General features: G+C 39.5%; 1 long non-coding RNA gene across 2 annotated transcripts; it reads right to left on the bottom strand.

The window, feature by feature from the left end:
* Positions 1-32,619: 32,619 nt before the first annotated feature.
* On the bottom strand, positions 32,620-71,798 carry LOC117286584. Of its 2 annotated transcripts, XR_004517753.1 has the most exons (6): positions 70,675-71,798; positions 68,782-68,894; positions 53,997-54,095; positions 36,834-36,938; positions 33,912-34,040; positions 32,620-32,736 (listed from the first exon to the last, which is right to left on the bottom strand). It is a non-coding gene; the product is annotated as an uncharacterized LOC117286584 (long non-coding RNA). The 2 variants fall into 2 exon arrangements; XR_004517752.1 differs by lacking the exon at positions 36,834-36,938.
* Between the last annotated feature and the right edge of the window lie 291 nt (positions 71,799-72,089).

Raw genomic sequence — 72,089 nt, 5'->3', positions numbered from 1 at the left:
ACTACTCAGCATCCATCTTTATAGAGTACTTTGCAACCTGGTGCTTTCTCAGTTCTGCAGAATGCACTTGGTCACTGCCGTTCCAGAAGCAACTTGTGGTTCTTTATCAGGCAAGAAGTCTTGTTTCCTTGAGACTTGAGCTCTATTTTCCAACCACATTCACAAATAGGAAGTGCAGTCATGAAGGCCCTAAATTCAATGTTTTGGGCTCCTTTCAATATTTTTGTCTCTGAATGGCCTGGGCACTTTAATTCACCTTAAGTCTCTACCTTTAAATTATTCATAGCAGCCATTTCTACTTAGAAATGGCTTGTGACTCAGATTGCTTTAATTAACTTTGAACTTCTAATAAATTCTGTCGGTTAGCGTTTTTGCAATTCTAGAATTCCATTCATTACCTTGTGTCTCAAAAGGCAAGTGAAGTTTTTAAGAGGTTCTCTTTTGTCTTGAATATCTTAAAAGTTATTCTTCATGTCAGTGATGCCAAATTTTGAGTGTCTTATTTTTAGGTTCTGATGAAGTTCATGATGACAGCTGTCTCTTGTGGCTTTTAGGGAAGCAAAAGAAGTACAGAAAGAAGACATTTGACCTGAAATTATTTGGTGGGTAATTGTGAACTTGATATATGTGAGAAAGCAAGCTGTGTTTGAACATGTTCCAATGACCTGCAGGTTGCTTTCCCCAACAATTTTTGCACCAGGATATTTCTAACATTACTGTAGATCTTTGTTCAGTGAAAAAAAAATAATTAGAGATTTCTGTGTTGGAAAGGAATTTCTCAGTCAAATTAATCTCCATCTTGTTCTCTTATCCTAAAGTAATTACTATCTGTGGCATTTCTCAGCCCACCTAGCCACTGGGACCCATGGACAGAAAAAATATTCACTGCTTTTCATGGGAGAAGCACTATTCACATTGTTCTAAACCCATAGGCACTTATCATTTAAAATATTTATTCATTTGTTTTAAATGAAAATTAAAATTGTACACAGATATCTTGAACTTATTCTCCTAACAAAGTTTTAGGAAGTTCAGCCCTGACAGCCCTGACAGCCACGATTCTACTCTTTGCTCCTATGATTTCAACTTGGTCCATATATGATTGAGATCATGCAGCACTTGTCTTTCTGCACCTGGCTTATTTCACTTAGCATAAAGTCCTCCAGGTTTATTCGTGTCACAAATGATGAGATTTCCTTCTCTTTTAAGGTGTGTGTGTGTACACACATGCACTCTTTTCTTTATGCATTAATATACTGGGAGACCCTTAGGATGATTCCATATCTTGGCTCTTTTGAATAGTGATTCAATGAATTCAATGAATGTGGGAATCCAGATGTCTCTTCAAAACACTGATTTCATTTCTTTGGGGATATATATTGCATAGTTCTATTTCTAATTCTTGGAAGAACTTCGACACTGTTTTCCATGATGAATTTACTAATTTACTTTCCTGTCAACAGTGCACACAGGTTCTTTTTCTCCACATCTTCATCACCCCTTTATAGCTCTCATCTTTTGGATGACAGCCATTCTAACAGGTGTGAGGCAATATTCCATTGTAGTTTTAATTTGCATTTCCCTGATGATTAGTGATATTAGGGACTTTTCTATATACCCATTGGCCATGTGTTTATCTCTTTTGACAAATGTCAGTTCAGACCCTTTGCTATTTTCAGCTGAGTTCCTTGTTTACTTGTTACTGAGTTGAGCTTCTTACGTGTTTTGGATATTAGCCCCTTGTCACATATATGGTTTGCAAATGTTTTCTCCTGTTCTGCAGCTTGTTTCTTTACTTTCCGTATTGTTTCCTTGGTTGTGCAGAAAAGTTTTAGGTTGATATAATTCTGTATGCTGCATGTGTGTTAAGATATCTAAAAATAAATCATTGTCTGGAACAATGTCATAAAGCACTCTCACTGTATTTATTTTCTAGCTATTTCTCACTACATTTGTTTTCTAGTTGTTCAGTTCTGCTGTCTTTATCCACTGTGAGTTGATTTTTGCATGTGATGTGAGATAAGGAAATAAGGATCTAATTTCATCCTCTTCTTTATAATATATAGTTTTCTAAATACCATTTATTAAAAAGTCTGTCCTTCCCCATTGTGTGTTCTTGGCATCTTTGTTAAACAAAAATTATTTCACCATAAATATGTGTATCTCTTTCTGGGCTCTTTATTCTCTTCCTTTAGTCTCTGTGCCTGTTTCTATGCTAGAATGTTGCCAGGATTTTGTGTTGTGTTGTGTCATCTTGTCTGGTCTTGTCTTGCTTTGCTTTTCCCTGTGCTGTCCTGTCTTGTCCTGTCCTACTTTGTATGGTGTACTGGGGATTGAACCCAAGGCCTTCATAATGAGCTACCGCCCCAGCTCCTTCTTTTCTCTAATTTTGATATAGGGTCTCACTAAGTTGACCAGGGTTGCTTCAAATTTAACAATTCTTCTGACTTAGTTTCCACCAGTCTCCACACCCAGTATTTTGCTGTTTTAATTACTACAACTTTGTAATACATTTTGAAACAAGGTGATATATCTGCATCGTTTCTCAAGACTTCTTTGACTAATTAGGATTTTTGTTATGGTTTCACATAAATTTTAAGATTATTTTTTCTGTTTCTATGAAGAGTGTCACTGGAATTTTCATAGGGATTGCATTGAATATGTACATAGCTTTGGGTAATACAGATATTTTAACAGTATTAATTCTTCAGATTCATGAACACATAATTATCTTTCCATTTATTTATGTTTTCTTCAGTTTCTTTTATTAATGTTTTATAATTTTGGATGAACAAACCTTTCACCTCTTTAGCTAAATTTATTTCTAAATAGTTCATTTATGTGTATTACAAATGGGATTATTTTCTAGATTTATTTTTCTTCAGACTGATCTTTATTGGTGGATAGCAATACTGAGAACTGTCTTAAATTTATTTTATATCTTACAGCTTTATTAAGTTCACTCATTAGTTCAACAGTTTTTTTGGTTTTCTACACATATGGTCATGTTGTTGCCAAACAAAAAACAGTTAACTTCTTCCCCTTCAATCTGAATGTGTGTCTGTCTGTCTGTTTATGTACATGGTGTTGGGGATCACACCCATATTCTCACACATGGTAGGCAAGTACTCTACCACTGAGGTGCATCCTCAGACCCTCAATGACTTTTATTTCCTTCTCTTGCCAAATTACTCTGGTGAGAACCCCCAGTACTATTTTGAAAAAGAGTGAGGAGAGTGAACATACTTGATGTTTTCCTAGTTGTTAGATGGAAGTTAGCCATGGGCTTCTTCTATGTGGCCTTTGCTATGCTGAGGTATATTCCTTCTGCTCCTAATTTATTGAGACTTTTTAATAATAAAATAACATTGAATTTTCTCCAACTATTTTTCCTGCATTTATGGAGGTGGTCAAATTGTTTTTGTCCATCTTTCCACTGATGTGGCATATAGTATTTACTGATTTGTGTATGTTGAATCATCCTCCTATCCCAGGGACACATCTAATTTAATGATGGTAAATGATATTCAATGAACTATTATATTTGATTTGCCAGTACTTTGTTGAAGACTTTTAAATCTACTTATATTAGGGATACTGACCTACAGCTTTCTTTCATTGTTGTTTTTGTCTAACTTTTGTGTTTTGGGAATTCTGGCCTCATAAAATGAGTTTGAGAGTATTCTTTCCTCTTACAATGTTATGGAAGACTTTGAGATAAACTGATATTAGCTCTTCTTAAATGGTATCACTCAGCAGTGAAGCCATCTATCTGTTCCTGGCAGGTTTTGTTCTTATGACATTAATCTTTGAGTTGCAAAAGAGAAACACTAGATGTCAATGCCTGAATTCCAGTATTTTAATAATACACACAGATTTTCTGTATGTGCACTACCCTTCAAAGAAACTTAGAATAATTTTAAACTAAGGATGTGGTAGATAGAATTGAGGTAACCGGGATATCATTTGCAGACAAGTGCTTGTTTGCAGAAAACAGAAACAACTAAATCAGACCCTATACCCAGATCTTGTCTTTTCAAGAATCTTTGAGTTCATTTGTTCCGGAATTATCAGCTGCCTGTGGTATTGCTTCAATCCCTGAGTGGCCATGGCCAGCATGTGTCAGCCTTCTCAGAAGTCTCTCACAGGGAGCCCAGCTAACTGTGAGGAGAATAAGGATTTCTGGGAATCTTCCTCCTTCAAGCAGCTTCCTTTTCCCACTCTATACTCCACAAAACACTCAGTGATGCACAAGAGGACTGGTGCTACAGGGGGCTTGCTTTATTCTCAGGCAGGATAGGATTTTCCTAAAAGTGTTAGCCCACGAGATTGCTGACACATCAAATCCACAGGAGTGCAACAAAATCTCAAGCTTACAATGTAGAATGAATCTTAAACTATCCTTTCCTAGAAACAGGAAATCTGTGACAGGCAAAGTGTAAATATTGGATATCAGAGATCATGGGAAGTGGGGTCAGAAAATAAGGGTTCAGGCCTAAGTCTTCCACTTTCAATATGAATAAATCTGGACACGTTATGTATCCTGAATCTTAAATTCTTTATTTGAAAAAGAAAGGAAGGGAAGAAAGGAGTGAAGAAGAGAAAGGAAGGAAGGAAAGGGAAGGGAAGGGAAATGTGGAAGGGCAGTAGGGAGGGAGGGAGACATAAATACGACCCCAGAAAACAACAAACGAAACATAATAACTACCCTCAAAGAGAATCTATAATAATATTTCTAACCCATGAAATAATTTCAGTATTTCTCACCCCATCTCTTAGCAGCACTTGATATCATTGGCCTTCCCTAAAATATTTTCTTCACTTGAGCCCTTAGTTCTGTACTATCCTGGTTTTTTTCTTCCTGTTTTGATTGGTGGCTCCTCGGTTTCCTTTGCTGCTCACTCTTCATTTTTCTGGCATCTTGAAATCTGAGTGTTCCACTGCTCAGTGGGGAGGGATGCTCTGCATGAGCAGGTTGCAAAGTCAGAAAGGCACTCAGAATCAGCAATGCCAAGGCCAGTCGATGGGCAGACAGAAGTGCTTGCCAAGACATGGTGAAAACAAAACTCTGCCCACAGATGCATGCCAAGTTCCAACGGTAAAAAGAGTGGCCATGACCATTTGGTTGGGATAATCCAGGCTAGACCTCGCTCCGGTTTGATTATATCAACTAGTATCTTATATTCTGTCCACATGATTCATGTGGACTTCCAGAGTCAGCCTGGAACAACAAATGAAACCTCTCAAAGAGTCCTTTATTTCAATTTTTTTCAGCAATCATGTGGACAGAGTCAGCCTGGAACAACAAATGAAACCTCTCAAAGAGTCCTTTATTTCAATTTTTTTCAGCATTGGAATCAGTGAATCTGGAGTCAGAACAGTGATCTGGGTGAAAGGAAAAAGGAAGTTCAGTGCAAGGGCTCCTGAATGTAGATCTGGGTGAAGGACAAGAAAACCGGGCCGTGCTTGGAATGTGTGTTGAGTGGCAGATGCAGGAGCCAGTTTAAGTACTTGGGTTCTGGGTGAGATATATTAATTCTTAAAAATCTTGCACTTTTATTCAGTCTGCTAGGAAGAAGTCAGATTTGTAAGTTTTAAAAACATAACTGGGAAAAGTCATTTCCATTTTAAATTCTAGATACATGGGTCTGAGACTGCACCAAATCCAACAACAATAAAGTACATGTTACTGAGTACTCACAGAGTAGGACCTAAAGCTGTTGCATGTGATTTACATGAAATAATCACTAATCCCCATCATATAGACACACACTAGTATAAAACTTGTTTTACAATATTGAAGTTGAGACTCAGAGATTGGTTGAGTCACCCAAGGTTTACCAACAAGGAATGGAGTCTGGGTGAAAATGGCCAGACTCACTGGTTCACTAGCCTCCCTGTCCCATGGCCCACGTGCTCTCTGCTCCCTGTACCTGCTAGTTGAGACAGAGATGCAACATGCCCCAGACAGCACCGATGATCTTTGTTGCTCATTTAAATATCTCTGAACATCACAAAGGGCTAGATGTGCCATTCAGTTTAAGGTAAGTCCATAATGATGCAGTACATGGTTCTTTAACATTTTAATTGACACAAATCACACATTATGTAACTATCACCAAACTAATTCCCAGAATGACTTAATGTTTCATCACTAAACTGTCTCCAAGGATGCTGTACCACTTGTTCTAGGGAGGCATTTCACATCGGCAATCATAGGGAAAGTGTGCTATGAAAACTGTCCCTAAATCTCTTACTGCATCAAACAACCACATAAAACATTAGCCTCCTTGAGATCTACAGGATGCTGATTAAGAGCTATTTGCCATGTGCTTTTAGGCTTCACGTTAAAAATAGTTAAAGACCTCTCCACTGCTAGAGGACAGAAATACACACCAGCTGCTCCTCTATTCCTAAGTCTGTGGACCCAAGATGAAAAGAATTAGACCAAATGGCATAGTAATCAGGCCTCAAGCAAGCAGAAAGTCTTGCTCAATATAAGAATCCCCAGCTAATGGGGCAGCCCACCTCCACGCTCCTAGGGCTTTGGGGCTTCACGTATGGAAACAATGTGAGAGCGATTGCATTTTGCCATCTGGGTGATCATGCTAACTTCTTGCTATGTTTGAACTCCACTTGCTCAACCCTACCTCTGAACGTACTTCCTTCCTGCTAAGCATTTCCTGTCCCTTCCTCTCTAGTCTCAAAAATCTGGACTTAATTTACACTCCTCTAAGGCCCTTTACAAGTTGAGCTTCACCCCAAACACAGCAGAAAACAACGCCCAGCCCTCTTCCTTGAGAAAAACTGTTGTATTCTTATTGTGAGAAAGCTCTGTGAGGAGGCCAAACTGATAATAAAGAGATTCATTAGTGTCTGCATCACCAAGTACTAGTGCACTGTCCAGGTGCTCTGCTTCCTCATTTAGGCATTAGCTTAGAAAGGATGAGGAGCATTGCTCTTAATTCTCATCTGCTCTTGCCATCCTTGACTTGGCAAGGGCTGGTAAGTAGACAACACTTAGCAACCACAAAATAACTGTCCTATGTTGTGAGTCAGTAGGGGGCACTGTGGATTCATGCCTATGACATCCAGTAACACACTCAGGAAAGTGGAAGGTGAAGTCCCCAGGTTTCTACTTGGCCTTGGGCACCAGTCTTGGGCATCAGCATCCATTCCCAGTGCTAACACTTCTTCTAATGCTTTTTGCTTTTTCACAAGTGAGTTCCAATTACTGTGATTGTTCTGAAAGGCTCCCTACATCAGACATTGTTTTAACAATAGTGTCCCCAAAACCGGAAGTCAGGGAGTCATCCTTGATCTCTAGGTTTAATTGGTCTTTATTTCCCAAAGTTACACTTTCATGGTATGTCTTATACTTCTCACTTTCTCAAGACAGGAACAAAACCCTGAAAGCGTGCTTAGCTGGGCTGAAATCCAGTCAATCACTCAGTCAGGCCATATGCTGTGCCATTGGGTCACACTTGCCGAGAGGAAGGGGCATGTTCTCTGGATGCTAGACAGTGGCCGTGGACCAGCACAGACCTCTCTAACCATCTTGATGGTAGCTACTTCACTCCTTACCTTCATCATTTTTACAGTGACCACTATTAAGTCTCCTAATAACACCCAGAGGTGAATTTAATTTGCATACATACATTCATACATTCATACCATTCATAACAGGAGAGATTATGTGTAAATTCGAACGTAGATAAGCCATCATCGAAATTCGAACATTAATTGAATGTGATCAAAATGCAGTTTGGCTGAAGTTAAACCTCCCATACTCTGTTGAGAATATGTATTACAAGGACTTTCTAGTTTGGTACTAGATATATCATGTTGATTTCACATCCATCCAATTTTTTCTCTACTTAAAGTCCTACCAAACTGTGGCATCATTCAGCCTTTATGAAATTTACCTCTGTTCTATCTCACTATGAACAACTGTTACTTCAGGACTACTTGTAGCGCAGGAGATCTTACGTTCATAGTATCCCTGAACTGAGATAAATCTCAGGGTAGAACTGGTAATGAGTCACCAAGGTAATGTAGAGTGTGTTTATATTTTTTAAATTAAGCCACAATAAGCTAAGTTTTAAAATTAGAGCAGAAGAAAGTCATATCATCACCACACCAGCATTTATCTGTTAAATGAAACCACATTGAAGTTCAACTCTTTATTTATAGGCTTAAATATTAGGTGGCCACAGGAGGATCCAAGTTTAGAAAATTCTGTTTCTCATGCGAATGCCTTTAGATCTTCCTGTAAGTATATAAGGGGCTCTAAACTCAATGGGAAACTTACATCACTGTGATTTTTTCCCCATTGAACTGCATTTCCTACCAGAAAACATCGGGTAATGTAAAAAAAGGTAATATTTCTATTACTGTTGGGATAACATTTAGTAGGGTCAGCAAACTGCAGGGTGGGGATCACATCAGTCCATGCCTTGATTTTCTTCTAAGAAAAATTTTTACATTATTAAAGGATTATTGAAACTATGATGAATGTATAACAGATAGTATATAACTCACTAAACCTAAAATAGTAGTATCTAGCACTGTCACATTTTTCAACCCCCTGATCTAGGCAATGTTTTAATAAAGAATATAACTAATAAAAACTACATAAAAGGAGTACTTCATTATTTTCATGTAACTTCATGGTCAAAAAATGGTCCTCAGAAACAAGATGGACAAGTTTTTACCATTAATGAAGATTTTATTTATTAGACCTCTATATATTACGTGTTAATCACTGAATGTCCATGAAGAATATCTTGTGTTAGGCTGGGGATTTAGCTCAGTGGTTCCTCCACCTACTTTGCCAGTGCAAGGTCCCAAGTTCAATCCCCAGTACCAAAAAAAAAAACAAAGAAAAAAGAAAGAAAAAGAATTATCTTGGGGGTGAAGTGAGGTCAGGGGTATGGGGAAAAAAATGAGAACCAAGACCTGTCATGTAAAGGTACAAGATACCAATGATGAATGTAACTGTACTGTATACCTAAAATGTACCAATAAACTCAATGAGAAAAAAAATAAAAATTAAAAAAGAATATCTTGAGTCAAGAATAATGTATTCAAATTGGCTGGTATTTGATAAGAGGAACACCTTCCTCTGTTCATGACTCCAAGCTCTGTTGCCCAATTGTATTACTGAATAGCAGTCCCAAGAGACCCCAGTCTTCCCTCTGATGTTAGCATCACACTGTTCTCAGACCTCGTGCTCAGCATCACTTGTCTGGCTCTGACCTCTACTTCCCTTTGCAATTATTCTTTTGATGCTGCTTTTTGGGAGCATACTAGCAATGGTCACACTGAACCCAGCTCATTCTTTCTTGACAGCTCTTCTACTGTTCCCGGCAGCTTCTGAATGCCCATACCTGGGGGAAGCTAGGCTTCTTGCCACCTGGTTACTTGGAAATTGAATACTCAGCTGGTGGTGCCAGACTCTGCAGCCAGCCAAACAGATTCAAGCAGAACAAAATCTGCTTTTTGTTTGTGTTTTGTTCCAATTTGGCTAATTTGTTTGATATGGACCGGGTTTTGATTCTCCGGATTCAAACTGAGAAAGATGATACTAATTTTGAGAATGTGTCTAGAATAGTAGATCTAAGGCAGGCTGAGGTATGGACTCTTGTGACAAGGTTCTTTCTCAGAGTTCAGTCCAACTCACTTAAGCCAGAATTCTCTTTGATGCTTGCTAATGATTCAGATGCCTAAAACCAACTCTTTGATAGCTAATGAATCAGAGTTTCAGAGAATGTAGTCCCAGACTTCTTTTTCATAATAATAAATTTTCAGAACCTGTGACTTAAAGGGTTGATGTATGATTTTCAAGAGAATTTTTTATCTGTTGAAGTGATCTGCAGAAATAGTTGATGGCTCAAAGTAAATTTTTCTAAAATGACCATATTAGCTATCACTAAATTTTCAAAGTAGATGGCTCAAAATGAAAACCACTTGGTTTCAAAGGGAGGTCTAACTGACCAAAAGTACAAAGTTTAAACCTCTCCATAGCCCATCTCTTTGATGACTGACCAGTCCTGCCTTCTCTGGGAAGCTGCTCTCCTTCCATGCCCAGGGATTGTGCAACTCTTCACAGATATAAGCAGCTCATACCTCCCTTACACCCAGGGAAACTTTTCTTAGCGATCAGAGATCCTCTCAGAGGAGCTGAATTTACTGAGCTCTGACCTCGAATTATTTTCATTCAGTGAGTGATTGTCCTGGTCTCAGGGCCACAGGGGGAGTTCCTCAGAGGTCACAATGAGCCTGCCCTCCTCTAACACATGGGAGGGAAGTACAGTTAGTGGGGGAAGTTGGGGGGGTTCAGGTGCTGGTTCTCTGTCAGCCAGGCCACTCACTTGCCTCTGTGCTCCAGTTTTTCGGCACAAGAGTACATGATGGTTCCAGCTATCCACCAAATGCACAAAAGTAACAGAGCACTAGCATGAGAAGTTTAGAGACTATCCGAGTCTAAAGACTTGCTCCTTCATCAAGGAAGCCATCAGGGCTCAGAGACTTCAAGGGACCTGTGGAGTTCGTATAAGAGCTGTAGGGACTGTCGCCTTCTCATTGGCCTCTGAGGTTCTCCAGGGAGAGATATGCTAACAAATCGTCTGTCTCATTGGCCTATACTCTTTGCACTTCACCAAACTGGCTCAAAAAGGAATGGAAAATATGTATTTTCTTTGCAAATACAAAGGGGGATACAAGAACAATAACTTACTATTATGAGAGTTATCTCACAGGTGACTCTGAATATGGTGTCAGTTTCCAAATGAAGCAAAGATTCACCAGGTACACAGTCCAGGCTGGTGATCTGGAGAGCTGCTCACAAAGTAGCCACTTTCCCGTGGACGAGAACTTGTTTTCTTCAGCAGTTTTCCTAAATGTGATCAACTCAGTCTTTCATCCTTTCTTCTCCAAGCAGTTATCTAACCTTTCAAAACTAGATTTCTCATAACTGGGCTTCCTATCTACAAATATTACCTTAACCTTTTATGATATTTGCTCGATGCGATACCAAACTTCCTTCCCAGAGTGCATGCTACTGGGCAATGTAGAAGATTGAAGGAGAACTGAGGCTAAGGCAAAATATAAAAGAGTCCAAAAAATAATGAAATTTAGAGAAAATCTGACTTTACACATTCAACAAAAATTCATCAATAAGCTGAAATTAATAGGCTAAAATAGACTTTTATTTTATTATTGCATGTTTACAGTAAATAGGATTTACACTAACCTTGGAGAGGAAGTACATATATATAATGCAGCTTATTTCTTTTTTTAAATCTTCTTGCCCTTCCCACCCACCTCCTCCCTCCACTTCTAAATCCCTTTTCCTTGTTTTCATTCCTGTTGTTATTATTATCCTTAGCTCAGATCTATGACATAGAATGTTTATATTCATTGAGACATGCCTGTATTCTTGATTTAACATGTATCTCAAAGGAGCCATCCCTTAAAGCCAAACAAGGCTTTTGAAAAAGCCAAACAAGTCAAAAAAGGAAGAGAATAAAAACCCTTGACTAAAAGCCTTGGCAAAACAAAAGCCCAACCACTCAAAATAGGATATTCACTTATTAGTCATGTGAAAAGTATTGAACAGATTTACTGCTATTATATCTTTTCATAAATGTTTTCCTCTAGTTGACAGGAAATATACACAGAAAAGAATAAAATAAGCATAGAAACTATTAATATATAACTATTAATATTATAAACTCCATGAAATCTCAGAGTATGCAGTGGGTGTCTCTAAGAGAAAGTTAACAGTTAACATTAATATCAAACTGAATATCTGAGCTGTTGAAAGTCCCACCAGATATATTCTCCATTAACATTCTTGAAAGTTTGTAGTGTCAAATCTGTTCTATTATTTCAAGAATAATTCCCAGAATTCAATCCCTTTCTCCATCTTCCTCCTCCTCTTTATGTCTCCCCAACTGCAGATTTTATTAAAATATACTTCATAATACAAATAGGACATTTTACATAACTTAAGTTGAATATGTCATCACAACATGTCAAAACTAGTCAACAGATTTATGTTGATCACAAATTCTAAGATCATAAATTGAGTGTAAGAAACCCTTGTTATTCAAAGCTAATCTATTTCTGAAAGCCTAAAAGTGACTTTATATAAATGACCCTTTGTTTCATTATTGAAAATGGGAATAAAATAGCACTGTTTTCCCATCCCTCCAAAAATCCCAACCAATTCCCCCCAAATCACAAAAACATTTTCAACACCTACCTAAAACATTCACCAAGTATCCAATCATCTAACACTTAACATGTTCCTTGGTGGATAGGCTTATATGCCAGACCCATTGATACTGAACAATTTTAAATATTATTACATTTCCACCCCCTACACTGCAACAAACAAGTAATCTGATATCAAGGAACTATTAGACAAGATCTTCAAGTGAATGAACACATGACACTGAGAGAAAATGGAAAATAAAGCAGTTGTTAATATAATGGCTTACTGACTGAGGAGTTAGTTATCTTAGCAAAGTTTGGCTACAAAAGGTGTCGCTTGATGGTAAGCAGTGAACAAGAGTGAGTCTGCAAAACAGCGCTGAGTTCACCTCTGTCCCAGGGTGAGGAACTGGTGGACCCCTTCTTCCACGCCTTCAAACTCCAGAAGTGGTACCTGCAGGCCATTGTGGGGAGTTATGGATACACCAGTACATGATCCCAACTAACTCTTCTAATGCATGGTCTCTGGGATTCTCAAGCTCACTGTATTCTTCACAGACTTCTCTATCTTCTAAGAAAGAACATTTCATTTGATAATGGGAGGAAGAGGCAGAAGTATAACATTCTAGGTGAAGATAAGAAGAAACTTCCCAGGCACATTAGGCGTGGGGAATGATGCTGAGACCAAACTCTAGGCCACAGAGAAAATTCTTAAATGCACGTGATGTTGGGTGGCTAAAAAGGAATGGACAGGAGATTCAAAAGATAGAAGATTTGTCCTCTGCGTTGATAGACAACACATAGATAAATGCAGAACCCCCTATAGCCAGGACAGCATTACATGATTTATCCCCTAATGATCGTGTTGGAGGAACTAAAACCCTGAGATACAGGAATTCATCTGGGGTCCAGCCCTAAGACAGACGGGGCTCCCCCTGAAGGGGAACTAAACACAGGAGTGCTTTCTTCAGAGAACTTTTCACATTGTTTGTGACGTGTTTCCCTGCTTATTTTTGGCTTGTGTGACAAGGACTTAGGGAAGGGCCTACTGAGGCTTCTGTCATAGATTGATGTTTTGTGATCTGCCTGCACATGACAGATTTCCTGACAAGTCAGGATCTGCAGCACCGGAAACAGGGCTTCCACTGACTCATTCATCCCAAATATAGCTCTTGCGATTTCCCACAGGGTTACAGAGCACCCATACAGCATTTAAGGGTATTTCCTGATAGCTTCTCTGACCCCAGGTCTTTTTGTGTGAAAAACACTCATCTAGCTGTTTCCTGTCCCTCTCCCTGGGATGTGTCCCCATTGTCTAGCTTTCTAGAAGATACCAAAAGGGTTCTCGTCTTTGCTCTTGAAGGCAGACATTTGTATAAATGCCAAGTGGGTATTTTTTAAAAGATCTTATTTAAGGAAATTAGGGTATCAAACAAAGAGCTATGTGGAAGGTGAAAGGCAAAATGTTTTCAGAAATCTGGAAAGGTGAAACACATAAATTATGAAAAGTTATTGCAACTACACCTGCTCTTTGTGGAGGGACTGCAAACATTTTGTGAATACATGAAGTAGCTACCCTATACTGCCTGTATTTGCAGCAGTAAACAGATCTTTGCTACTCTGATGAGCCTAATTTTGATCACAGTGATGTGTGTACAACATGAGTGTACTCAGGCACTTTTTCTGAGAGGATGTGCACTCTTTCCTTGTTTGTTTTGGGAGCAAGGTTTCTTAAGGGTATTTTTTAATGAGTTTTATTGAATTTTGACAAATGATTCAGAAATCTTTTCAAACAAAATCAAAGAACACATTTTAATTTTTTAGGAACATCCATAACTATTTTCCAAAGTGATTATACTAACTTACACTCCCAGAAACATTGTAGGTGATTTCCTTTTTCTCCACCTTCTCATCAGTGTTTGCTTATTATTAGCTTTACAGCTGCACTATGAGGAAACTAGGCAGCATGCATTGCTTTCCTTTCCAATTCAGCAGCCTCCCTCTCTTTGTTCTGATCTTATTGTTTTCTACATCCCTTAATTGCTACCTATAAAGCAGTATCTCTCACTCAAATGCTGGTGTCCTCATCCTCCACAGAGCATAAGAACCCTGTGCACTGGTATGGGAACATGTAATGTGTACCACAGTCATATATTATGGAAACATGAGCATTAAACCCAACAGCAAGAGTTGAGGTAGACTCTGTGTGTGTGTGTGTGTGTGTGTGTGTGTGTGTGTGTGTGTGTGTGTAGCAGAATGTTGTTGCTGTTGCTATTAGCAACCTAAGATAGTCAAACAAAGACTTTGGGGATACAGACTTTTTAAGTGTCTTTTTCCTTTCTTATAAATGGTAACAATATGACTATCTCACAGGAATTGTATTAATTTAAGAGGGAACTGACAGAAAGTATAGAGAACTTAGGAAGAGTTCAATAAATCACATCATCTTAGTTTTGCTATACTTATTAAGTATCAGAACTATTCTTTCTACAAGACAGATATTTAAACCAAGTATACCCTTCCAGAAATATCCCAGGGAAACCACCCCTGGCCTTAGATTCCCTCGCTGTTTTAAGCAGAGCTCCCTGAACAAGAGCTTATCAGAGACTGCAGAGTTAGAAACACAAGAACCAGGGTCCTGGACCATTTGTTGACCACCGAAGCCTATAACAGAAAACTCTTCTCAGGAAATGATAGCCAAAGGACAAGCCTAGAAATGCTTCTTACAATGCAACCTATACTCTCCCTGCCTTTCAGTTGAAATGAAATTCTGTAATATTGACCAATTGTAAGAGAGAGGGTTGCTCCCAAGTGGTTTTCAAACCTTATTGCAAAACAGCTCATGAAGAGGGCCCTAGATTTCCTTTGCTATACCATGATGATTTGGATTTGAGAAAACAAAAGCCCAGAACTGGAAATCCACACAGCATGTGATGTCTACCAGGTATCAGTAACGGGCCATTCTCCCCAAGTGAGCTCCCTTCTCTACTCTGTCATGGTCACAACACAAAAGAGCTAACTTTGCGTCAAACCTGGCCGGTGCTCACCGTGTCACCACATCCACCTTGAACTTGTCCCAGCTCTACCCCTACAAGTCTGCATGCCAAGAGACCAAGCCAGCCTGGATTTTCTTCTTCCCCTGGCCTAGGTCTTGCCTCTGCATCCTTAGGTGTGTCCTCCCCTAAGAGTGGCTTGGACAACTGTAGAGAATAAATACTTTTGATTGAAGTACCTGCCAACATAACCTGAAGCTCACATCTAGAATACCTTTTTCAGGCCCGCCTGTCTTGCATACCACAAGGAACAGTTCATTGTGAGTGATTTGTGCAAAGAAGAAGATAATGAGAGTTTTTTTATTTTATAAGCTAAAAGATTTATTAGTGAATGAGTTACTTTTCAATCTTCTCCATCCTAGCCTTTGCTCCTTTTTCCTCTAGTTTTTGTCATACTTAATTCTACCTATCTGCACTTAATTGACCCCAGTCCACTGATGGTAAATTATAAAGTAAAAATTTTCATAAGTAATTTTAAAAAGCACGTGCAGTCTTGGTTTTTCCTTGGGAAGTTCCACCCCTCTTCCTTCTCCTCTGCACTTCAAAAGGACACCATCCCATGTCCCTTTACACCTTAGCCAGCAGAGACTGCCTTTTCCCCACCTAGTATTGAGGATCAAAACCAGCACCTCCCACCCTCTAGACAAGCAAAGCCTGCCTTCTTATTCACTTCCTTCCCCAAGAGAAGAACAACCCTTCTTTCCTACTAAATTTCTTCTGAGACCTTTGATAAAGAAATAGGCCAACTTCAGTTAGGAATGTTACCAAAAGCTCCCTTGAAGAAAATTATTTACTAAATTTATACCATCTCCCTAGAATTATACTTCTTAAGTCTTTCTCAAGGCCTGCGTGGGCCCTGATGCATTCCTTTCAAATAATATCATATCGTTCTTTCTTCTCACATCTCATATTATTTATAAATAATGTATTTCAAAAGACATGAACACAAATGAATTAGACTTGAGCAAAGCAGAATTATACATTAGGCATCCTCACCCTAAAACCTGGATTGCTGAGCTACTTGCCCTGTTACACTTAGCTCATTCATTATAGCTAAGTGTCGGTTACCTTATCTTCAGCCTCATGACAGCAGGTCGTAATGGAAGGTCCTCTGCCAGGATATATTGATACACAGAAAAAAGTCAGGACCAGGCAGGCAAAGCCCATATCTGAGGAAGCAAAGTGCACTTTTGGTTCCAGTGTCATTGTGTGCAAAGTGGATCAAGATGGTTGAGTGACCTCTAAACTGGAAAGGAAGATATGCGGATGCTTTGTGAAGATGGCTACCAAGCACAACTTTTTCCTGGGATGGGAACAGGAAGGGAGAAGAACCATCTCTGAGCCAAAATACCTGACAGAGAATTAGGGAGCATATACAAAGGAAAGAACCTCTCATCTTGGCAGAAGACAGAGAAAGACAGAATTCTAGGGACTTACTCCAGTTTTCAAAACAAGCATTTAACATCTGGGATGAAATGGCAACAGCGAGTCACTGTCTGTCTTCTGTCCCCATCAAGAGGGTTGGTCAACATTTCCCCTGCCCTTCACCTGAGAATTCCCTCACTGATGAAGTCACTGCTTTGTACACAGCTGCTACCCAACCAAGGTATGGAAAACAGTTGCAGTTCAGATAAAGTTCCAACAGAGGCTCTCATTGTTCCCTCCTCAAGTGTCCACCACAGGGTATGCAGTGGCTCGGCTTACATACAGATTTCCACACTAGTTCTAACTAAAAATAATTAGAGTCCTTCTGCTCAGGACTCTCACAAACCTGTTTTTCCCCCTTCGGGATTAACCTCTCAAGTATGGTCTGGCATTGAGGTCCACCAGGGGGGTATGCAGGGTAGATACATGGGCCTGGTACCATCACACAATACAGATCATATGGGAAACTGTGAATGAAGCATTTTGCTGTGCAGTTAGGGTGGGGAATGGGCCCTCTTTTTTTCAGTTTGAATTAAAGTTAAATAATTTCAGATACCTACCTACATACCTTGCGTGTCACTAGTACAAAAGGACAACTCTTGGTTCAAAGGCTCCACCAAACAGGAAGGCTCAAAACAGACTTTGACACAGATGTTACCTATTAACTTTGTAATTGCAAAATGACAACCAGAACCCAAAAGTGTGAAAGGCTCATTGCCCAGCTTGTGTTTGATGGGAGCAAGAGAAGCATGTGTAAAAATAATGGGGCAGTTCCAAAACATGTAAGGAGAGGCAGCTTTTGTCCCATGCTTAGGGAGAAGAGCCTTTCGTGGACCCCAAGGGTGCAGAAATACATCTTTGCTCAATACCACAATGACACATCTTGTACATGAAGCATTTCCCCTTTTCTTCTAGGCCATTTTGCTAACTTTCTATGTAATTTGTAGTATGAAAAACTCCCTTAAAATCTGATTTCTAAGATCCCATATTTCATTTCTCTCTCTCTCTCTCTCTCTCTCTCTCTCTCTCTCTCTCTCTCTCCTATGCTACCTCATCTTCCAAAAGAACAAGGAAAGGCAGCTGCCCTCCTGGACGTGACCCATACCTGAAGAGTGCAACTGGCCACTGAAAGTATTTCCACAGGCCTGCTTCTCTCATTGCACTTCTGCTCCAGATTTAGCTGTGTCTACCTTTTCATGTACTCCCCTAAGAAAATGTTACACATCCTGAGGATCTAGAACGCTATCTTTTTGAAGTATCGTGCTTGGGATGAATGATGAGAGCAGCCTTTCTAGGGGAAGAACACCATATGTTGCCCTTAATTCAGTCCCTGCCCCCAGACTCTCATTGCAGAGCTGTGCTCAGCATTTGATTTGTTCTAAGGCTGTGTGTGATGGTACCAGGCCCATGTGTCCCCCCTGTGTACTCCCCTGGTGGACCTCAGTGAAGGTGAGGCTGCACTGAAGATTCCTGTGGGCATAGCCCTCAACTTTGGTCAAGTGGTGCCAAGGGGCACCGCTCATTCTACTTGGGAGGAATAGGACAGAAGCAAAGGCATAGAATCTTATGTTCTTCCTTCACAGTTGCTGATAGGAACATAGTTTCCAGAGAGAGAAGCATGAGAGGATGGAAGACAATAAACCAAAATTCTCTGCTGCTGATCCCTGTTCTGCAATTACCTTGATTTTTGGCCTTGAACAGTGACTTCCTTTCAGGGGGCTTACATTTCTCCCTTTGTTGTAATATGAGGACTGGGGTGTGTGATGGCCAAGTTCCTACCAATGTTCTATTAGGACATTCTTTCATTCATTTATTTATTCTAGAGATATTTATTGATCCCCTCTGATGTCTGCTTCTATGCTAGGTGCTGAGAATATAGCAGGGAAATGACAAATAGAGCATTCTCTCTGTGCATTACTTACAAAGAACAGATGTCCAATTACCTACTAATACACACAAAACCAGAAAATAACCCCAATAAAGCATCAGTTAATTTCTAATACACATTAACAGGAGTCATTGAGCATCAGAAAGCTCTTTCCAAAGGGCTAAAGGTGTAGGGAAAGTGGAAAGGGTAGGGGAAAGGGAATAAGGGAAAAGAAAAAAATATGAGAAAATGAAAAAATGGAAATAAAGTGCTTGTAAATGAGGAGGGGAGGAGGGGGTGAAGGGAGGGCAGGGACAAGGGGAAAAAATGAGAACCAAGACCTGTCATGTAAATGTACAGAATCCCAGTGATGAATGTAACTGTACTGTATACCTAGAATGTACCAATAAGCTCAATAAAAAGAAAAAAAAAAGCCCTTTTCAAGTATCAATGCAGGGATCCAAGGTCTACCATATCCCACACTTGGCTTTCAAGGTTTCCATTGGTTACCAGCATCGAGCCACTGGCTGGAGAAAGGTGGGGTGAAGCAGCCTGACACAGGAGTGCTTTTTGGGTCAATCCACCCTAATTTCCCTTGACAGTCAGTCACATGGTCTTCTCTAACTGCAGGGAAGATTAGGAGATGTCATGTAGCATACCCATGAAGAAGAATAGCTTCTGTGAAAAACAAAGCTAGACTTCATTTAGGGGATCAAGAGAAGATGTGGAAAAGAAAATTGGGAGGCTCTAGATATGTCTTATTTACTTCTCTCTCATGGCTGAAACAAAAATACCTGACAGCCAAAGTTCAAGGAGGAAAGGTTTGTCTTAGCTCACAATTTAAAGGTTTCAGTCCATAGGAGGGTCTCATGGCAGAGGGGCATTACAGAGGAGAAACAGTTCATGGCACAAAGAAGATAGCAAAACAACAAAGGGTCCCTGACAGTGTCTTTCTTTCCCTTTTATCTGATCCAGGCTACTTAGGGCTACTTACTACTCGCACCCTTAATCCTACTGTCCTTGATCCTAGCACTGCACCATGAAGCAATCCCAGCATCACACACTTTAGATCCAGCCACCTCTGGAAAGGCTCCATCTATGACTGCATGAGGCTTTGAGGGGACAGCGAGACACAACCACAGCAAGAGTGAACTCAAGGAAGGCAGAATTCTCATAAAAGCAGAACAACCCAGAGGTATTCAAAGAAACAATGGGACTCTGAGTGGTTTGTGGAGGCACCCTGTGAGGTCCCCACCACATGCTCAGCAGCCCCTCACGTGGATATTCCAGAGGATGATAGATCGACATCAGATTGACAGTGACACATGGTAGCTGAGGGCTGGAGGCCATCAGCCCTGTAGGAGACCAAATGCCTTCAGAGCCACAGTGGCTGAAAACGCAAAATGAGCCCACCAGTTGCAGTGGAACTAAAATGTTCATAAATAAGCTTGCATTTAGGTGCAAATCCATTTTATGAATAGGTAGGCTAAATTCAGGGTTGGGCTAGATTTTTTTTTCTAGTAGCATGATTTCAGATTGGCACATGAGAAATCTGTATGCTCTCGGGTGACCAAAAGAGCCAGCAATATCCAAAACTTCATTCTTGAGTAGCAAAAATTAAATAATATTGTGTAGCCTCTTCAGATTAGACTTGCTCTCTCGAAAATACCGTAATGCCACAATTCATTGGATAGACAGTTTCTGCCTTAATTATGTGCTTAGTTATGACATTTGGATTTAAAACCCCTACAATCAGAAATATAACAGGAACTAATTCAGGGACTTGATCACTGTCAGGGTCCGACCGTAGCCACTATAAGTTATACATGTGTGTGTGTGTGTGTGTGTGTGTGTGTAGACGTGTTAAATAGAAACACGGAATATTGCATTGCTTTATGTTTATCTAAGTGTCCTTTTTCTTTAGTGCATTATGAATTATTTGAAAGGAAGCCTTAGAGTTCCCAGCCCCTGAAGGGTGCTCAGTTAAAGCAATCATGTTACACTTATAACAAGAATCACTTGGCATGGATTTGTGGTAAAGGAAACACCACATAAGAGATTGAAATGACATTGCTGACTGACTTGGGTCAGATCCTGCAGATTCCAGAGCCAGTGATGGGGTGGAGGGGAGACTGGTACCTCTGAGTTGTCAGTGTACATTCTTATGAACAAGGCAGAAAGAAGAAAGAAAGTATCAGGACTGCAGACAAGAAGAAAGAGAGAAATGAGAAGAAAAGATCGAAGAGTCCATTTGCTCAGATGGCCCTGCCTGGGTGGTTCCTGCCTACTCTGAAAGTTGTGGGTGGACCAGGCACCCCAATGTCCCCCGTCCTCAACCCCACAGAGAACATCCAGCGATCTAGAGACCTGTATAGCAAAAGGTAGGGCTCCCAAAAAGACAGGCCAACCCCATGACCACCTGTTGGAGGAAATTCTTCAAATGGCCTAGTAAGAAATTCTGTAGCCACATTTTAAAAAGATTGAATTGTGTAAAATAAGATTGAAAAGTTCTAAATTAATGTTACTGAGAACAACATAGGTTGCAAGTAAGTTAGTCTTCCCTAAGCTCTATGCCAAGGACCTGTCCTTGCAGAAAGCACTAAGAATTATCAAAACCAATAAAATACAGATGCAAGTCTCACAGGATGATTAATCCTGCCTAAGAAGATGCCAGAGGGTAAATGACTTGCCAATAATTCTACATTCAACTCCCATAGCTAACCATACCAGGAAACAAGGTCTCTGACTTGAGTTTCCAGGCCAGGCAGAGTGGGAAGTGTTTGGCAAAGTGGCTTTTGGACCAGGCATGTCTGGACTCAGCACAAAGGTGCTAGCTTAGCCTACTAATATTTTTCTTGGACTATAATGGAAGTCTTGCTAGGAGTATCCTACTATTCCTTCTCAGGCTAATTCTCTTCACTCTCCTAGTTTGACAAGGGCAAGAGTGGAAATGTTGTTTCTGACCTTTTGGGGGGAAACTATTGTGAGGTTCTGGTCAATTTCAGGGCTTGACTGTAGCTTCATTCATTGAATAACGTGTATTTATTGATGTCATGATAGTGCCTAACTGTGAAATATCAAGTAACAAGCAAAAATTTAGTATGTATTCCCGTAGACTTTGCACTCCATTTGGGAAGAAAGATATATATTCACTAATTATGGCAAACATCTTTTTTAAAAAGGGCTCTCAGAGAAAATTACAAAGCATGAAGTATTGGTCTAAGGAGAAACCCTTTCAGACAAAACTGAGACCTTACAGAAAAGAAGGATCCAGCTAAGAGAGGAGCAGCTACAAAATTATCCCAAGGAAGAGGAAACAGCATGAGATCTCTGCAGATATCTGAGATTCCAACAGGAATCTAAACCTGGTCAGATATGCATCCTAAGGGCACACAAACTGCCTGGAAAATGAGAAGAAAGAAATAGGAAGGAAATTAAAATGTGAGGCATTTTATAGCTCTCAAAGTTTAGGTTTGCGTGACTTACACAGAAAGCCCCGTGCTGAGTGGCACACAGCAGCCCAGAACCATGGCTGCTCAGGTCATCTGCCCACAAAGGCCACCACGCTTCCTCAATTGATCTCACTGGTGAGAACACAGCTCAGAACCAGTGCATCTGGGGGCTTCCAGGAGCATTTCTCTCTGACCCTTGCCACTCACTCATCAGCCAGTCACAGGTTCCAAAATGGAATTTAAAGGTCACTTGCTGTGCGCTGGTAGAAATGTCCACAGCCAGGAAGACAGTAGCGCCAGGTGACCAGCAGAAGTGGCCTACTGTGGCTGGCCGGGTAAAAGGCTAAGGTTAGGAAACTGGTTTCGTAGATAGACAGTTTCTCTCTGGTTGTAAGTTCCCATAAGATAAGTATATAGTTCCTAATAAAAATAGACATCCAGACAGGGAGGGTGTTCTTTCAACAATGGACAAGACTCATCCTTTGGTCTGGCAACTTTCATGGGCATTTATCTTGTCCATTTCCTTTATAGTCCAGAGATGATAGAGGCAGGGATTCATTTTCATTGCTGCAGTTATCTCCTGCATGCACGCCCTCAGGCACTGGACACATTCTCAGATTTGTTGTATTATAATAAATTATAAGATTCCCTGAAGGATAATACCACCTGATCAAAATATTACTTCTCTGGTAACTTCAGGCCAACAAGATGAGACTGAAGTCCTTTATGAAGCGGGGGCTTGACAAGCCCCAAATCGTGAGTTTATTTGGGTTGGCACTTGCTAAAATAGCATTGCCTCTTCTGGCACAACATGGACACATGTTATTCATGTACAGCCTGAATCAAATCATTAATCTGAACCCCAGATTTCAGTTCTCCCTGGATCAAGTTTTACTACAAGACAAAAGGCTGGGATAGAGCCCAGCTGCACACATACCCTCCTGTGTCATCAAGAAGGGCTTTGCACCCATTCAGAATCAAGTAGGAGCTTTCCTCAGTGAAGGCACAGCTGCCTATAGCTCTCCAGCTGTTCATAGTTGTTTGTTATTTATTTTTAGGGGTTATTTCTGCATGCATTCTGAGAATATTTCCATATCTCTGTTAGGAATCTTTGCATTCATTTCCACCACACATGGATGTGTGTCTGTGTGTGTGTGTGTGTGTGTGTGCATCTGTGTGTCCAAGCCAGTGTGTGACTCTGTGATGAGTCTGTTTGTGGGAGGCTGTGTTTATGTGTGGGTCAGTGTGAATGTGTGTGTGTGTCTGTGCATGTGTGTGCATGCACATGTGTGTACAATGAAAAGCACCACTCTCCCTGGGTCCAGCAGTGGTAAAGCTGTGAGCAGGCATCTTGCATCTATGAAAAGCCTCCAACCAGACTCAGGCAGAAACATACCAAATATTTGGCTTGGGCCCCCTGAGGTGATGAAAGCAAGATTTTTCACAAACTTTAAGAGCAGTACAAGATTTTCCAGAAAGCGATAACATAACCCTGAGCATGTTGGTATATGCAACTTTTCAAGTCCTGACATCTCTTTTGCAGTTGAGGGCAGGAATCTGGAGGCTCTGTGGGCCAGCACTGCAGGAGGCAGAGGTCTGGTTCCTGATGCTCCTCCCTGGGTCCAGCACCAGAGAGTTCAGGGGTCCATACTTCCTGCAAGAACCATTTTTCACTGACCCTGCTAGCTCAGCAAAGACACGGAGATCAATGATACATTTGGTCGTGTTTTCAGGCATTGCAAGTTACCCTCACTCACCTAACACACTTCACGCTTGGAGACAGGGGAGGGCCTAGAGGAAAGGGCAGTGAGTCACTGAAATGGCTGGAAGATTGAACTGACTTTTGTGTTTGAGGTTTCAGGATCATAAATGCCAAGACAAGGGGAAGTCTATTATCTGCCGTCTTTCCCGTAAGAAACAGCCCTCTATGGAGTTCCATGTGGTCATTCACTCAATCAGCAAGCATGCGTTATGTGTCAAGTACTGAACACAAATCAGGCACAATGCTGAAACAGGGAAAGTAGCCCTGGTGACTTTCAAGCAGCACCTTGAGTCAAGATTCTCAGAGTTCTTCACTCCTAATACTTCTGCATGTCAGTCACGCAAGACCAACAAGAGTTGAGACATCAGCCTACAGGAAGGAACTAGACCATCTGCCCAAATGTGCAAATTCAAGAAAGACAGCACAAAGGACAGACAGAATTTCATCACCACATGCAAAATTCTCTCAAGCCTCTAGCTGGTCCCTGCGCATGGTGCAGCTGCCTCCCTCCTACCGCTTTCTGCCCAGTCTTCTCACTGCATTTCCCCCCAAGATATCTTCCCCAAGTCACCCAGCTTGATACCTCCATGCCCCCATTCCCAACATTCCTGCAGTAAACTCTACAGGCACCTGCATCTCTCCTTTTCTGCAAAACTTTAAGTACACAGTGATTGTGAAATGTTGTAAACAGTTTTGCTTCACCAAGAACATGCTGCAAACTGGGCCCCCTTCCGGAAATGAGTGATTTACTCAGGGCATTTGGATTTTGCCATCCGGGCTGTTAAACTCAAATCCCACAGAGTCTTAACTCAAATACAAGCAGAGGAGCCTGAAGGGCTCCTAAACATCACTTCATATGAGAACATTAGCCAACCAGGTTAAATGAAACCTCAACCTTTTTGTTGTTTTCATAAAACTGATTTGACTAAACCATCAAAAGGACAGAATGAAGAGTAAAGCTTATCACATCTCATTTGTCAGTAGCTGGAAATTAAACAGTTCCTAGAGAATTTATTCTGGTGCCTCTGCTTTAGCAAACACAGGAGAGAGGAAAAAAAAAGAAATACTAAAGATAAACACTGACAGCTCTGATCATCTTTAATATATTTAGTAACTTATGACACTAATATCTACCCAACAGCTCACCACTGCATGGAGAGTTTGGAAGTTAAACAAGAAACAAATGAGAGTGGTTATCATCAATGGGTGGGGGTGGATACAGGGAAGGGAAGCAAGTTGAAACTCCTGTCCTTCTACCTAGCACCTCATCTGTCAGGTCTTAAACACAGCTTTTATGATAAAAGCAAGTAAAGTGAGTAAAGTGGTAGAGGCAAAGCTGGACTCCATCAGGGGAAGAGTCCTGAGTCTCCAGCCTTCCCTAAGACTGTGGCAGCCAAGAAAACATTTCCTTCCTGTTCTTCAATGCCCAGCACTTCCTCTTTCATGTCTCCCTCAGAGACACCTCCCACTCAACACCCACACCCCTCTTCTGAATTCTTAAAGCATTGACTTTTATGCCCCACACATAGAGTTTTTCAGACTTTGTATGTTGTTCTTATCACTCAGGTCTATCTACCTCTACCTCATAATTGAAGTAAATGAAAACTATGTATTCCAATTCTTTAGACTTCCTGTATGGAGCTAAACACATCTGAAGCCTCTACTAGATACCTACAACCTAATTTTCACAAGGTTTTCCCAGAAGCCTCTGATCTTCAAGTCAATGGCTTATTTTCATTAAGTCAAGTGATATTTAATGGTTTATAAACATTTGCTTGCACTGAGAGCAGCCAATTCTGTTTCATATCAACTTGAAGTTCTGAAAGCCACATCAGCCTGACAGTCTGGATTGTTTGCTTATGTCTCTCTGTCACTTGTCCATTTCTAAGGCCCAAATTTCAAGTAGACAATGTGCACAGTGAATGGAAAATATCTAATAATAATAATAGAGGCCATTCTCAACAAGCTCGTTGCTTCAAACTTCTGAATCAGAATACTTTGTCTGTTTTTCATCAAAGCAGGGGGCCCATTTTGCTACTTTCAAGAATAAACATGGCCCATTAGGGAGTAAATTTTATCAGTTGCATGCAAGTAAAGTCATATCTTCTGCTGAGTCACCTGTGGACAAGAGCGTTCTATCACATATATTTGCTTCAGCAAAAAGGGTTTCAGCCCCTAGCTAGAAAGCAAGAAAAGTTATGCATGCAAGAGGTTGATGAAAGGGGTCTAATCAGTGAGGTTTCACAAATGGACACTGACCAATTAATTTAGTTCTCCTGGGATTGATAAAGGCAAGGGCTGTTCTTAAATTTGGAAAACTTCTGGGCTAAATCCAAGTCTTCAGTTACCTGGGACTAGACACTGCCTAGACATATATTGGCAGATCCCAAAAGTTCACTTTCAAACCTGTCAGCAGGCACCACCCTCTGTCTGTACTGACCTTAGCTGGATCACTGCCCAGGCAATTGCTGGGTCACTCTGTATCTTTCCTTACCATCAGTTCCCCCCAAGATCCAGCTCCTCTCTAAGGTCTGTCCTGGGGCCATTGCTTCTGCTTCTGTTCTCTTTCACAGAGCCCACCCCCAAATCTACAGCTGAGTCTTGCTCTGCCCCTTCCCCTTCAGTTTTTCCCTCTGTCATTTGAAGTCATCACCCTCCAACCTGCTAGCTTCTCAAGCTCAATAAATCTAGACCAAATTCAGAGTTGTCTCTGGCTATTTTTTTTTCTTTCCAGACATATGAAAATTGCTGTTACCCTCAGATTTTTACCTAAATGCCAGGCTCCTCTTCACTACCTCCTTTTCCATGGCCTCCCAACTCTGTGTGCACTCCAGAGCCTGTGACTAGGTAGTCCTCAGGTCTCTCAATCACCATGGCCCTGACCCATGTAAGTGCTCCCCCTTTACCCTCATTTCCCTCACCCCATCCTGAACTGTCCAGCATGCTGCTGTCACAGGTGTGATCAGCTCGCTCCTCTGCTGAACACTTGGAACAAATAGACTCTTCTCCTCAGTTCAATCCTCAAGTACAAAAAAAAAAAATATTAGAGAAGGAGTAAATAAAATCCAAGTCAGGGTTAGCCTGATGGCATGCTCCTTCACATGGATGCTGCTGCTTCGCTTTTTTTTTTATTCTTCATGTTCCCATGTCTCCCTGCTGCTTTTCCCTGCGTTCATTAGTTATAGGCAAAGTCCTGAGAGTGGAGGCCAGCACAAGCCTTATTACTGCAAAATTCCAAAGTGCCACCCCAGGCCAGCAGGGCTGGGGGAAAAGGGCTCTGCCTCCATGAATTGTGAAACAGAGATTCTTTTGAGGTGAATCCGAATTCCTTCTCCACCCTTTGTCTTCACCTTCATAATTAGCACACTTTTCCAGGATAGACCCAACACTGTACTTTAGTTTTCTTCCTCTTCCACAACCCCTGTTCAGCTATGGCTCTGAATATGCCTTGTTTCTGGACTCAAGAAAGAAAGAAAGGAAGTGGTCTCAACATTTAACTGCTCTATACAGGAAAAGAGAATGGTCAGTTTCAGGCAGAGCTGAAGGCACTGACCCCTAGGTGAGGTTCCTCCAACTTGTTTCCCCTTATTCCTGCCAACTCATCCATCATGCATGGCGTAGACATTCAGGGGTTTGGAAGAGGGGAGAGTCTGACTTTATTTGGATTTTTTTTTAAATCCTCATTTCCATTCTGTATTCCAGGCCTTAAAACCCACCAGAGGAAAGGTGCAGAGTCAGAACAGAGGCCTGGAGAGAGGAAGACTCCCTTGGCCCTCAGAGCACAGGAGCAGCAATGGTCTGAGATACAGCTGCAGGACAAGCTGGGCCCTGCTTTGTAGCCATAGCTGCATCATGTGTACTTTCTGTGATCACTGACTTCATGCAATAACTATTTACCAAGCACTCACTGTGTGACTTTCAAAATGGTTGATGATGGGTAAGACCCGAGTGTGGCACAGGCACCAGCTAAGGTACTGGAGTGGGGCTCTGACAAGAGGGCTTGGCTGAGCTAGGCACAACTCCTCTTCTTGTTAGATTGTGAGACTGTGAGACAGTCCTGGGTTTTGTGGGCAGTGGCCAAGGTAGCTGGGGACAGACAGGGCACTTTGGAGTCTTCAGCCATGGTCCTTGTGGTATAAAAGTCTTTCAACAGTTTAATAACTGGCAGGGCCATACCAGGAAAAGCCAGATAAATGTGAATCCTTCATGTAGTAATGTGCACAATGGCAGGAGGGTATTTACCTCAGGGGACCCACAGTACAATACAGAATATACCTAGGAACGTACAACTAAACACACAAAGGTAAGATCAAGTTCAAATAAAAATTACTAAGTATGAAACCATGGCTGCAGAGGACTTCCAGGAAGATGGTAGAAGCAGTGAGCAGTGGAAAATCAGCCTCTCGGAGATTAAGAGTCCAAACACTGGAATTTAGCAAATGGGCAAAGAGAAGGAGGGAAATGGATCCTCAAGACCCAGGTAAGTTCTGAAGGGTGAATTGGATTCCGTGGGGACAGCTAGGTGACAGACTTCAAGGTAGAAGAGAGAGGTGGTAAACTGTGCATTTCTTCTGACTCCTGGCTTGCGGAATGAAGGGAGGCTAGAGCCTACAGAGGAGCAGTGAGGATGGGGGACCCTGGAGGCCTCCAGGAAGAAATGCACCAGAGGAGCAAAACAGTGGATACTGTGGGCTGCAGTATTCCAAATGTCCTCACAAGAGGTTGATTGACTGGATGCTGTTTTGGGGTGGGGTCAGCTGAACCGAAGACTCAGAGCAGCCATAGATTGACTCTATCTCAAAGCTGCTAATACCTGGGTGAGGCACATCCCTGAGAGAATCCAGGCTTAGGGAGCCAAGATCAAGCTGGCAAGAAATGCTCATAGTGTTTTGGGATGAATAACTGGGGTCACAGACCCAAAGCCCGAGGCCATGATTAGCCTGAATTCTACAGAGTTGAACTGGCACCCCACCCTATTGCTACTACAGGCTTGTGGGGATTATACAGCACCCACACTCCACCCTAATCCTACTGCAGGCTTGCAGGAATCATACAATACAGATCTGGGCCCTGCCTATCTTCTGTGTCTACCAGTGACAACAGAGACATGCTATGAAGTTAACACTACCACAAAATTGTACACCTTGGAAGATAACCACAGGCTTGAAATCACAAAGAAATGTCTCTCTTTTTGTTTGTCTTTTTATTTCTTTTTTTAAAATTGTATATTCTTGTTTTTTCATGAGTGAACATTGTTTTCAGTTTTTGGTTCTGTTTAGCTCTTGTTCTTGTTTCCTCCTTCTTTGTTTCTTCTTCACCAGTCTCTAAAAACTTAGGTAATCTTCCTTCCTCCTTCAACCTTGCTTATAATCACTTTTTTCTCTTTTATTCTCTATCCTTTTCCTCCTTTTAAATTTTCTCTCCAGAGGGTAAAATCACTCAATTGAGGAGATATTTATTGTATATAAATTAATTGGGTTGTTATATAACTATAAATCTTGTTCATATGGTTAAAGGTAGCAAATTAATAATCACCACAGTTTGTCATTTTCTAGGCTGCATTAGATCCTATTGTTATTACTGATTTACTACTTTAGCCAAGGTGACATAGTTGCTCTGATCAGTTGTTCTTCCTTGTATGCCAAGACCAAGATTCTCTGAGGGTCATAAACAATACTACAGCTCAGTACCTGAGAAAGAGGAGCTAGGCCAAATAGGCAGCAACTTTTCATCCCTAATAACTTGAAGAGGTAGGATCTTGAGACAGACTCAAAAGCCAAAATCCAGCTACACCTAAAAGACATTTCTGAAAAATAATCACTTCGTAAGAAGTCCTCAATACTAGTTATAAAGCTACTTGCCATAAGCAATTTACAAGCATCGATGAAGAAAATAAATTTTTTTGAAAATAGAAAATCAGAAGGCATGGAACCAAGATGCAACCCCAGACCTCCAGCTTGTCCAAGGCAAACCCAGGGACCTTTATCACCTGAATTCTCTTACATGGTAACATCGGAAGTAACAAAGCAGATGAATAAAACTCTAGGGAAAAAAAATCAGAAATAATTTTTCAGATACCTAAAGAGATGATGACCATAATAAATAACATGGTTGGTGAATCTAAAATAGATACAGATTAAAAAAGTAGAGGAGCTTAGGAAAATGATGGAAACCATGAATGCTCAACATAGGAAAGAAATGTGTGTCATGAAACATATTCAAACAGATACCCAGGAAATTAAAAATTCTATTGAAACTACACAGCAGAATAAACCAATGTGAGGACAGAATATCAGATCTAGTAGACAGGTTTATTGTTCACAATCATGAAAAGATGGATTTCTTTTTCTTTTTTCAAATTATTCAACTGTTTATCATGCATAAGACCACATGACTATAATACAAAGGGGGGTTTCTTTTTTCATTTAATGTGACAATATACATAGCAAGTCCAAACTAGAACTTACAATCTGAACACAAGTATTTAACCTTTTCCATGCTGTTTATGTTTACAATATGTTTACAGAAGTCCTGTAACCAAACTGTGTAGTAAAGCACACGAAACTAGACTGTAACATAACACAGTATGCAGAAGCACTCAATTTTATGATTTTCCTTATGTAAATATCAGTATAAAAATTGCTTTAGTTTTTTGGTGCTTGCTCAGATGTGGCAACCAGCACTGAAAAGAAAAATGACCTGACCCATATAGTATTTTATGTTCCATATTCCTAAACAGCAGTAACTACTGAATCCCTTTTAATATTGGTATACTCATGATGAAACCCCGTTATTCACTGTAAACCTTTATGAACTACCAAGATCAAAAAAGTCATCCACAGGCTTGACATTTAATTACAAAATAAATATGGATCTCCTCATTAACAAAAGAAATTGTGATTTATAAAAACAGTTATTTAACAGAAAAATAATATGAGAATAAGTCAAGCATAAGTCAATACATATCATTTATAACCATCAATGTAATGTAAATGGTCTAAATTCACCAATCAAAAGAAACAGACTGGAAGAATGGATCAAGTAACAAGATCCAACAATATGCTGCATATAGGAAACACATTTAACCCAAAAAGAAACTCATAGACTAAAAGTCAAAGGACAGAAAATAATAGTGTATGCAACAGGAACCCAGAAAAAAGCAAGGGTAACTAATCTATTTGTGGACAAAGTGGATTTTAAGCCAAGACTGATCAAGAGAGACAAAGAAGCTTACTACATCTTTGTAAAGGGAACAATCCAAGAGGAAGAGATAACAATCATAAATATATATGCACCAAATAGCAGAGTAACCGATTATACCACACAAATATTAGTGGACATGAAAAATCAGATAGCATCAATACGGTTGTAATGGAGGACAATAGCCAGAGTGACAAGAGAGAAAAATAAAAGGAATAAAGCTAGAAAAGAGAGAAGTTAAATTACTATTATTTTTGGAATGACACAATATTCTACATAAAAGCCCACAAGAGTTCCACCAAAAGATTTCTTGATTTGATAACCAAATTATGTTGCATAGCAGGTACCAAGTCAACACTAAAAAATCAGTAACATTCTTGTACACAAATAACAAACTCACTAAGATAGAAATTAGAGAAACAACGCCTTTCATAATATTATCAAAAAGAATGAAATACTTTAGAATCAATCCAAGGAAAGAAGTAAAAGACCTTTACATTGAAAACTACAGTACTCTGAAAAAGTCAATCAAAGAGGATATCAGAAAATGGAAAGATATCCCTTGTTCTTGAGTAAGAAGAACCAACTTAATGAAAATGACCATAACCTAATGAAAATGGCTGTACTCCCAAAATTGTTATACAGATTTAATGCAGTCCTGAGCAAAATACCAATAGCACATCTTATATGACTAGGGGAAGTAATCCTAAAATTGATTTTGAACCAGAAGAGACCTAGAGTAGAAAAAGCAATTCTGGACAACAAAGGCAAAACAGGGGGCATCACAATCCCTGACTTAAAATTAAACTCCAAAGTTTCCAGAGATGCAAACAACATGGTACTAGAGGGGAAAAAAGACCTAAAGATCAATAGAATAGATTAGAAGAGACAGAAACAACTCTGAACACACTTAGCACCCCTCTTTCTCAAAGAGGTCAAATGTCTTCACTGAGAAAAAGACAGCCACTTTAATAAATGGAAAAACTGGCTTTCCGTATGTCAAAGATTGGAACTAGACTCATATCTCCTACCATGCACTAAACTAAAATAAAAATGGATCAAAGATCCAAATATTAAAATAGCAACACTAAATCTGCTGGAACAAAGAGTAGTAGGTATAACTTGAAGGCCTAGGTGTAGGAAAAGACTTTATGAACAAAACTCTGATCACACAGGAAATATTTCAAAGATTCAACGACTGGGATCTCATCTTATTAAAAAGCTTTTGCACAACAATGAAATCACCAACAGAGTGAAGAGACAACCCAGAGTAGGAAAAAAAAATTGCCAGCTGTTCTTCAGACAAATGACTAATATCTAGAATATATAAAGAACTCAAAAAAATCAGACCCCCCCAAATTTGAAGACCCAATAAAAAATGGGCATCTGAAATGAATAGACACTTTTCAGTAAGGAGCAGAAACAGCAAATAAATACATGAAAATATGTTCAATATCATTGGTCATTTGAGAGATGCAAATTAAGCAGCACTGAGATTGGATCTCACTAAAAAAAAAAAAAATGAGAGATGCAAATTAAGCAGCACTGAGATTGATCCTCACAAAAAAAAAAAAAACCTATTATCAAGAAATCAACCAGTAACAAATTCTGGTGAAGCTGTGGAGGAAAAGGAACAATTCTCCTCTGCTGGTAGGAGTATAGACTGGTGCAACTGATGTGGAAATCAATGTTGAGATTCCTCGAAAAGCTAAAACTAGTGGTTCTATTTGACTCAGTTATCCTCTTCTTGGCATCCTCCTGAAAGAATTAAAAGCATCATATCATCGCAATATATTCACATCCAAATGATGAATGTAACTGTATTGTATACCTAAAATGTAGCAATAAACTTAATGGGAAAAACATACATGCATATCCATATTTATTGCAGCACAGTTTGCAATAGCTAAATCTTGGAAACAGCCTAAATGCACATCAACAGATGAATAGATTAAGAAGTTGTGGGGTTTTATACAATAGAATACTACTTTGCCATAAAGAAAGATAAAGGAGAAATTTCCAGCTAAATGAATGCACCTTGAGTCTATATTCTTAAGTGAAATAAATCAGACCCACCGTCTTTATATATTGTGTTTTTCTGTGCTGTGGTAAATCAAAAGGATAAATAAGGACCAAAATATTTCATACATATTATAAGTTGGAAGAAAATGTACAAATGAGAAGGGGAATAGGGGAGGGGGAGGGAGAAAGGAAGGAAAGAAAAGAATAGAAGGAAAAATGGAAATAATGTTTTTGTAAATAAGGAAGAAAGAGGAATTGAAGGGAGAGGATAAGATGAGGGAAAAAAAAGAATCCAGATATATTATGTACAGGTATAAATTCTCTATGATAAATATTATAATTCTGTATATCTAAAATGTACTGATTTTAAGAAAAAAAATGTCTGTAAAAAATATTGCAAAGAAGATCAACATCTTGCAAAAACTATGCTGAGTGCTTCTTGGAAAATGGCTCAACCTAGAGGACGAGGCTGGTAGATACATCACTGGTCAACACCAAGGATCATTGTGATGCACAGTGTGCTACCCAGGGTTCTGGTCTCTATGCAGTATGTTATTCAGAGTGCTGATCTCTCATCCTGGAAGAAAGGGTTTCCTTCCACAAAATGGGGCTCTGACAGGCTTCTCGCATGGATAAAAATAAAGTGGTAAAGCAACAGAGAAAAAGCACATACTGGTTAAAAACTGATACGTTATCAACTATTTCCTTAATGAACTATAATTGTTTTAGCACTCAGCTAAGAGCCAAGTGCCTGAGCAAACACTGCCTATTTGATGCTCAGAACTCTGAGAGGTAGGCATTACTGTGACCTCCACTGTACAAATGACACTGATCCCCAGAGATTCCATGTGCCTACAATTTGATCCAGGCCTTTCTGACTCCTGTACTTTTACACTTAACCCAATACTCACTGCATTTGAACATGTCGTGAGCTGCATAATGACTGGTTCCATAGCTTCGTGTCATTTTCCTCATATCATTGGTTCCATGATAGGCCTTCAAAGCTTACTAAGATTGCCATCTTGCTGAGAAGAAACACCCTGTAATGAAGAAAGGAATCCTACACTCGTACATGCACTTTTTGCAACTAAATAAACACAGTATGACACGAGCTTTGGGGCTACACAATACAGATGTTTATACATTTTTTTCTCTATGAAAGAGGAGTGCTTTTCTATATTTAATATGTCTGTCTCAGTGTTTCTATTAAAATAGTGATAACAAGTTGATAACAAACATTACTGACTGTGCTGACTTGTTATGTGCTTTAAATATGTTAAATGAATTAGTCCTAAAAGCAAGCTGATTAGAAATCTGGCAGTATTAGCCGCACTTTACAGACAGCAAAATTGAGACTGATACAGGTCAAGAAAAAATCCCAGGATTACAAGTGGGAACCCAGAGAAAACAAATAACCTGGCAATGATAAAACAAAGTAATACTAAAGATCAGTAATACTAAATCTATATGAAACCAGAGATCTGTTCCGAAATGGAAAACCAAACCCCATGCTGATGAAAGACACGGTGCATTAAACCTCTCCCTGAAGTACCAGGAGCCTGACTGGAAAATAGTTTAGTTTCCCAGAGCCAGGCTATATGGGCAAACTCATCCTACTTGTTGGAGTTGTTTTGATATTAAAATGTGAAAGTTCTTAAAATAAGAAGAGGGTTAGGGACTCCGAGGCATGTTAAAATAATTTGTGGCAAAATCAAGAAAGTTAAATATTCATCAAGAGGCCTTCAGTTCAAATGATAGTTTTACCATATCAAGGTCTACTTTGGGGAGCTGGAAGAAGGGGAAGAAACTCTACTCAACCCTCTTTCTGAATCGCCACAGAGAATGCAGGAGAGGGCTCAGGGTTCATCCTGCTCCTGTGTGAGCTGGGTCTGTAGATACTGCATCCTGGTAGGTTTTCCTGTATGCTCATCTGCCACTGGGACCAGGCTGGCTTGGCCAGGGATCTACATCCAGCCTCCCTGGCTCCAGCGCTTACTTTGGGAACCCATGCAATCATTATCTTGATTTTGGAGCACTTTCTCTTGGATTTTATCTTCATTATTTTACCTCTCAACACAAAGAACAAATGTTGGACTCCAAAAGCAGAGGAAACATCTGAAATGCAACTCAGAAAACTCCCATAAATGATGCCCAGGTTCAAATATAAGTTATCATTTCCCAAATGTCAGGAGGGAGTGCATGTCCAGAGAATAATGTGGAATGATAGCCTCCTCTCTGGCTCCCACATCTTCCCTGACTGTAGGAGATGCTGCACTTCTCTGCACAGGGGGCCAGGATCCCCTCTGTTAGCACTAATACTCTCACCCCCTGTCTTCAGAACAGACTTTCTGCTAGTCTCCTGGGAGGATACTTAACATGCTCACAGGCCTGCCTCCCTCCTGTTCACTCATACATATGTTCAAACATGAACTCTTCAGTGCTTAAGTCACCCATGTGCCAGGAATGCATGGAGCTAGAGAGGACACATTAGAAAATGGGCTGACAAAATATTGGGTGGCAGACTGATTTGTTATTTCATACTAATTGCATCTTCACACCTCATCCAGCAGAAGGCTTATCAGGACTATTTCTATACTAGCGCTCAGGAGTATACACTGGATGACCAGTTTCACTGAGGGAGAGCATTTGCAGAAAAGTTTCTGGGCGGGGAGGGGAAGACAGAGAGAGAGAGAGAGAGAGAGAGAGAGAGAGAGAGAGAGAGAGAGAGAGAGAGAGAGAGAGCGAGACAAAGAGAGAGAGAGAGACTCAGCAGCACAACAACAGGCCAGGAGAGGCCAGACTTAACATGGTGTAGGAAAAGTGACCTGGGAGGAAGCACTACCATGTGAAAGGTACTGCTACCCAGTGCAAGATGAGAAAAAGGAAAATGAAGAGGAACTGAGGAAAATTAGGAGGGAAAACCCATGTCTCTAGAAAGTTGCTGTGGGTAAGCTACATTTCTCCTTCCATCAGAAGAAGCCCCAGCTAAGGAGGATTTACAGGGTTTCCCAAGGTGCCATGCTGGGCACTGTATCTGTACACACCAAGAGGGTGTGCTCCCCACTTTCAGCATGATCACCATGAAGGGAGCCAGAAGTACAAGTACTTCTGGTGACTACAGAAGAAGGGATCCACTGAAGACCTCTCTTCCGGAAGGTTTTGCAATCATCTCCTCATTTTCTGCCTTGCATCAGACTCTCCCTACTTCCCTCTTTGTCCTCTCCTCTAATTCAACCTCCACACCTTTGCCAGGGTCCTTTATAAAATAACTGTTTTTTATTTTTAAAAAAATCCACCTAAGGTTATTTATAAATTACCTTCTTGGAAAACTACCTGAAAGAGTCATTCCCAATCTTCAAGAGCCACCAAGGTCTGTTTTCCTAGCCTTGAATCTACCAAATCAGAATTTCTGGGGATGGGACTTTGGAATCTGCACAGTTAACACATTTTAGAGTAATTTATGCATACTCTGGTTTCAAAAGGAACTGATGGATAGCAAGGTTAATTGATGGGATAAATGCCCTTTATGACATATTCTAGCCTCCCCTCCTAGTCTCAACTGAAATGATTCTAATACATCTAGCTTTATACTATAGTACCAAAAATACATTCCCAGGTTAGGTAAGGCATGTCCACTCTCTCATGCCCTTTGTCATGGAAATCCTTCAATATAGGATTCCTGTCCTCTTCTCTCCAGCTCAGATCCCTATGTATGCACAATAAGCACACACACACACACACACACACACACACACACACACGCTATCCACTTGCATCCATCCCTTAACTAGCAGAACAGCTATCACTATTTTACTATCTCTAGGACCCTTCACCTGAGGTGAGCCTGGTGGTCTCCAACGATAATCTCAGGTATCTTGACGTGAAGTAAACATCCCCAGGGTAATGTTTTAAGACGGCACCCAGTAAGGTTCATGATGCTGACAAAGAAGGATGTGATAATTTAAACTCAAACACTAGTGGTTACAAACGATGATGATAATGAAAACACCAAATACTTATTGAGTATTAACCACATTACCAGGTGCTATGTTAGGTGCTTGATATGTGTGTTCCTGTCATTGCGATGAACTTTCAGGTAGCCACCTTCATACCAATGTTTCAGAAAAGGGCACAGACTGCTATTCTCACTGTGTTTCCATAGCATTATGTATATTACATTTTGTCTCACAATCCCACTGTATTATGCTATTGAACTTGTGTTTAGTGGCCAAACTCCCTATACAAACACATAAGGTTTTCAGGGTGTGGTGTTAGGACTTAGGCCTAAAATGTCCCCCAAAAGCCTCATGTGTTTGAAAAGTGATTGGATGGCGGGGGCACTATACTTACTACAGGATTCATCTATTGATGAGTTCAGCAGTTGAATCTGCTGTTAGGAAGTGGGACTGGTCGGAGGTGTGACCTGGAAGGGTGTTTTCTTGAACCTGACTCTCTCTGCTACCTGACTGCCGCTAGTTGAAAAGCTTTCCTCTGCCATGCCCTTTCACTGTGTCATTTCTTTCGTAAAGCCAGCCAACCAGGGACTGAAATCATGAGCTAGAATGAATCTTCTAGGTTGTTAGGGTCACGTATGTTGCCCCGATAGTGGGGGAGTGACTAAGACAGCCAGAAACAGATGTTCCTTTCTTTTCTCTTCCCACCCATACTTCATCTTTGAGAAAAAACACATTGCGATATAAGAGGATGAAGTAGCTGAGGCCACTTCAGCAACCAGGAATTTAGCAATGTGTCCACCAAGTTTGCATTGCCAGTTTCGTACAAATATTTATGTGAGTAAGTATGAGCGATGCCTCGTCTTTAAAGTTAATGTGTGACTAGACATAAAATACAGCACTGTATTTTATTGCAAATTGCACTGTATATCATTGCCATACTTGTTAAGTTCTTTGATAGTACGCATACACTTGGGTTAAGGAAGCATCACGTGGATCTTCAACATAGACTGACAGTATTCTGACTCTATACAGATTTACTTTATGCTTAGAGCCAAAGAACTTATTTCAGTATAAATGCAGGTGTGTATTCAGTTTCTCAATTTTCAGTTTTTATAGAAATTGGTTACTGTGCTTCACACATTTGTTGCCATTGTTAATTTGCCTGACAAGCACACTCTGCTGGTGCCTCTCTGTTAAAGCAATGCAAAGTTTAGTATGCAAGCTTTATCATGCCTGGCAGCTAACAACTGCCCAATAAACATTCATCAAATTAATAGTGAATGGGAAGTCACTAGACCTAAAAGAAGAGTCGGCAAACTATAGTCCAGGGGTCAAATCTGAGTCACTTCTAGTTATATAAGAAGAAAACTAGTGTGTGGGACAGATAGGTTCATTTGTTTGCTTTGTGTTGAATAGTTATGACAGAGTGCACATGGCCTGCCAGCCTAAAGCTTTTATTATCTTGCCCTTTTCAGAAAAAGAATGCCAACTTTTCAATAAATAGAGGATGGCCAGGATGCACTCGCTCCAAGGAAACCTGTGCGAATGGCATCTCCTCTGCTCCGCTATGGACAGGACCAGAGGTGGGGTGGCTAGTGACAAAGCAGAATTCTTTCAGGAGGAAGCCTGGTTGGTCAGGTCTCTTGTCAAAGGTCACGATGTGAGGGGCAGTCCCGGCAGCTGACAGACTTTTCTGAATCTCTTTGTATTATCCAGCTTCCTCCTGCTTCCCAGGGGCTTAGGTTAAATCTTTTTCTGAATGTTAAGGCTTTCCTTGCCTTTGTTTTCAATAACAGGAATTTACTGAGTGCCAATAAAATAGGGACTCAGCCCAGGTGGACTGTAAAGATGATTGTGACAATCCAGCAGGTGTCTGGACCATAGCAAAGGGCTTCTCACATGCAGCTATTCTAACTCCCCTCTTCTTAAAATGAAGAATCCCTAACTCCTGAGCTAAACTGGCCAGTTATTCAGTGTGCTGCAGAGTGAAAATTCTGGAATGTTAGAAAATGCCTGAGCAACATTTGTTTCCAATTTCTGTTGTTCTTTCTCCCATTAAGAAGGACATTCTTCTTACAAAGAATTCGTGTCAATATGTTTTCATAACACCAATGTATAAAGTAATTTGGAGAAATCCAAAACTACTTTCTAACTACTTAAACATGGAACTCATTTTTACTGCATATCATAGCACACATAGAACATCAAGGTGTCATAAAAACCAAATCCTAAAATCTACATTATTGTGGAAAAAAAAACAAACAAAACAAGAAAGCATTGCAAACAATGCAGCACCATATCAGTCTTCTGGTAGCCAACAAGACCTAGCAATTAATGAATCATAGTTTTGTGGCAAATGGTAGGTTTTTGTTTTTGGTCATTCAGCATGATGCTTTTATTATTATATAAAACTGAATGACAGACTTTTACTAAAATACTATACAATCCTAAAAGCCAATCATATGTAGAAGCAAAAGATTAGAGGATGATTGGCCTTGGGAGTGAAACAATGCCATTTAATGAATACACATTTATTTCTAAAAGCTATATTGGGAACATTTCAAAAATGCAGTGAGAAAATATTTTAAGCAAGCACATATGTTTCAATTCAGACTTGTACGACAGTTAAAATAGGGAGTTGTTTTCCTTGCAAAAATATTTCTTTGTGACAAGGTTTACTAGATTTCTTGTTTAAAAAAAAATGAGAAACCCCGATACATTTACTACTTTATTCATAAAATTTTTATTTACTTTCAACTTTTTAGAATACTTTGTTCAGTAAGAGGGTGTGCCTTAAAAATCAAATCTTCTAAATTCACAGTTCCAGGGAAAGGGTAAAGAAAGTCTCAATTCAAGAGATTAAAAAAAACTAAGGAAAAAATGCATATATATGGCATGTTTTGGGCAGCTCTTGTTGCAAGAAGAAATTTTTGAGTCTCTGGTGTGGTGACTTTCAAAATGAACATCTATGCCTTACTCTTGATGAGGAAAATATCAGATAACATAGATTAAGTAGATTTTATTAATTGGAGAACATCACATATTTATTAGGCAATGTTAACAGACAACATCATTAAAATATTAAGGAAAAAATTACTAAATGGGCCTGCAGAGCCTATGAAATTATTCTGCAAAGAGTTGTTCCATTTGTTGTTCCTGGGGCTAATCCTAGCCTCAGATCAAATGCCGACCATTTTCTAAATGGAATATAAATGGAGAGGAATGTAGCAGTATCCATGAAAATCAAAATGATCCCACCTTTGTACATGGACATAAAACTTTTAGACCTTATCATAAGGTTATACTCACATAGATCCATCATTTACATTTTTCTCCTGGTCATCTTAATGAGTATAAAAGTATTAACCATGCTGTTACTTTAATAGCTTACCTTAAGAACATCAGTGATCTTTAATAAACTTATAAACGCATTTTACTTATTAATGATTGGTTAAATCATATGTATTCAAACAACAGAATGCTCTGCAGCTTTTAAAAATAATATAACAGTCTATAAACTTACTAAGGATAGCCTTCTGATACCAGAAGGTGAAAAATGTAGAAAGGAAAAAAGTATTTATATACATGTAAGTGTGCGCATGTGTGCATGCCTAGAACATACCCGAAAGAATTATGTAAGTGCTAAGAAATGTGGGACCAGGAACTAGGAAACTGAGCCAGTATGTGGAAGACTTGTATTTTATCCTATCCATTTTGTTCACTTGGAATTTTGGTTCATAAACACTCAGAATAATTTCCTGTAAATAAAGCTGGTAAATGTGATTTCCATATCATAGCTCCCAGTTACTTTAATGGTTATTAGTGTCTGGAACATTCAGAAAAATCCACAACCAATAAAAAATTCTATTAGACCTTCTCCTTCAGAAAATATAAAACATAACATTTCTTATGTCTGGAAAGCTGACTTTTTTGGAACAGTTAAGCTTCCAAATTAGATTTTTCACTTCAAATGGGCACTTAAGAATTTTCAGATTATAACGGAGACGAAAATAAATGGAAAAAATTTTGTCAAGGTTCTCACTAGTTCCATGCTGTAAGGGGACATCAGAGAAAAGTAGCTCTCCTCAACCTGCCAAGATGACTATAGTGCGAAATGCAAGAGGGAAATAAAACAACCCAAACAGATCTGTGTAATCCTGGTTAGGACTCAGTTCTCTCTGGGACCAGAGCAAGACCATGACAAGACTATGACAAAAATAGTGCATTGTCCATTTTCCCCAGCCTTGGAAATATGCCAGCACTTCAGTTAGTGGCCACTGGAATGAGAAGCAGAAGGTGAAAACAGGCCAAGTGGGAGGTGAGAATATGAGCATCAGAGGGGTAGGGAGCAGAGGACAACAAAGCAGGAAAATCAAGGCTCTCAGTCATGGCATTTGGACCCGATCTACTGGGTCTTGTGTGAAGAAAGGTACTGAAATCCAGAGGCAGTGATGAAATGCAGGTGTCTGGACCTGGCCTGCTCTGAGACCATGGTGGAGAAAGGTGTTCGTCTCGTTTACATTAGGATCTCATTAGATATAGCTGAGTTCCTCCCACTGGGAGGAACAGGTTGGAAAACACTGGGTGAAGTTCAGCTAAGTGTGTGAAAATCTGGCCTGACTGCTGAAGCACCACAGAGTGTCAGTCTTGGAAGATGTGGGAGATAGGTGAGGCTGGACTTGTTGAGCAACAGTAAAAGAGCTCACCCAGATACACAAGACCAAGGCAAGAGCAAGACTAAGTCCAGACCCCAATCACTAAGAGAAATGTGTAGTTTCTAAGATGACCCATAATTCTATATTTTTTACATATAAGTTTCATGTAGACACTGCATTCTAATTGTCCCATGCATATCTGCCCCCCCCCGGCTAGACTGTATGTCTTTTCAGGACAGGCTTACATTGATCTCACCTACCATTTAATCTCAGAACCTACATCTGTATCTGAAATATGACAGCATCCAAGAACATGTTTAATAAACTCTTGAAAACGTTCAATGTCTATTACTTGCTGCAGCAAGTTTCAACTTCTCTGCTTAACACACGGTCCTTTGTTGTCTAGCCATAATTTATCTATTAAACGATATTTCTCACTATTTGGCTATCTGGTTCTTCTGTACCTCAGGCTTATTTCTTCACCTGGCAAATCCTCATCTACACATTGTTATTCTCACTGTCTTATTGCTTGAAAAGCCCCCTCATCCCCCTCTCATTCAGAGAGCTTTAGCCTATACCCCTCTATCACAGATTTCCAATTAGACAGAAGTGGTCAAAGAAAGATGACCACCACCCTTCCAGCCTCCTCTGAGTATTCACTGCCCCCTCTACTTTCTCAGTGTCAGAGAAAAGATGTGCTCTTTCTGTCCTAAGCTTCTGGGGACAGAATGAAGGCCCAGCAATAATGCAAATGGAACCAAAGAACAGGAAATAAAACCAGCCCAAGGCTGCAAAGAGGTCCTTCATTGAGCTTAACCTTTGCAAGTTAGAAGTCAAACTAGGGAAAGGGACCAAAGAGTCTACAAACTCGTATGTACCAGAGACTAGCAAATGGAAAGAATCAGTCATTTGCCTTTTGATGCTCTGGCTCACCTACTTCTTGGATAAAGAATGGGCACTTGGCACTGGTTTCTTGTCTTCAAGTCCATTTTAATCCCCTTTATAATTATGATCTGAAAAGTAAGGAAGCTGGAACATCCATTCATGGATTCTACATTCAAAATTTTTGAGGCTAGAGGCAACTGATCCTTCTAGACCCTCTACCTATGGCCCAAGGAGGCAAGAGACACATTCTGAATGTCCCTTCCATCTTCTGCAGTTACCATAGTTACCATAAAGCAGAAGCTTAATTTAGTTTACAATTTTCATTGCATGTCTTCTCATGTGCCAAATACTGTGGGAGATTCTAAGCAAGGATAGATGAATAAGACATTGTTCTCGACTTACCAGCTGTCCCAACAGCCACACATCCACCTATGAACTCAGTTACAGCAAATCCACGGAAGACTCCTCACTACCTCATTTGTCGCTCTGGGTCTTGTTGAAACACCATTTCTCTGCAACGTCACCCCAAGTCCCTTTCACAGACTTCTAGATTTTCTTAGGCACCAGCCACCTCTACAGACTGGATATTTTTCATTTCTTCTATAATTCCCAGAGTTCTCTCTCATTTGACTTCGCACTCTGATTCCCCTTTGCCTCCAGGGTCTCCCACACACAGATCTAGCTGTACAAATCCCAGATCCAGTGAGGACTGTACAACAATGTAATTATACTTACGACCAATGAATAGCAAGTAAAAGTTTTATGTTATGCATATTTTTTCTCATTGAGTTTATTGCTACATTTAAGGTATACAGCACAGTTACATTCATCATTGAGATCTTGTACCTTTACATGACAGGTCTTGGTTCTCATTTTTTCCCCTTGTCCCTGCCTTCCCTTCACCCCCTCCTCCCCTCCCCCTTTACAAACATTTTATTTCTCTTTTTTTGTTTTCTCCTATTTGTTGTGAATATTTTAACAAAATCTCAGATCCAAACGTGTCAGAACCTGACATTTCCCTACCCCCACCAGCAGAATTCAGTCACTTGTTGTGAAGGAACTTTGACTCACAATTGGAACATCCATTCATTAGGGAATAACTACTGACCATTATCTATAAGACAAACAGCACACTGGGAGTAGAAAATTTAGGGAAGACCATGAAAACCCCCTCCTCCTCCCCCTTTACAAACATTTTATTTCTCTTTTTTTGTTTTCTCCTATTTGTTGTGAATATTTTAACAAAATCTCAGATCCAAACGTGTCAGAACCTGACATTTCCCTACCCCCACCAGCAGAATTCAGTCACTTGTTGTGAAGGAACTTTGACTCACAATTGGAACATCCATTCATTAGGGAATAACTACTGACCATTATCTATAAGACAAACAGCACACTGGGAGTAGAAAATTTAGGGAAGACCATGAAAAGTATAGTCTTTTCTTGATAAAGCTTTCATTCTTGCCTGAGAAATAGCTATCTAGCCAATAGACATAGAATTAAGTGATTCATTAAAACAGTAATAAATGATATAAAGGTAAATCAGGTCCCATGACATCAGGTGATGGGTAGACATGGCCTCACCTGGACTTTGGAGGCAGCTTCCCTGATAAAGTAACACTGAAGCTGACACAGGACAGACAAATCTGTACCTGCCAAAAGGGGTGTCATGGGGGTGGTGAGACATACAGCATTCCAGGCTGGGAGAAACACACATGTGAAATAAAAGACTTTTCACAAAAAAGTCCAAATACTGCTGGTCCTTTATGGGGACTGCTAGAAGCCAGTGGAGGGCACAAGCAGAAAGAGGAAAAACATCACACATTCTGGGCAGCCCAAAGCCCATCCCCACTTGCCATAGACACTAACTTAAAGGCTACACAAAGACACAGAAAAAACAAGTGTGGCTTCAAAACAAGGGAAAGGTGGATGGTACAACCCTTCAAGAAGTGATAGTATCTGGACAGAAGCAGAGGCTTTGGTAGTTAAAGAAAGCCCAGGCATTCCAGGTTCAGAGGCCACTTAAACAAAGGCACAGGCTTTGGGAATGCCAGTGGCACTGGGGGACAGGAGATCATCCTATTTTAGTGGAGCAGAGAAGGACAAAGAGAGGAAAATGAGGATGAACATTAAAGATACAAAGGAAAGTTAAACAGAGTCTCTGGCCTGTTCTAGAACAGCAGGTCGCAATATTCCATCCACCTTGTCCCTGGCTCCCACCTAACTTCCTACACTTAAAAATCAAAAGAACAGATCCCAATCCCCTGTAGGAAATCAGTGTCACAGATGAGAGGGACCCAGTTCATGAAAGCCTAGGGTATAGCGCCTTTCCTTCTGTTTAAACAGATTAGAGACTGTGACAAAATTAGCCGTGGGGCTCCAGTAGTGGGAGGGGGCAGAGCCAGTATGACATTGCAGTGGACACCTTTCTTCTCTGAACTAATGGTGCGATGCAGGCTGTTATAGGGTTTGGCTGAGAAATTGTGCATTGCTAGGTAGGCAAGTAGGTAGAAGCACTCCTAGCGGTAAGTTTAACAGCCTTTGGTTTGACAATGGAACTCTGAAGAGCACTGCCTCTCATGTCTACCTCAAGCTCCAACAGGCTTATTCTTTGCTGTTGTCTGTAAACACCGTCTGCCTGTTGGGGAGCTTGTTTGGCCAGATGGAAGGCTAAGTGTGAACACATCAGAACATCATTAACCTCTATTTCCTGATACCAATGAGTTCCTTTCTGTAGAAAAGTGCTGCCCCAGACATTGACCTACTGGATGCAAATACCCCTCGCCAACACAGATGTTTCCATCTAGAAAAGTTACTCACAACTAGCCCGTTTGTAAAACTGGAATTTTTACTCATTTTGATAATTGAAAATCTCAATGAAAACCTTATGAAAAAAATCTCTTCAGTTAGTTTGTTTAAAACTGAAGTTGTGGGGAATTACATCAGAGGCATTTTTCTGGTAACAGAATATAGGTTTAAAATTACAGATCTTTTTTAAAAAAGTGAATGGCTTTGAGAATTAAATATAAAAGGAAATCGTTCTCCTGACCCATCTAGGGACTTAGCTGTTTATTCCTTGGGGTTGAAATTTTACTCAGAAGTTTTCCAGGTAACTTCAAATCAAAGCGGCAATTGCCAGAGATCCTTCTCTCAACCATCTATTCACTTCTCCCCTCTTACCAGGAGAACTATTCCACAGTTATTATTTTGACTGTGTAAACAATTCATTGCTGAGCCAAGGAGCAAATCATGATGGCTTAATTTGTTTCTTAAGCTTTTTCTCCCATAATTCATTCTCTTTCTCCCTCCTTGGACTACACGAACCATGTGTTACCTGTTTCCACAACCTGAAACAGTTCTGTAAAATGCCTCTCAATTTGGTTGTTCACCTGGATAAATCAGTTAAGTGTCAATTCCATGCTCCTCCTAGAGGCATCCTTTGTACTACATTTTATACTACCTTATCATGATTTAAATCCTTCCCTATAACATCAATTAAGACTTATAAACTTCTTTTCCAGGCCTTACATCTGAAGACTACTTGGTAAAAAAGTCATTCTCATGATGCTCAAATTCTAGACTTAATTCTTCTCCAAACTTCTAGAAAAAAAAAAAAAACTTTTGGAAGAAGTAAGGGTTCTTGAGTGACAGAGAGCTCTTCTGGCCTTGGATTTTGTAGCGTTCCCTGACTTGTTTGCCCCTGACACATGCCAGAGAGAGAATATAGTGGGCTTCATAAATGAAAACTTGTTTCAGTCTTTTCTCTGCCACTTCATGCCGTGCCCACCTAAGGCTCATCTCTAAGCCTTCTTGTACCAACTTTGTGCAGTGGAAGCAGTAATATTGTTTGAAGCACCAAGAAGATAATGAAATATCAAAGCACCTAGCAGAGATCCAGATGCATAAGTGAGTCTATGTTAATGTTCATTGAATTAAAGCACAAACTTATTCCTCACAGTTCAGACTCTGCCAAGACAGGCCTTAGATATTCTCTGGAGAAAGCACATGTAAACCCCTCAGATGTGAAGAACCAATTTGCCAGCCTTGTGAAATCTTGTCTTTTAAGAGGTATCTACAAATAACAAGTGAAATGATCTTAGGGGACTGCAATGGTAGAGCCAGAAATACTTCAGTCAAAGCTTTATCCACAGGAAATTGGGACAAATAAGGTGATTTCTTACCTGTGAGAACCATGGATCTAGAATTATCTGCCTGGATCAACAAGAAAAATAATTTTCCAATTTCATTTGTCATCATTATCTTTATATAATATCTAACTATTAGGCCTGAACTGAAAGTTGCCATGACTATGTTACACTTCTTCTGACCCTCAAAGTACGCTTCTAAGTCTGTGCGTACGTGTGCTGAAACAGCACTTCTCATAAATATGTACATGTCTACATTTTTATGCACAAGTTAAACACAAATTTAAACTTAAAAAAATGATTTTTAAACTGGAAGGAGTCTCTAATACCCAAGATAAACTTCTTGAGGTAGAATCACATTATGTTTTGAGCCTTGTTCCCTCCAGCTATAGCACGAAGTCAGGCCAAGTCCAGCCTGTCCACTCTGCATTTGGACAGAAATTGGTCACTCTGTCTTCTGATGGGATGAATTTTGACAAGAAGTCAACCAAATCTGTTACAAAGATAATAAGAAACTATCTTCAATGGAATCCAGAAGAAGCCCCCTTAAAACCTATTCAATTTAAATGACTAATGGAGTAACCATTTTTAACACGTAAGGTAGCCAAACCTTAGAATTTACTCACTGAGCCTAGAAAACTGAGAAATTGCCTCTAAAATGCACTGCTTTTTGCTCTCTGCAAAACTTGTGACAGAAAGAAGGCCATGTATAATGGATCTCCAATGACTTCCAGAAAAGAATTTGGAGGCAGTAATTTTCTGTTCTCCTGGCTCCTACATTCTTTTGTTAGCATAGTTATAATAGAAAACTGAAGAAAATTCAGGATCACAAATAGTATTTATATGACCTTTGAGCAACTAGACATACAGCATGTAGAAGAATACTGAACTTGGATTCTGTCCCTACTTGACTATGTGTAGTTTTGGGATTTGGGCAAGTAATCTGATATCTCTGGCTTTTCATTTTTTCCGAGATCTGAAAAATGATAGTATTTTTCCTAAACAGACTTTTTAAAAAAGTGTAGTAGGATACTATAAGTGAAAGCAATTTATGAAATGTTAAGGCTTTATTCTAATATAGTATCTTAATTATTATATTTATTGTGTCCAAAATGAATGCATTTGTGTATTTTTTCCATTAAGTTTATTGTTACATTTTAGGTATGCAATATGATGATATTCCTCATTAAGAATTTGTGCCTTTACATAACATTTCTTGATTCTTATTTTTTCCCCATTCCCCTTCCCTCCCTATGTACAAAGACTTTATTTCCATTTTTTTTCCTTTTCTCATATTTATTCCTTTCCCTTACCTCTCCCACATCCCCTCCCTCTTTGGACCTTTTCTTCCTATTTCATATTATCTATTATACCTTTTAATCCTTATTTACACTTTCAGTTTCTCACACCAGAGAAACTATTCAGTTTTTACACATGTGTGTCCTATTTATTTCCCTTAAGAGTATGGCCTCAATGTGCATCCATTTTCTTGTGAATGACTCTAGTTTCTCATTCTTTATGCCTGAGTAGTACTCCACTTTATGAAAAAAAAAAACTTTATCCAGTTTCCAGTTGATGGGCAATTGGGCTGTTTCCAAGTTTTAGCTATTACAAACTGTCCCACTGTAAACATGGGTGTGCATATATCATGGTAGTATGATTCTTTCGATTCTTTTGGGAAGGTACCCAGCAGGGAAATAGCTGGGGCAAAGAATTTTCTATTTGAGATGAGATGAGTTAGGAAGATGAACATTTATTTATTTTATTTCTACTAAAATATATTAATTATGCATATCAGAGGGATTCAGTGTAATATTTTCATACATTCATGCATTATGCATTGATCAAATCTAATCTTCCTTCCCTCCAAACTTTACACTCTTCCGAGTCTCTAGGAATCACTAGCCTACTTTCAAGAAGATCACCATTGAAATGGATGTTTATCTAAGTTACTTTGCAGAGCCTTAGATCGCACTGCTGCATCAAGGTGATACTTATACCAGCCACACACAGTGACCACCCCAGGCTTTAGAAGTGAAGTCTCAGGTTGAAATGGGAAAGGCAGTGCCCTTGTATCCTGTATTATCTTATCACAGGGCTGCAGCTGACTTTTCTTCTCTCCACACTCCATTCTTCTTGATTAGGACAGGTGCCACGCCCTCGTACATTAATTACATCCTGTAATACACCTGGCATGTGATGAAGGCTTGATTATATTTGTGCTTTAACAATCAGGCAATGCTTCACTCACCTAGTTCACTTTCTGATTTTTAACCAAACTCAAAGTAAGCTATTTTTGTTTGGTCCTTGGTTTTGGTTTTATTATTTCTTTGTCTCCCAGTCTTTTTCTCATGCAAACACACACACACACACACACACACACACACACACACATCAATCTTATGTGTCTTCTCAGAATTTTCAGCTGGATTTTTTGACTTCTCATCTGCTGATCCATAATTCTCAATGTAATGTTCCATAGTTCTTCCCAGGAAAATTTTGACTGTAGGTGCTGGATTATTTCGATCAATGTGCTATCTGCGTACAGACATTCATCACAAAAAGGAATTACTCATTCCTGGAAACAGATGCCAAACCCCTAATTTAAAAACATCAAGTGAGTAATTCCCAAAGCATTTTTTTCTCCTTCAAATCCAAAACATTTTAATTACCTTGGAATAAACAAAGAGCCTTGCAAAGCTAACTCAAATTGTTTATTTAAACTTCACCATCTCCTACATGCTATGGGTTTCCACCTGCTCCCAAAGTTCTTCATGACTTGAGTGAACCTTTATTTAAACTACCCACTCATGTGGTTTAAAGAGAATAAACTTTGAACCCATTTCTAGTCCTCAATTGGCCCAAAAGAGAATGCAGAAATAAACAATGCCTTACATCTCTTTCCTTAAATGTGTATTGACTGGATCCAAATGCCAGACTTCCTACCTACAGCTACATATTCAATTGTACAAGAAAACAAAGAAAAGCAAATAGTTTGAAGGACTGAATCAGTGCTCTCTCTACTGAACCATTTGATTTAGTAGTGTTGTGTCTGATAAGCAAAACACATTTCCATTGCCAGATGAAGCTGCTTACAAGAGCAAAGGCACAGGGAGCTAAAAGTGTTGCACATACAGTAGCAAATAGTACAAACGTGTTGACAGAGTAGTTTCAAACATATGTAGAGCCTACCCATCAACTACAGGTGCAAACAAAAAGGCCTCTGCCTGCCCTCAGGGAGTGATGAGACCATGTGTCACTGTAGAGCTACTGCTGCTTGGAAGCAGCTGAATACTGGAAACCAACCAAGAACTGTTTACCAGACAGACAAGTAGCACTGAACACAATCTCTACACCAGCCACAGTTCTCTTTATTGTTCCAATCCCTTGAGATTAAATAGAATTTAGTCAGGTCCATTAAATTGCCCCGTGTCAAGGGACAGCCAGGTATTTATACCCTTCATATTTTCAGCAATGAATAATGAGACATGAAATTAAAAAATGAAAAGATCCAGTTTGTGAGGTGAAATTCTTTTCAATCAAAGGATTAATACCTTTCTTTAATTCTGCAAACTGTTCAATTATCTCTTAGGGTTATTTCTTTTATTCTCTCATTCTGGGACTCTTAAGACCTAGTCAGAAAATTTTCTTCCATGTTTCTCTACTGTTCATTTTAAATTTTGAACTTCTTTATCTACCTTTCTGGTCAATTTTTTTCTTTCAGTGTTCTCTTCTAATTTATAATTTCTCATCAGCTGTGTCTACCAGGGCAAGAACAAGGACAGACAAGCCAAGGGTCTAGGGAGCACAATTTAAGAGACTACTCACTCTTGGGCTTCTGCAAGTTGAAAGTTGGCACCTGACAGCCTGTACCTCCTTACATGTTGCACCTGGGTGCCCCTTGCCTAACCCTAGTCTTGGGCCACACATCCACTCCACAGTTTACCTTATCACTTACCATTTTTATTTCAGTGAGTATGCTTTCACTTCCAAGGTTTTTTAGATTGCGATACCTGTTCATTCTTGATTAATAATCCTTTGTTCTCATTTTCACTTTCACTTATGGATGATTCTAAAGTACTTGCCAGCAATTTTTTAATATAAAATGCTACTTTATTTCTACTTTCTTACTTGTAAGTCTACAAATTCTTGAGTCTACAGGCAACTTGTATGACTGAAATTTTCCTTGTTTTTTATCTTTTTTGGAAGTCTTTTGCTGCTAAATTTCCACTGCTGTACAGTGGTTTTAGGGCTGGTGGCTTCACCCTGGTGTTCCAGGTTTATGTCATGAAGCCGCAAGCTAGAATCATGCAGATCAACCACTGGTAGTGCTACATGGTGGGCTACAGCTATGTGTGGCGGGGCTTGTCTGCCATTCTCATGTAGATATCTTTTCCCTAACCCAGAACCACAAGCAATTGGGTCTAATAGAGTTTTTCATGCTCAATTTACTGTTGGAAACTGTAAACACTGATCTCAACTTAATCTGCAAAGCTGGGTTCAAGCATTCTACCATTTGTTGGATGAGCAATGCCTTCATCACCAAATGCCCCTTGAAATTCAGCCACTACTCTATGTGACTTTTCCCAGGAGCCAACTACCTTTAACTTTGGTTCATGACTCTAGGCTTCTGCTATTTCCAGATACTGTATTATCTTCTTCTTTTTTTTTTTTTTACTGTAATGATATTTACAAAAAATAAAGAAATAAATAACTTTTCTTAAAAGAATAATTTCTTTTTGTTAAAAGCCAAGGAGCATAGGAAAATGGATACATATTGAGGATCTACTCCTAAGTGAAATAAATAAGTCACACATGTGTAAATACCAAATAGTTTCTCTGGTGTGAATAAACTGTAATAGTACATAAGATCCTAATGAGATAACTGACACTGTGAAATGGGAAGAAAAGGGCTAAAGGTGTAGGGAAAGTAGGAAGGGTAGGGGAAAGGTAATAAGGAAAAATATGAGAAAATGAAAAATGGAAATAAAATGTTTGTAAATGGGGAGGGGAAGAGGGGGTGAATGGAGGGCAGGGACAAGGAGAAAAAGTGAGAACCAAGACCACCTGTCATGTAAAGGCACAAGATCCCAATAATGAATTTACCTGTAGTGTATACCTAAAGTGTACCAATAAACTCAATAAAAGAAAAAAAAAGCCAAGGAGAATGTATGTTCAGTTTTCCATCACAAAATCTAAAGATAGATAGATTGATCAATTGATTGATTTTTGTGGTATAAGAGGTTGAATGCAGAGCTCCACCACTGAACTACATTCCCAAGTGTTTTTAAATTTTGAGACAGGGCTTCACTAAGTTGCTCAAGCTAGCCTTGAACTTGTGATCCTCCTGCCTCAGCCTCCCCAGTCACTAGGATTATAGGTATACACCACCATTCCCAGCTAAGGGAATTAGTTTTAATAGAATGATTTTATAATCAATAAATCTAAATTCCAGTTTGACAGATCTAAATTGAGTCTCCTAGAAGTAGAGTCTTCCTTCATTTCTAGAAGTCTAGTATAAGTCTTAAGAATTTTTCTTGTTTTGGCTTTTATGTGGAAAAGGCACATCAGTCTACCCTCTCCTGTTTGATTATAGTTATTTCTATTGTTTCCCCTAATTTCGTATTGTGAGATTAGAGTATATTTTCTTAGAGCTGAGCAGTATTTACCTTCTGGAATCTTGTCAAGGCCAGAACATCAGTTACTGATTTTTCGCATGAAAAATATTCATAACAGTTAGTAGCTTGTCTAACAAAACATGTACATGAAAATTATAAGATAATAATAAAAAAATGAAAGATCTGAAACAATTAAAAGCTATCCCATGGTCATGGATTGGAAAGCATAATATAATAAATGAAGCTGGGGATTTAGAGTGATTCTGCTGCCTGCCTCTCAAGCACAAGAGCCCAAGTTCAATCCCCGGTACAAAAAATAAATAAATAAATGAATAGCCCAAACTACTCCATAAACAATACAATTCCTACAAATAATTGTTGAAGGCATAGAAAAACTTATTGTAAATTTTGTATGAGAAGGAAAAAAAAAACTAGACTGACAAAACCGTCTTGAGAAAAAAAAAGTGAAAGGAATTATTGCACTTGGTAATAAAACTTGCTATATATCTATAGTAATCAATATTATATGTTATTAATGAAATAATAGACAGACAGATCAATGGATCAAAATCAAAGAAACCAGAAATAGATTACAGCTGATTTTTTCAGTGTTCAAATGCAGTTCTGACTGGACAATGTTTCCAACAAATTGTGCTGGAACAAAAAGTTCTTAAAATGTAACATTACATTAACATAATATCTATAAACTACAAATGAACTATAACCTAAACCTCATGTTGTATTCAAAATTAATTACACAGGGATCATACATTTAAATGTAAAGCATAAAACTTTAACACAAGAAGAAAAGTCTTCAGAACATAGAGCCAGGTAAAGAATTTTCATGATTCACACCAAAAGCACTATCTGTAAAAGAAAGAATAATAAGTTGAACTTCATCAAAATTTAAGGCATTTGCACTGCAAAAGCTTTTGTCCAGAAGTTGAAAACATAGGCTAAAAACAGAAAATATTCATAACCACATATCTGACAAAGATACACAAGTCTGGTAAGTCCATATAATGGAATGCCACTTAATGATAAGAAGGCATACACTACCAACTTCTGCTACAACCTGGATGACCTTCAAAAGCGTATTTATTGAATGACTCATGCACACAGCATGAAATGACAAACTACAGAAACAGAAAACAGCTTGGTGATTGCCAGGGAACAGTGATGGCACTGTGGTGTATATAATTTCTCTTGTACAGAAAGATTTGTCTTCACAACTCTACATGTGGGGTAAAAGTGCATGAAGACACACACACACACACACACACACACACAAACACATACAACATATGTGAATTCAGATTTTAAAGCATGGTGAAAACTGAATAAGACCTGTAATCTAGTTCACAGTAATGTAGCTATGCCAATTTCCTACCCTTGCTATTGCATGCCAAAATACAATGTGCCATCTTTAGAGAAATCTGGGTGAAGTATACACAGGACTTACATATACAGTTTCTCTGAGTCACAATACCAAGTTCTCTCAAATTACTGGCTGAAAGCAACAATCATTCATTTAGTACACGTTCTGATGAGTTGGAAATGTAAGCTGAGATCACCTGAGCCGTTCTTCAACCACTCACCATCCCAGGAAGCCATGCTTTGTCAGGCAGCTGTTGGTCAGCCGAGTGGCTGCATCTGGGGCTTGGTTCCTGGGGTGCTGTGGATAATTACTGCATTACATGTGGCTCCTATAAAGCAGACCAGCCCCAGCTCACTCACCTGGTGGTAGTTACAGGGCATCAAAGCAGCAACACAGCAAGGTCCAACTCGCAAGCTTTTTACAAGTCCCTGCTTGCATCAAATCACTGTAGCCACATTCTGCAAAGCAAATCATAGAGATAACCCAGACTCAAGGAATAGCGAGTAGATTTTAATGAAGGTGAAAAGAACCAAAAACTATTATGGCTATTATTTTTCAATCTACCATAGCCACATTATATTCCAGAGAGGAGGAAAGAAAAATTTACTTCCTCTCTCTCATTTGCTATAGACCGCTACTCACATATTCCCAATCCTGAATGATAGTGAGGACACATCAAAGGACAATAAAAAATTTTTTTTTCTTCAAGTGTGCATGAGATGGTAGCAGAAAATGTCCCATTCTCAAAGACTTATTCTATAACTCAGAAGGTGTAGAGACTAAAATGATGTGGGTTAGGCCCAATCAATGGGAGGTTGCAGAAAATGAAGATATTAGACCTAAAGCTCCTTGAAGGATACGACCATGTCTAACGGTCCTGGTATTCCTCAAAGATCATATGAGATGTTCGCTCAATATGATTCATTCACTACTAATTCAGTAAGGTTAGTAAGACTGGGAATACAGCCACAACCCCATCTCCCTGCACCAGGTAAGCCAGTACCTACCAATGTAGGAGCCACTTTGGTCAAGGAACAAGAAATCTTTCTGGGCTGGAGATACTATTCATGTGGGTATTTTTTCCTACTTTATACTTGTCTAACATATTATAATTTCCATATATTTGTAAGAGTCATTACTGGACTTACGTAAATTTAGGAAATTAAAGGCCTGGCCCAAATGCTGTTAGTCTCTCCAACTTGAGCCCAAGATGCAGAGATCTGTAAAGAAGCTGACAGCCAACAAACCCAGGCTATAGCAAGGGACCTTTAAATGCCTTGGTGTTTTCAGATTCGGACCAGAACTCAAAGTACACTTCAGATAATATGAAAAAATCCTCAGGCTTATAGAGACCTGAAAACAGAAGATTTCTGGTTGTGCTATGTTACTTGTTAAACTAACCACTTCCTGAAAAATGTGTAAATGTTTGCACCCAAGCAAAGATTTTATTCACTGGAACATATATCAGCTGAAGATTCTTCAAAAAGTAACTGAACTTTGAAGAATCAAATGCCTACTCCTCCAGGGCACACAATCACAAGAATTTACCTGAAGCCCAGGATCTGGGAGCACACTGAGAGAAACATCAAAAGAAATGGTTCTCCTCTAGGGAGGGATGCTTTCTGCGCAGCCCATCTATAGGGCCGTCTCCCATGTCTGCCAGAGCAGAAGGAGTGAGGCTGACCTCGTCCTGGGCGTGGGAATGCCTTTCTGGTGAATTTCGTGTCAGGTGGATGCCAATGTTTGAATGAATGTCAAGGGTGTACTAAGCCAGAAATATTACTCTACAGACTACTCCATGCCCCGTGACTTGGAATTTTATTGAAGAATAGTTATTCTAAGCAGAAAGAAACTTTCATATTGAAAAACAATATATACGAAGTCCTCGAGAAAGTGAAACTAATCTAAATGATTTCATTGCAATGTTCGGTACTCATCAAAGTGTCCCTGTGTCTGGGCCATTATTATTGTACATTCCAAAGTATTTATTACTAAAATAAACCTTCTATCTTTATCACCATGAAAGAATAATTTTAAAGTAATCATGAAGAATCTCATACAGGATTGAAGTTTTATGGTTTGTTTAGATTTTTCTTTTTTTTTTTTTTTTTTTTTTTTTTTTTTTACCGGGGATCACACTCGGGTCCTTGCGCTTGTGAGGCAGTCACCGAACCGCTGATCTAAATCCCTGGCCCTGAAGTTTTATGGTTTGTTTAGTATGTCTTATGCAATATTATGTTTTATACCCTACAACAACAGTCAAATAGGATAGTATTATTAGTTACATTTTACAAATGAGTAAACTGAGGCTCAAAAGTTGAAGGTCACCTACCTGTCAATAGCACAGGGAAAAGGTGCACAATGTTTCTAACTTATTTTCAAATAGTACAGAAAAATTAGAAGATAATCTTTGCCTCCCAGAAGGCAAAAAATCAAAACACAGCAACAATAAAACAAAAACAAAAATGGACATCACAATAGTTTGTAGCATTCTGAAAGATCACATCACATTAATAAACACACTGTATTTTTGAGTCAAATTTTCATGGAGTGAAGAATTAGGGTAAAACCCTAAAATATCTCCTTGAGGGAGCAATAATAAAAAAAGGTTGAAAAATACCAAAAGAGAGCGAGATAGAGAGACAGAGACAGAGAGGAGACAGTGAGAGAGAGAAAGCGAAAGCAAAATTGGTGATCTGGTGTAAAGGAAGGATATACTATATAGGAATTCCATAAACTGTAGAACAAAAGTGGAAATAACACTCAGGTCCCAGGAATTCTCCACAGAGCTTCTCTAGAACACATTGTGTGTACGTGTGTTTATGTGGTTCTGTGACATGTATGTTGGGTCTTCTCACTACTTGAGGATGGTAGTTCTCGCTTGGACCACTTGTGTACTAAGGAGAACATTTTATATGGAAGATGGGGGTATTTTCTAGTTTCACAAAGAAAAGAACAAAACAAAGATTGGAAATAACAATACGTAGGTTAGAACACACACAATGCTTTACTATAAAAGAGTTAGTGGAAAAGTTACTGAGTTGACAATTATCTCACAGAGACTTTTAATGCTTTCAAGAGTACAACTAGGTGCAATCCGTAAAAGGAGAGTTCAAAGGCAAGGAGATGGATTTAAAGAAGTTTTCATTCACTTATTGATGTTTTCAGTGTGCCAGGCACTGTTGGCTCAAAGTAAGATGCACCCTCTCCCTGGACTTCAATGAACTTGCCAAAGAGTAGAATGACTACTTTTCATCTCTCAGTATAATAAAATATTGTCACCCGATTTCAAATTATCAATCTTTGTAACTTTTTTTTCTAACATATCAACTGTTGTGATCATGAATATTTCTATTTTATTACCATTATCACTACACAAGTATCTTTGCAAAATATTTTCTAGCTATCCCAAATAGGTAAAAAGGTCTGCACTCTACATCCTGGTAGCCAGCTGTACTGATGTGGAAAACAGGCACCTTGGGAGCCACACAATTGGTCAGATAATTAGGAGCACCCAAGGCCCTGCTAAAAGTCAAAAGTACAAAATGGCTCTGTGGCCACCACTGCATTCCCCCACCTGAATAATTAATTCAAAATTGCCAATGAGTGGCAATCCAGGCTTTTGTTTTTAATTTCCTTCTGCACTGAAAATAAATAGGACTCGCCACATTTGCAAGCCCATGTGCATGGACTTTTGTACCTATAGCAGACCAGCCTCCATGACAGACAGCGGGGTCACTGCCAAGACTGGGATTTAGTTTCTTTGTTGTTTTTCAGGATACCTTAGCTAACCACAATCCTTTTTCACCATCTCTCTGCAACATGCTTGAACCAGAGTCAAGAGTCCATCCTACAAAATGAACAAGAAAAACAAAAAAGGAAGCAACAAACAAAGAAGGTACCATGGGAAAAAATCAGGGGTTGTAAATATTACTCCCTACATCATTTTTTAAATTTTATATTTTCCTCTTATGACTTCACAAAAATATCCAGCCTCTGGAGACACAGTCTTGTTTAGGAATAACTCTATTGGCTTCCCATTCTGTCCTTCCCACCTAAGAAGATTATGGGATTATTAGCATTAGGTAAATTCCTGTGACTATTCCTAGGGAATAAGGCCAGGGCTTTGGCGTGAGAGAGGGGATGGGGTGTCAAGTGTCTAAGAGGTTTTGAGTAACTATCCCAGGCCAAGCAGATGGCTTTGGAAGGCCTGTGCCCAAGATGTGATTCGTGTGACTCCTGCCTTCTCAACACTATCTCCACGAACACTCCTTTCCTCCTATACCACAGAAAAATGAATAAAAATGAGTCTCTGATCATTTAAAAGGTGAATTTTCAAAGACAAATCTTTCCTTCCTTGGGGAAAAAAAAAATATATATATATATATCTCAAAAAAGGGCTCAGGGTTGTTCACATTTTCTCTTCCAAAGGGCTCCAAATGTTCTGATGGACAATCTTTATATTCTTCCCCAAGAAACTTCCTATTCACTCCCCCATTATAGCCATTAATAAGCTTTTCAAATTTTCTCAAGTCTTCCAATAGTGGGAATAGCATAATACAGACACAAAAGCATAATACAGATACTGGTCCCCCACACATCCTGGAAAGAGAAAGTTCAACTGGGAAAAAATATTTGGGAAGTAATATTCAGAAGTGAAAATGAATCAGAGCTTGGGGTCAGATATGTAGAGCTACGATCATCAGGCCATAAATTCAAACTTTATTTGGTACTGGGGAAACATTAAATATTAAAATTAAAAAACTCCAGAAAAGTATCTATTTTAGGGAAAAAATAATGACATATCAAAAAGATAAAAAATATGAAAATTCATCAAATATGCATGTTTCCTCTCAAGGATAAACTCTCATGACTGATTGTGCCAGATACAAATCGTTCTTTTATCTGATTCATTCTTGAAAAGAGAGCAAACTATTTAGGAGAATGCAGGTGGATTTTTTTACAACCCATGAAATGACACAATAAGAAAAAAATCTTCAACAACAATTTTATCAAAACAAGAATGTAAAGTCACACAGCTGCCCAGTCCTTCTTTGTACTGACTTTTCATACAGACCTAAGCAGTAAAGCACAACAAAAGAAGAAAGCTACTAAGGTGAGGCATATAGGTGGATTTCTGACCCTTCCTGAATAGTAGGGAATTAGGACCCCGAGACACCTGGAGGAGTGAATGAATAACATGTCTTTTAGACTCTTTCCAACAAATCTCACTTCTGTTCACCAGTTCTTAAGGGAAACAAGTGAATATGACCTCTGCTCCTCATGAGACCCTCAAATTAGGCAGTGGGTATATTCAATCAAGCAAAGATAGGTTTATAAGGTAGAAAGTGGGTCCTCTCATAATTCATGCCGCTACTTCAGAAGAAGCCTGAGAAGCCCTTCCTTTCTCACACCTGCTGCTGGTGTAGGTGGTAAGTCTTATGCACACCCTGGTTACAGATATTTGATAAGCAGAAAGTAGATCACCACATGATTGTGCAAGTTCAGGAGACTTTTTTTTTAAATTTAGGATACAACCCACCTTCACAAGCAATATCTAATATTAAAAGATTTGGTGATGCCAAGCTCACAGTCCATCCTTTCTATGATCTCCATGCTTCATCTTTTCAGACTCTGCATCTTGATGCAACCCCTATCATAGGCATATATTAAATTAACTGATTGGCTATTGATAGTCATAACAATACACAACATAGTTGTTCCTTTCTGAGTTAACTACTGATACCACTATAATTCAGGATAAATTGTCTTACAAATTCACAGCCTCAATTCTCTTCTCTCTTCACTATTTCTTTCAAAGGGTACTAAGAAATGCATGGCTAACTTACAGTCTCATACGGCAAATCACCAGATGCTCACCAAAGATTCTCACCCTTCAGAATTCAGTCCAACTCACGGAATTTAGAAGTTGAACCTCCAGGCTGTCCCAGAGATCCAGTTGAGGTTGCTATTTCCCAGCAAAGCTAAAGTCACCTATGTTTTTGGCTCTGCCAAACCATCCTACTTCCAACATGGAACAGCCATGGTGCAGGAAATTCCAGTTCTAGGACTCAGACATTACTGCTCTGACTGTTATTGTTAAATTGCATGTGTTAAGAAGTAGTTTTTTCCTGTTGGCAGTAGACAGGACGGCATGTTCACTGTCGTCCACAGAAGCAACAAAGCTGTGCTATGTTATTAGATCCTGAAATAGAGTAGCAAATCTAAAAGCAGTTATTTTAAGGGGATTTTATAACTCCTGATTTCGTGTGTAATTTCAAACTTTAGGAGTGATTACTGCGCTCATATGTTAGGAATAAAGAAGAAAGTTTGTGGCTTACCTCTTTTGGACAACTCTCTTAAGAAATATTCATGTTTGAATAAATCTGTCATTTGGGACACTTTTATGAAAAACAAATAAATGAGTCTTCATCCTTCTGTGTAATCTTGAGTCATTCCCAAGGTTTCTTTTGTGCCCTTCACCCTTCTGTTACCATAGCATCTTCAATGAGCCATTCTATGTGAAAACGCAGCTGTATCACAAGGAGTAGTTAATATCATGCATCAAAATTTGCTTCACCGAAGACAAGGGGCACTCTAATTTAAAGGGTAAAAAAATGCTAAGACGAATGAGTGCTAGAAGAACCACTCTGAAAAAGTGTCTTGCTCTTCTTCTCCTCCCCTTAATATTTTAGATCGCATGCAGCAAATACTAAGCATATATTGCCACATCATACCAAAATGGATCTTGTTCTTTCCTCTATTGGTCAAACTAGGAGTAAGTGTGGGTTTGGTTGAGTCTCTCCCTGCCTTGCTTTTATGTGTCAATTAAGAACTGATGGGTATCCCAGTGGCCTTTTGTGTTAGCTTTAAAGTCCATCATATATAAAAGGAAATTATTAAAACAACCTTTATTTAAATTACCTTAGGCTAGCAGCATGTGGTGGCACATGCCTGTAATACCAGCACTTAGGAGGCTGAAGCAGGAGAATCGCTGTGAGTTTAAGACCAGCCTGCTCTACATAGTAAGTTCCAGGTCAGTCTCTACTACATAGTGAGACCCTGTTTCAAAAAAACCAATCAATCATTCAATAAATAAATAAATAAATAAATACAAATACCTTAGGATAAGTAAACACAATAATTTTCTTTAAGAGTTGTCTCCTCTTTTTTTTTTCCTCCAGTATAGCTAGGTTTTACTAGTTGGGCTCGAAGTGGTAGAATGTGTATGGCTACTCATTTTTTATTTCAGAACTTGTTTATTCAAAGCCTACTACTGCATAGCAAAATAATTAAATAAATAAGAAACAGGCCTCAGTGGTACAATTTATTGGAAGAGGTCTGCATGTGCATGCACACCTAACATGTATGAACCATATTTTACTGAATACAATGGATCTTTAAAATAAAAGTAGGAAAATTTTAAATAAGTAATATTAATAGAGACTTAAAAGTTGCTGTTTTGAGTTACTGCTTGCAAAATAAGCTACTTTTTTTTTAGAGTTTCAAGTTATGTAAACATCATGAGCAAAAGCAGAAAAGTGTAACTGTTAATTGTGCATTTGACTGGATTTTGTCACATGATTAATTATACGTGAGTGGTGAAGGGAAATGAGACATCAAGAAAGCTGGAGCTTCTAGACTGGGTGAATAAATGTGAAATAAGAACTATGAAAAAAAAAAAAGAACTACGATCCGTCTCTTGCATGGTGAATGTGTGTGTCACAGGGCCTGCTGGAAGTGCTAAGTATCAACTAGAAACATGGCCCTGGAGACATAAAGGGAGGTGATACAAGGAGATAACTGTTTGGAATGAACTCAACTATGACATCCAGAGAGATGGTTCCTGGAAAACTGTAAGATTAACTGTAAGACCCCAACATTAAATAACTGGGGGTGAGAATGACCAAAAGACAGAAGGAGAGCACTGTGCACATAGAACCCAAAGTGAGGGTATTTGATAAGCTGGTCTTGGTTAACATTATCAGATGTTGCAGAAAGTCACTAGTCAGAGATGCAGAAGGTTCCATGTGGTGGACTGAACTGTGCTTTCTGAGTAACATTAACAGAGTTTCTAATCAATCAGAAGGAAATAAACACAAACAAAAGTAAAATTATGACCAGATTCAGTGATGTCTTCATGTCTTTTTGAGGCATAATAAATACCTCACTCTGGGTTTCATTTCTATCAAAGGCTCACCCTTAAGCTTTGTAAAACCCTCCCCAAACTTAAGGAATACATAAATCTTTTTTGTTTGTTTGTTTTTGGTGTAACTGTAGACTTAAACATCTCACCTAAATCTTGAACATCTTGTTACTCTTTCATCCATGGAAATGAGCTTCAAGAAGGGCAGTCTTCATGCATGGAAGATGGAGGCTTATTTTGGGATAAACTTTACCTACATCTCAAAATCACAGACTTGAGGAGATTGGTACAGCTAATCTTTGAGTGACTTCGTCATCTTTGGATGAGGTTGGCTAATAAGTTGTCCTTGCTCAACTATAATAAACTTTTGTATTTGGATCAAATATTATGTAGATGTTGAAGCTTTGCCCTTTAATTGATTAAACATGGAAAAGATGGAAAGCCTGTATTCCACCGGAATTTATGTGACCAAGAGCTGTTATGTGCCAAGGGGAGATGGAGGAGGGAGGAACATTTTCTAATGCCGGCCATCTGTCTGTCAGTGTCTTCCTTGAGCACATTATTTATTTGCATTTTCATTTTTGTGGTCTGGAGCTTGAAAAAAATTTTAGTAGTCCTTTAAAAATAATTTAAAATGTGAAAACAAATTCATGGAAAACAAATTTTTGTACAATTCTTTCAGCATCAAGAGAAAATATTTGGTTTCTCTAATTTTTTCTGCCTGGGAAGTTGTCCAACAGGAGGGGAAAGAAAGGTTGAGAGTTGGGCAGGTCTTTTCCCTCCTTCCACACTGTCTGTATGGCACTTAAATGATCACTTCTTCTGGTACTTCCCATGGGTTTCAGGAAGGATGACAAAGATCCATTAACCATTAGAATCATTCATTCAATATTGATTAAGTAAGCTATTTAATTAGGGTATTTCAAGGTGAATAGGAATTTTGCCTACAAGGAAATGCAATTTAACAATGATGGTGATTCATAGTTTAAAATTAAACCAAATACTAGGTAAATATGACAAGTGATCAAAAGTATTCAGGTTTCCATTTTTGAAAATATGGTGAAGTAAATTTATAGAAAAACCTACTCTAGGGTAGAACATACAAAAAATACTGGATAAAATATTCTAAAAATTCTCAAAATCATGGCTTAATTTGCAATAAAAGGAAAATATAATCCAGAAATAACATAAAAGTAAGAATATAGGACAGTGTTAGGCCTGATATTTTCTTTGAGAGCATGTTGGTTTGTTTGTTTGTTTGTTGTTGTTTTGAGACAGGGTTTCACTATGTAGTAGAGACTGCTCTGGAACTCACTGTGTAGCCCAGGCTGGTCTTGAACACACAGCGATGCTCCTGCCTCAGCCTCCTGAGTGTGGGATTACAGGTGTGAGCCACCACACCCGGCTTTCTTTGAGAGCATGTATGAATCTGAGTGAGCTATCCAATCAGCAGATATAGGTGAAGAAAGAAGGAGCAAACTGAAAGGCAGACATGAGAAAAGTCCAGAAGATAGCTGGAGGCAAAGAGATGGGAAATACAAAAAAAGTCTCAGAGATATGGCAATTAGCATCCATCCACACACACATAATGAAGGTTTCAGAAAGAAAAATGAGGAAAAAAATGAGACAAAAACAAAGTTCAAAGATACAATGACTGAACTTTCCAGAAAGGAGAAAGACAAGACAGAAAGAAAAGAGGAAGAGAGAGGTTAACCTCGGAAGGAAGACAACCAGACTGCTGACTTCTCCCCTACTCTTCCCAGCCTTTGATAGCTACCATTCCACTCTCAGCTTCTATGGGATCAACTACTTTAGATTCCACATATGCAGGAAATTATGCAATAGCTCTCTTTCTGTGCCCGGCTTAACTCACTTAATGATCTCCAGTTGGCTATTGTATAAAGCACTAATCCCACCACAAGAGTGCCATTCTCATAGCCTATTTACTCCCCTGAGGCCCTGGGCCTAAGACTGTCATATGGGAGGTGAGGATTTCAAGGTAAAAATCGGGTGGACACAGATATACACACCACTGCACAGGGAACTGAGATTGGAGAATGGAGGAGAACACAGGAATGGAAGTGAACCAAGGGCCCTGCATTTCCTACTCCAGGCCTTGATGGTGGTGGTTGTTGTCACAATCCCATCATTTTAAAAGAAACAATTTCAAATTCCTAGCAAAGGCCTCTGAGTACAGCCTTTGATACATGCCCTTTCCATTAGGTAAACTGTAATCATTTCCCTCCTAGTATCACTGTGAGGCTTTAAATATTATTGTGATATTCGAAGGCAGATGATACTGAATCTAGCCCTCTGTCAAAAAAAAGTGAATCATGACAAATTCCTGAAATGTGAGGTTAGAAAATAATATTCTTCAAGCGCTTGTCCTCTAATCTTACTCTTACTGAGCTCGTAAAATATCCTTTCCATTGCCACCTTGGAGACTTAACTCCAAGTTTCTCAATCTTTGTCCTTTCTGTAAACACAGTAATAAGGCAGTTTTATTTATTTTATATAGATTTTTAAAATATTCTTCAAGCTTGTCCTCTAATCTTACTCTTACTGAGCTCGTAAAATATCCTTTCCATTGCCACCTTGGAGACTTAACTCCAAGTTTCTCAATCTTTGTCCTTTCTGTAAACACAGTAATAAGGCAGTTTTATTTATTTTATATAGATTTTTAAAATTTTTATTAGTAAATGTTTGCAATGCATTATGTTTACATTTCTTGGGTGAACTTTGGTGCATGTATATAACAGATCATAATTTTACCTTCTTCATTTCCTTTCTCTCTTCTCCCTCCCCACTCCATCTCTTAATCCCCTTTCCATTTCAGAAGGATTTATCTCACTACTTCCTATTATATATACTTTATTTTGCTCTTTATCTATAATTCAAGTTTCTCATATAAAAGAAAACATGAAATATTTAAATTTTTGTATCTGATTAATTTAGCTAAAGGTGCATCCATTTTCCTATAAATGACTCCAGTGTACCCTTCTTCATATCAGAGTAGTACTCCATTGTGTATAAATACCACATCTTCTTTACCAGTTCATCTGTTGGTGGACATAGAGGGCATGTCCAAGATTTAGCTATTACGAATTGTGCTGCGATAAACATGACTATGCATGTATTACTGTAATATGATGTGTTTAACTCTTTTGGGAAGATACCCAGAAGGGGAATAGCTGAGTCAAATGGAATTTCCAGTTTTTCTTTCTTGAGGACTCACCGCACTAACTGTTTACAACACCACCAACAATGTAGAAGAGTTACTTTTCCCCATAGACTCACCAGCATTATTATTTGATTTCTTGGCAATGGCCATTATTTCTTGGGTGAGATGGAATAATTTCAGTATTGTTTTTAATTTGCTTTATTTGAGTTTCCATTGGTGTGTACATTTCCTCATATATTTTGTGGCCATTTTATACTTTTGTGGCCACTTTATTTCTCTATTTCACATGCTCATTTTTTTGATTGGGTCTTTTTGGGGGGAATCTAATTTTTTGAGTTCTTCATATATTCTATGCATCAGTTTTCTGTCCAAGGAATAACCAACAAAAATGTTTTCCCATTCTGTAGGTTGTCTTTTCACTCTGTTGGTTGTTTCTTTCCTGTGCAGAAGCTTTTTGATTTAATATGATCCCATTTGTTGACACTCAGTACCATTTCCTCTGCAACCAAGCAAGATTCTATGCAGAAAGTCCTTGCCTGCACTCCTGACTTAGGGAATTTTCCTATTTTATTTTCCACCACATTACATATTTATGTTTTAACATTTAGTTCTTTGATCCATTTTGATTTTAGTTTAGTTCATGGTGAGAGCTATAGGTCTAGATTCAATCTTCTGCATGTGGATAGCCAATTTTCCAAATATAACTTTAAAAGAAGCTATCTTTCCTCCAGTGTACATTAAAATGCACTTAAAAACAAGCCCACCAATTCCATATTTAAGGCCAATGGTGACTTAAACAATGTCTACAAGGGTAACTCTACGCAGCAGGTGAAGGCAGCTTTCAGTATCTCTTCACTACATTGAAGGATTAGAAAAGGATTAAACTGTGGTCAGGCTCTTTGGAAAATCACCTTTGGCTTGGATTCAAGGCTGCCTCCAGATTTATTTTCCAAAGAGAAAGCTCTATTTCTTTCCCAAAAAGAGCATAGGAGAAGCTCAGAATAGGGAAGGATGACAGGAGGGATGTTGTTGACTGGTTTGATTATGCAGGTTTCTTTCCCATGTTCTATTCAGTATGACCCTGCAATGCCAAAACATGGCCTTAAAATTACTCTTGTGAAATGTCAAAGTTTTATTATTTCCCCAATTCATCTGGGAATATGAGGCTACTTCTGAGTTCCTATTGTCCTATTAGAACTGTTGAATTGATGAATGCTTGGCCAGCTCGTTGGGCATTGTGAAGCTCCCACTCAGCAAGCCTTGAAAGGTTCCTGAAAGATGAAAAGAAAGCAGAGGAGGGTGTCCTGTTGGTTTCTCTTGTATTCTCATCAGAGAGCTGAGCTTGGATTTGCATTTTCATCCATGAGTCTAATGAGAACTGCTTTCTGAGTTCAAAAATGTTGTTGTGACTGCCTCTCTTGTTAACTGCTAGTGGAGTAGTAGGGCTGCCTGCTTCGTTCTCTGTCCAAAGAGGGTTGGCCTTAAGGACTCATCATGCCTCATGCTCTGAACATCTAATCTCTGAGACTGCCCTGGTCTTTCCTTGCTTACATGTTCATTTGGCACTTTTACATCTCTGGTCATATGCGAAACTGTAGTTTTCCTTTCTTATATGTCCTCATCTGCTTTGGGCATGAAGTTTTGACTCTCTTCATGAGAAAAAGGTGAGATATTCTCTCTCTTTATATTCTCTAATAATCTGGAGTCACCTGTTCCTTATATGTGTGGCGGAACTATACATTAAACTCTTGGGGGGCCGGGTGTGGTGGAGCACGTTTGTAATCTCAGCACTTAGGAGGTTAAGGCAGGAGGATCGCTGTGAGTTTGAACCAGCCTGGGCTACATAGTGAGTTCCAGGTCAGTCTCAACTACATAGTGAGACTCTGTCTCAAAAAAACAAACAAACAAAAAAAAAACCTCGGGATCTTCTTTACAGGAAGACTCCGAATAACTGGTTCTACTCCTTCACATGCTGTAAGATCATTCAGACTTTTAGCTCTTCTTGGATTTTGATATATTTTTCCTATACATTTGTGAGTTTTATTTAGTATTTCTAATTTAATGGCATCTAAATCAACAAAATGTCATTTATTGTGTTACTTGCTTTTTTATTCTAAATTATCTAAAAGAGTACCTCCTGTTTAAAGAAATCATAGTACCAATGCATTGAAACAAAATGTGTTCTGTGGTTACGGCTCCTTTTCATTACATTATATTTATTCCTTGTCACTGTTTTCCCTTCATCACTTTTATGGAATATTTGTCAGTTTAATTAAGGCATGATCTTGGTCTCCTCTGCCAGAAATAACACATTTGTGCATTATAGTAGCCCCAGCACCAAGAATCCTGCCTGGCATGTTGTAAGCATTCAATATGTAATTTTTTTTATTTAAAAATGGAAAAGGCATAGAAACGTATAATTAATGACCAAGTTTTAAATATTGTTCACAGCAGAAAACCGTAGCATACTAAGTGCAGGGAACTTTCTTTTCAGAAGAAAAAAATAAATGATAGCTTAAAGAAGAAAATGTCATTAAATTGCCTATATCAGCATTCAACATTTGACCAATTCTTATCCCCTAAAAAAGAAGCAAAGATCTTGAAATATTTCAAACTCAGAATACGTTCCTTGGAAGTCCTTGTGATTTTAATGAAAGGAGCTTTGTTTTCAACAACCCATGATAGGCCCCTTAGAAACAAGCAAAATCATGAATTTGCTAAATTTCCTTTACTGCTGCAACATTAGCCAATGTGTGATTCCATGGCACGCAACACTGACCCATCACCAGTGTTCATTTTTCTAGTTGATGATGCAGATATGCGGGAAAGGAAGGGGTCTCATGAATGCAGAGATAAGAGGAAATGTTGAAAGGGCAATGAGTTTTGTTCCTGTTGCATAATACAGTCCTCCAGATACTAGGTTGAGAAACAGCATCTTGGGCCACTCTTTTGATTTTCAGGAAAAACTCTAGTACCAAAAGTTCCAACCCTTGCATCTCTTTTCTTATCCCAAATTAAATAAGGAGAGAAGAAAAATGGGTTTCCTGCACTCACCTCTCTACGTATGTAATCTACATTCTCGCTAGCATTGTTTTGGTGCTATCTGAACTAGCTAAGAATCAGAGTCATTGCATAATCTATAGTAGCCAAGACGTGGAGATTGTGCATAATCCTGGCCCTTTTGTGTACTTTGTAAATTCTAACAAAATCTTTGTATCAGATCAAGCCCAGTGTGGTGGTCACATTCCAGGAATCCAAGCACTCTGGGAGGCCGAGGCAGGAGGGTCACAGTTTGAGTGCAGCCTAGACACTTCAGCAATTTTGCAAAACCTTGACTCGAAATAAAAAATTTTAAAAAGGACTGGGGATGTAGCTCAGTACAGTGGTCCTGGTTCAATCCCCAGTACTGCAATAGTACTCAAAAAAAAGGGAGAAAGAAAAGAAACCTGAATCAGATTATAAATTATAAGTCTTTTCTAAAGTAAATGCTGAGTACAAACTTCAGTAAATGTCAATCCTGCAGAACTGATGTCAGAGCACCACATTTGAATTTAAAGGTTCCATTGAGGGCTCAAAATGTAGTTCAAAGGTAGAGCACTTGCCTAGCATGAAGCAAGCCCCGGGTTTCACTTCCATCACCACACACACACACACACACACACACACACACACACACACACACACGAGCGTGCACGCGCGCACACACACACACACACATGTCTCTCTAAAGTCTCTTCCTGACAACCTGAAAGAGTAACAGTGAGGCTACGAAATGTCAGCACTTAAATCAAGGGAAATGGGAGAGAAACAAACTCACCAGCACTGCTGATGGTCTGAGCCTGGGAGAAGAGAGGGCTGACATCCCTGGCAGGAAGGTCCTGCCCTCCTGTAATTCAGTCAGATGTGGGAGATGTGGGATACGCAACTGTGCTGTGGGTAGTAGAAGAGTACACAAGAGGATAAAGCATAATTCCTGGAAAGAGTTTTCATTTATTTATTTGTTTTTTTAACAGTGATAAAATGTACCTTTACCTACTTTTTTGAGTCAGGGGGTTGGAAAGTATTTTTAAATGAGGATATATTTAAATTTACTAAAATGAGTAATTTTTAAAATTATAAGTGCCATAGACAAGTGCTGTGTATTTAGCCTGGTAAGTATAGTAGATTGCTTTGCATATTTACAGGGCAACTACGTGCCAGTGTGCTGACCATGGTGGATGCTCGATTGATATTTTCAGAAGGATATGTGCTGTGAAAAGCCTTGGTCTGGGAGGCAGTAGGCCTGGATTCTCTCACTAACCAGCTGGTATCCTTGGGCAGACAGGAATTTCCCCTGTCGATCAGAAGAGAAGTGGAATGGCCATACGACCTCATCCTCCTTGCTTAGGCCGTACATCTATTAGTGTTACAAGAAGAACAGGTCCCTGAAGAGCAGTCAAAATATTATTTTAAGGAATCACTGAGCAGAATCACAAAGACCAGGAAAAGTAAGTGGGCCTCTCAGTGAATGGAAAGTAGTCCGACATGACTGGAGGTTGAACAGTAGGACGATGATGCCAGAGATGAGAACAGAGGGATGGAGCATAATCACTGAAGGTGTGAGGAGTTAAGAGTTCCATTTAAAGGTGAGCCCCCCTCCTTAAAAACAGTCCTGGATTCCATCCCAGTACTGCAAAAAAAGAGATTATAGAATATAAAGAGCGACACTTAAAGGCGGTTGTAAAATGTTAATCCGTTTCTCCTCAATCTGTGTGCCCGTGCTCAGAGTTTTACCTCACTTAGAGTAAAATACCTTTCTGAACACTTAGAATAACTGTCTTTACGCTGCTCATGATTGTCCCAGGCCTCACTACTTTTTATGCATTGCATTGGAGAACTAACACCCTTCATGAGGCCCACCTCAGTCAACCCATGAGTATGTGATTCCATTTTCAAGAATGTTTGCTCTAAAGCTTTTGAAGAAAAAGAGAGAGAGAGCGAGAGAGAGAGAGAGATGAGTCAAAATTATCTGAGCATATCTGTTAGGACAGGTGACTGTAACCCTATAAATAGTGACATTATTCTTTGTTTTAATAAAGCAGTGGATTGTGGCCTTTGTGTACCCAGAATCAACAAGGTTTTAAACATTGAGGGCCCAAGACTCATCACTAGTGATTCTGGTTCAACAGAACTGGGGAAAGTTTGACAGAACTCATTGTAATCTCAGGTGACTTGAGTATGATAAAAGCCTTTTATGTAGGGCTTTGTAGTTTACACAGCCTTGAACGATATCCTTCTATCCTTATGGCCAACGTAGACAGAGAGCCAGGTTGCTGAAATTATCACCATTTCTCACTGGACAAAACTCAAGCCCAAAGAACTATTATCTCTCTGAGTGACAGGAGTGACAGTGAGACTTCACCTCAATTTTCTGAGCCGAGGCCCATAACTTTTTCACTATGGCTGTTCGGTCTCCACTAGAAACAAAGGTAAGAATGTGCAGCCCAAGCCAAAGAAATAGTAGGACCAAGTAGCACATTTGAGGGCTAGCAAAGGAGTACGTCCAGGTGCAATGAAAAAGCACTTCTCTGTGATTAACACACTTGTGGACCTGTTAATCCAAAGAAAGGTTCAAAGGAGGCTGTGGAAGCCTCCTGGATGAAGGCTCCACAGCTCACTTATGTGACAGCAGCTCCACATGCTCACACACCCACCAGCCGCCAAAGACCACCTGGGAATACGAGGCTGCAGAAGTCTGCACACTGCACTCAGAGGGTCTCAGGTTGTGCTGCATAGGCTCAGCTGTACTCTCCTGGCACTAAAATTCAGTTCTGCAGACCCTGCAAGGAAGGAATAGCAGAGATAAGTAAAATGCCCACATTACCCCAAATAAGCTGTGAAATATGAGGATGTGGTGATGATCTCATTACCGCAGAAGAACTCTGGGCCCCCTGGGTGACATCAGGCAGGAGAGTTATTACGTGGTTAAAATGGGGAAGGAAACTAAGGGTTATCAGATGGCTGCAGTGTGACAGGCCTTGCTTTACACTCACTGCCATAGTTTGGCCCCACGGTCATCACAAAAGAGCGGTAAATATGGTGAACAGTTCCTCTCAAACAGGAGGAACATTAGGCTCATAAAGACTGAAGGATACACCCAAGGTGTTCACACAGTACGCTAGAGACGCGTCTATCTCCAAAGTCTGTGGTCTTTCTCTTCTTTAGAGTTTCTTAGGACCTTGCTAGCAGAAGGTAAGAAAGGCTGAGGCACCACAATATGCAAGTCAGTCAACAGACTTACCCTTGATGAGACAGCCCTGTTCTTGGAGTGGAACCTCTGTGGTGACAGTGGCAGTGTCTGGGAGCACAGCCATGCAACCGCATAGGCACAGGAGCGAAAAGCCGGGACACCTGATCCTTACCCGAATGCGCTCCTGGCAAGGTGTGGGAGTGCCCGCCCTGGCATGGGCAATCCTGGCTCCCTTAGTCACTGTGCCATCACGTAACACATAGAGCGTCTCCAACAGCACTGCATGATAGATGCAAATGTCATCCGACCCCCAATACAGGAGACAGAGAAAGCAGAAATGAACCGTCATCTCTAGCTTAGTTGTTGCTATCCCGAAAGCCTCCTTCACCACCTTCCAGCCACCCCACACCAGCAGCCAGACCACTACCTGAAACACAGATGCGAATGTGTCCTGCTCCAGCAGAACATTCTGTGGTTTCCTGTTGTGCTTCAAACAGTGAAAACTCATGACCATGGCCAGTGCTTCCTTGGCCTCTTCTCAGCTCTCTAACCTTCATGCCCACTAAGCTTTCCTTTGTCTTTCTTTTAGTTCCCAAGCATGCCTACTCAGGACCTAAGGACATGTCGCATCCTTGCCTGGATCACAGTCCTCCCTCCCAGCCCTAGTTCATTATCTTTCTTTTTTCTTTATTGGTAAATTTTAGGTATAAAATACAATTACATTCATCATTGGGATCTTACACCTTTACATGACGTATCTTGGTTCTTATTTTTCCGCCTCCTCTGCACTCCCTTCATCCCCTCCACTGCTCCCTATTTACAAAGACTTTGTTTCCATTTTTCTCCTTTCCTCTTACTTTTTCTTTTCCCTTCCAGTCTTTCCCATACCACCCCCC

Source organism: Fukomys damarensis, unplaced genomic scaffold, assembly GCF_012274545.1.
Source record: "Fukomys damarensis isolate Sample0158 unplaced genomic scaffold, DMR_v1.0_HiC HiC_scaffold_17, whole genome shotgun sequence".
Classification (NCBI taxonomy): domain Eukaryota; kingdom Metazoa; phylum Chordata; class Mammalia; order Rodentia; family Bathyergidae; genus Fukomys; species Fukomys damarensis.
This window is presented reverse-complemented; position numbering and strand designations above follow the sequence as displayed.